Genomic DNA, 72,089 nt, shown 5'->3' with positions numbered 1-72,089 from the left:
TGGTAATCTGAGGCCGATTCTGGGCGATGTGGGTGACCATATCCGCAGGAGTAGTATTTGACGACACGGTCATGTTCATCAAAGCTTGCAACAAAGCTTGACGATGCTCGAAAGAGCTCAAGATAAGTTGCCAGATAGATACGTCGGCCTTAGTCTTTTGGAGTTGCTTGATGAGGGAAGCCTCGGAGGTCGACCCTTCACCAAGAACTTCGACCACTGCCGGCTCCTTTTGAGGTGCCTTACTCGGGGTATCCTTAGCTTTCTCCACACGATATGGACGTCCGGATCTAGTCAAATGGTTTGACTCTAGGGCGTCTTGCCTCACCTTTAAGATTTCTTCTTGGGTATGAGGAATTGTCGCACCTTTGACAAGGTAAACATCATCCTCGTCATCGGCCAAAACGCCATTGATTTCATTGCCGCTTCGGAGTATGTAAGGAGTACAATCGACAACAAAATCCCCGAATGTAATCTCGTTTCTCGAGCTTGGTAGGAATTTGGAGCAATCCACGAATATTCTTCCGACGAAAACCCCTTTCAGACGACATGGGCGAATCAAGTGAGAGTAATCGACACTATCTTCGGTAGAGACAAAGTTAGTGTGGTCGCCAAACGGATTGGTGACGTTGTTGGGCTTTATGGCCGGGATTGGGAGCGTTCCGTTCTCAATCATATCTTGAATTTCGTGCTTTAGTCTAAAGCACCGTTCAGTATCGTGTCCCTTCCCTTGATGAAAGGCACAGTAGGCATTCGGTTTAAACCATTTGCCTTGTTGATCAGCAGGAGGGTCCGGCGTTGGACCAATGGGCTTCAACTTTCCTTGGGCCATGAGCCTTTGGAGAGCATAGGCGTAAGTGCACCCGATATCAGTGAATACCCTCGGAGCTTGGCGCGGAGGCCTTTTTGACTGTCCATCTAAGAGATTGACAGTTTCAACAAAGTGGGCCGCTGCGGGCGCTTTTGCTTTAGATGACGAAGCCCCTTGGTATCCCTTTGGCTTTCGGCAAAGCAATTCGGACATCGTCCTCTACCTTTATCCCGATCCTTATCAATTCTTTGAAAGAACCGAAGTTTTGGTATTTCAGAGCATTACGGTAAACAGGTCGTAGATTCTTTACGAACTTATCCACCATTTCAACTTCATCAGGCTTCTTAGCTAGCTTCACGCTTTCAGCGCGCCATCTTGCGAGGAATTCAGTAAATCCCTCTTTCTCTTTCTGTGTCATAACCTCCAAAGTTCTTATGTTGGTTTGAATCTCAACATTGTCAAGATAGTGCTTGCTGTAACTCCACCGTAATATCTTCGAAAGTGGGGAAGTTCTTGAGGTCAAGATTGTAGAACCAAGCCTTTGGGTGTTCACCCAGAGATTGGGCGAAGATTTCAGAGAGCATATCAGCAGGTACTCCCTTTAGTGCTAAGTACCCTTTATAGGCCTTAACATGGTGGACTGGATCTTCAGTGCCCTTGAACTTGGGGATGTCAGTGAGTACCATGTTCGTGGGCAGCTTGTCCTGAACTGGGGCATAGGTCCTAGCATTCTCATAGTGGATGTTCTTCCCCTGGGAGAGCTTCAAACGGTCTTCGATGAACTTGAACCGTTTCTCCAGATCAGTCAGTGGTGGAGGGGGTGGAGGGGAATCTTCAACCAACTTAGACTCGATCACATCCATTCGGGTCATCATGAGGTTCACAGCCTCCGTGAGCTTGTTGATAGCATCTTCCATTGCTTGACGTCGGGTTTTGGGCGGCCTTTCTACAAGAAAACCCCGTACTGAGTCAATATTTAAAGTAAGAGCCCCTGCACACTTAAGGACTCGACCCCCAACTTGACTCAAACAAAGACCCGACTTGAGATTGGTTAACCAAAGGTTCGACTCACGGTTTGATTTAGACATCAGTTCATTTAAGACTCGACAAAACGACATGACTCAAACTGTCATAACTCGGATCTAAACTGGACTTGGTGTGACTAAACCCGTGATTGGGCTAACATAGCCCAGGGGTTCGAGTGAAACGTCCATAAGGCCTAGCTTGGACGTTTTTGTGGACTATTCTAGACCAAAAGGTCGACCAACATGACTCAAAGCCCAAGAGGTGAGTTTGGGTGACCCAACAAGGTCGTGTTCTAGACCCTTACAATGAAACATACCCGGCCTAACACGGCCATGACCCGGACACGACTTGACGCATTTCATGCTTGGTTGAGGTTCGAGAAACATTTTGGATTGATTTTGAAAAACGAAGGATTGATTTGAAAATGAGATTTGAAATGGGCAGCATGCCGGCTATAAAAGCTCAATTTTGGGCCGAAATTCTAGTCCTATTTGGGCAGCATTCCGCGTTTTGAAAATCATGCTAGGTTTGAAAGTAAGTTGTTCAAAAGTTCGGTTTTGAAAAGGACTTGGAATTTTCGAAAAAAAAGACTCGGGAAAACATATTGCACATTGTCATTCTCATGCTATAAGGATGTATGCTCTTAGACATCTCTAAGTCTCGGCAAGTCTTCTACAAGAAGGTCTATGCCCTCCATCCTTTTGCGGTCTTATAAAGCGAGGTGTCTTAAGGTAAAGTACCTAGAAGATCGTCCCCATTCCCAAGAACCACGCGAGGCGAAGTGGAAGCGAGCAATGTGCAGCTTCCTGGCATAGTGGGACGTCGCCCCCCACGCATCACGAAGAAACGCTGGGACGGCCCGGGCAAGTCCTTAAGGGTTTATGCATGAATCGTAGCACTATGAGTAATGTTTTACTTTCCAACACTTTCTTTTCAAGTTTCACCTCGGAGGAAAAGACCCTAGAAACACAGTGTAACTAGTCCTCTCTTCCTGTGGAGTCGCCAAATCGTGGACAAGGCCCTCGGGAAGCGCGTCCGAGGGATCCACACCGACATAATCGACTCGAGGTTCTTTCGAATCGAATTAAGACAAATTAGAGTCGCCACCAAGTTTTTTGGGAACTTGGAACCGTTCAAGTCAACTTTACACCTTTCATCGAAAAGCATAAAGCCAATCGACTACGAGTGATTAAAGATAAAGACTTGTACCCTATATCACTCGAATTGAATGACTCTCGTAATCCAATGGTATTTAGACGGATCCACAAACCATAGATCTTGAGTAAGGGGTGAGGGTACGCGTTGGGAAGCCCATAAGGACACCCAACCCCGCCCGTCAATAACGGCCTCTACTAAGTCAAGTGTCGGATTTCAAACAAGGTCATAGCTACTGCGATGTATGTAATGCAAACGTTGTTTTAAACCCTATCATGTGAAGTTTCTATGTCGATTTAGATGCAACTAAACTAACTTTGTCAAAGTTGTAATTTAGCATGCGGGTTGATTGATCTAAACAACATACAAATAAAACAAACAAGGCTTAAGGGGGAATGGGGAGCCGTTGGGATCTACCTATTACAAACCAGGCATTTCATGCCGACACAACGATAAATAAATTACAACTCGATCTAATTACAATGGCTACATACAACTCGACACACGACACGAACACACGGCCGATTGGCCTTGAAAACCGTGCACATGGGGGAGGTGACTCACGGCCTACATGACACACGGCCGTGGGTCCCTCCTCGTGTTGCGTGCTCTCACTTAATCCCATCGAATTAGACATTGGGCTACGCACCAAAGCATGCATTAGCATAAACCGGGCCATGTTGCTTTAGACAACACGCGGTTTACTACGCCTCTACAAGCATTGGGAACAACCGTCTAACCAAACAAGACTAAAGTTTTTAGAAATCGTTTGACTCGATAAAAGAAAGCAAACTTGAAAGATTACAACTCGATAAACAAGACCGTAAATTACAAGCTATAAACGACAAAGAACAAAAGATAAACAAAGAAAGGGAGACGGAAAAGGAAGGCCAAAACACACGGCCAAAGCACACGGCCAAGACACGGCCCAACCAAAGCCAACCTAGTTCCTAAGTTAGATTTATTGATTAGATCGAATGATTGCGAAAAGGAGTCGAAAACAAGTTCGAAAACGAATTAAAAATGATGTTGATTGATTGTCGCGCAAGGGTGCATTCTACACGGCCTAAAGGGTCTATTTAGGTCAAATTCGCTAATTAATTTAACTCATCGAGTGTCAATAAGAAGGTGCTAATCACGCACTCTTATACTAGCGAGAAATTAGGTGAAAGAGATAGATGCATTCAATTATTTACAGAAATCGTTAGTTGATTTTATAACTTACGTCGAAGCCACCTAAAGTGTCTAAATAGATTATTAAATTGATTTAAAGTCATCTAATTACGTCATAGGTTAACAATCAGAAGTTAAACTAACATGCAACGGGTCCTACGGTCCATCGATTTGGCCGAAACAGTAAGAGGGTCGAAAACGAAGATCGAAGTTAAATAACTTGTTTTATTTATGCCCTACCTTGAACACGAGGATATGTAAATGAGACGGGGGTGTACGACCGACAGAAGGAGCGGTTTCTTTTCCCATCTCAAGTCAACGCGGGTGTTCATGGTGGTACTTTAACTCATACTCGGACTAACTAGTTTCGTAGTTAATTTAAAACAAACGATAATTAAAACGAAAAACAAACAAAAAAAGACAATAAAAAAAGGCATAAAAAAACGAAATAAAAAGAGAGAAGAGAAGGGGATTTGATGCACCCTCAACCTACATGTATCGTTGACACCGTCTTGGGTCGTAATCGATGGTAGATTTTATCTCGAGAGGCCGTCGTCGACGAAGTAACAAAGCAACACGCGTTTTGGAAAGTTTCTGGACAGCAGTTTTAAAACAGTGATATCTCCCTCGTTTCACGACGAAAATTCGATCCGAAAGATGTTTTGGAAACTAGAAAGAGAGGAGAACAAGGATCTTAAAGCAACCCCTGCTCGATTTGGGTTATTGGGCACGAAAAACGAGCACAAACAGAACTGGACAGACAAGAGTAAACCGCGAAAACAGAGTGTTATTTCACTCTGTTTTTCGAGGGATCTCGTGTGCTCTCAAGGTCAATTCGGCTCGTAAATCTTTGTCTAATGTGTAGATGGATGTTATGTGGTTAATTAGGAACAAGAAACTCGAATTTTTATGGTGATTTGATGGAGGAACGAAAGGGTTTTCGAAGGAGACACACAAACAGTTTCAGTTTGTGTGTCGGTTTTGTTTAGGGTTTTTGGAGGATGTTTAGGGTTTGTTTCTGAGGTTTAAAGCTTCTATGTGATGGTTGGATGTATGGAGAACTTAGAGGAATGATTGTATGGTGAAGGGGTCGTATTTATAAGGGTTTAAAATAGGTTAAAAGGGAGGAGAGGCAAATCGGGCTAGCTGGGAATAGCTGCTGTCCAGCAGCTTTGGGAGGGGTTTCTAGGGTTCGTTTTGGGGGATTTCTTGGTGATTAAGGTAAGGTAATATGGGTAGGATATTAGGGTATGGGTTAGGGTTAATGGGTACGGGTCTTGGTAGTGTTCGAAGCGGGTTTGGGCTCGGGAATTGGCTCGCAAAACAGGGGACTGTTTGCGGTTTGGGTGCGGGCTGCTTGGGGTTGGTTTTGAACGAGAATTTGGGCCATGGTATGGGGGTTCGAACATGGGTTGATGGGTATTGGTATAGGTGGGTTAATGTACTCGAGATTCGTGCCAATTCGCAAAAGAAACGGGCTCAAAAATCGAGCTCAAATCGAGCCCAAAACACACGGTTAAAAAACGAGTTCTTCGCTTTTAAAAAACGATTTTTCAAATCAATTAATAAATTGAAATAAATGACTTTTCAAATCAAATATATTCATAAAATGATTTTTCAAATCAAATATTTATTTTATTTTCAATAAAATAAACTTGGGAAAATAAATTCAAAATAAAATAAATTAAATTGAAATCACTTTAAAAAAAGCTTTAATTTAAATATCATTTAAATTAATAAAATGAACTCACTAAAAAACATTAATTTAAATATCATTTAAATTAATAAAATACTTCATCGACGACGCCCATTCTACCTCGTAAAACGAGCTCCAAATAATGACAATGACAACTAGAGAATACATGTGTCCTATCATCATCGGGTGTTTGTCGGGTTCTCTATAAATTCCAATATCGACGGATACGGGTATCTACAATTAGAATTCTTAAATTGGTTTGCTGCTAAATCCCTTAAACCCAACTTTTCTCTTCATGTTGACTCAGATGAGGGGGTGGGTGAGACCTTAGAAACCAATCTAGGAAATGCTGACGGAGACATAGAGGAGATTATTAGCGTGGTTGACAATCCTTTTTATGAGGATAGTTTAGAACCCCTTTATGATTCTTGCACTGATAGTGAGGTCGATTTGGAGGATCTCTTTGAGAACCTCCAACTTGATGAGTCTAGCGATAAGGAGAGTGAGGAGCAAAATTTTGACAGTCTTGAGGTTAATTGGGATGTGTATGACGATATTATAGATGAACCTATTATAGAGGACCCGATTGACCCATTTGACTTTACCGCCCATTGCATTTGGGATGATTATCCACCTTCTCCTTTAAATGACCAGACTTCTCCACCTCACAGTTCATACCCGTCTGAGCATCTTAATTCCACTCGCGTTATTTTTGAGTCAATTGCTCCTGAGCTCTCTAATTTTCCACCTGCGGATAATTTGTGTTTTTATATTCCGCCCTTAGCTGGAGGGCAGAATTATTTTGTGGATGATTTTAGGAGCTGCCATAGGAAATTTGTTAGGCTTAAATGTTTTTACATTTTGATTTCCTATGTTATTTCTATCTTATGGTGCTACTTAAAGTTTTGTGTAGCACATGCGCAGATGTATGATAGGTTACTGAGAGCCTTGAGTTGTTTTGATTGGGCTCCATTAGAGTAAGCTGCTGAAGAAAAAGAGGTCGAGCGGGACCGGTCTGAAACCAGCGCTAGACGGGAGGCAACCCGGATGTGATTTGTTTAGTTTTGCGAATAAAATTCGTAGTTGTTTAAAAAAAAAAAAAACTCTTAGTGTGTGCTTAGTTTAATTTCCGTCTTTAGACTGTTACAATTGGATTTAGCGCAATTTTGGGCGCGTTTTTATGTGCATTTACAGGTTATTAGACCAAGTTAACTCAATTCATTGAGTTAATTCGAAGAAAGAAGTTGTTTTGTCAGGTAGGTCAGTCGATCGACTGACGTAGCTGGTCGATCGACTGCCCTCAGCAGTACAGTACCTTCTGATCATCGTGAACTGGTCAATCGACCAGGACCATCGGTCGATCGACCACTGTAGCTGTTGTACTTCTTTCTTCAATTTAATTCTTTGCACGTAATTTACCGCTTCATTTTTGTTTTCTCGGATAATGCGCGGTATTTTCTGTCTTTTCAGGTACTTTATGGTAGCAATGCTGGCTACTTAAACCTCCTAGCTCATGCTGGTTTGGGGAGGTTTCCTTTTGTTGCGCTTAAAGTCTTGTGAGTTTCCGAGTTTAATTTCATGTCTTATTTAGTTATAATAACGCAAACTCCCGTTTCCCTTTTATTTCACTATATGATTTTGCACAATGGGGACATTGTGTGATTTGATTTGGGGAAGGGTTTTGCATTGCATTCACATGTTTTATTGCATTTCTGTTTCACGTTTATAGCATTTCAGTTTGCATTGTTTATTTCATTTCCTATATATATACAAAAAATTCAAAAAATTCAAAAAATTTAAAAATTCAAAAATTCAAAAAATGCACGTTTATTTTAGCATATAGGTCGAGTCGGAACGGTAGTATTTCAATGATGACATTGCATTTCAGCCGTTTATGCCTAAGCCTTTCTAATTGACATGTTATTAGTAGAATCATAAATGCATAATCTACGAGTTTTCGTTAAATTTCTTGCTGAACTTTAAACATGACTTGGATTTATGGCAAACTACATCATTTTCTGAGATTTAGAGCCTATAACTGGTGACATTCATGACCGGTTTATTTAGGAATGTGAGTAGTTACTCCTTATGAGGCATGTTACATAAATTTGCATAAATATGAACTTAATCTGCTTAATACCTGTATGCATTCGGTTTGTGGTTTGTTGACACATGTGGAAGAGGTTCCCCTTTATTCATTTTACCCATAAGCCCCACAAAAGCCAAATTTGCCTTTTTTGTCCCATAAGCTACATTCCATATTTGGCTTACCCTTGCTGAGCTAGTATTGCGGGAATATTTTATTGCATTTTGGTTTTTATGTCTCGTGTTGCGAATATGTTGGTAAAAAGTTGAAGGGAAAGAAAAGAAAAAAACAGAAAAAAGAAGAAAAAAAAAACAGAATACGAAAAAAGAAGAATTCGGTCTATCGACTGAACCAAGTGCTCGATCGACTGAGTACTGCAGCAGAAAAAAAAAATTCGAAAAAAAATCACATGCTACAACTGTTATGAGTTGGTGATTTTGTACTCCCATGTATTATTTCTAATTGTTGGGGAGTTTACTTATTATTGGAGGTTGTGAGATTTGTGCTTACCATTAGCACCGGTTTTATCAATTGTTCTTGAGTAAGAAGTAGGATGTTGTTATAATTTGGTGTTTAGTAAGTTACTAGCTTGGCTTATAACTCCTCTATTCCAAATTTATCTTAGCCCTTCTTACCCATTGCCTCACATATCCAAATTGTGCCTCGGCATGTGTCATGGTCGTTTGTTTGGTTGGAATGCATATGTACGGTTGTAGAGATCATTTTCATATTAGATTGCAGGCATGTTCTTATAGGTTGTAGTTAGGTGAGAGTCATTACAATATTACTTCTTTCTATCTTTTATATATACTCACCCGTGTTCATAGAGTGATACGAGAGACCCGTGAGAGTCCATAATGATAAGTTGATCGGTCCGTTTCGTGTTCACAATTAAATAGATGTGGTCGTTGGGTCACATCCGAATTAAAACACAATTTATAGCTTCACAAACAACTCTAAAATTAGTAAAGAGGCAAGTAAAGGTCGGATCCCAAGGAACGGGAATTGAGATGAGATTTCTATTGAAACTAGCGGTGTCTTAGGGGTGTCACAATTTGGGTTGATGTAGAAGGTCACTAAACTAAATAGCAATGAAAATAAACAAGCAAGATGAATTGAAAGGGTTGTAAACAATTGATAAAAAGCACTAGGGTGTCATGGGGTCGTAGGGGATTCATGGGAATTGATCATACAAACATGTTCTCAAATTATAAGCAAGCAATTATTGTTGTGATGGATTGAGTTGGGTTATATCTTACAATCCTAGGAAAGTTTGGGTCCCGGAGCCGAATCGATTAGATTGTACAACACCTACAAGTCGACTTAGTCTTCCCTACTCAACAAAATGCATGGTCTAATGAGACTCGAGTTGGTTTATGTCTTACAAGTCTCATTGAAAAGATAGGAGATGGTGGTAAATGCAAGGATTCATAGGCTTAGCATTTCATCAAACATAACATGTGCATGAGTTGAGATCATAACAAGCAAGCAAATAAACCGTGAACGCATATTAATTTAAGCATGAATCATTCCCCATGTTGGTTTCCCCTAATCACCCATTAACCCTAGCTAAGAGACTACTCACTCATTATCATGTTGATCATGCTAGCAAGGTTGTCAATCATACCAACAAAAGGAAACATGATGAATAAATGAAAGTAATTAACAATAATTAAAGAGGGGTTAAGAGAATTATACCTACTAATGATTCCAATAATAAAGCAAAGATAAAAGAAGTACTTGATGCTTGATTGAGAGGTTGTCAATCTCCCAATAATAACCCAAATAATCTTCAATTACCCAAAATAAAGGATGAACAAAAGAGATATTAAGGAAATAAAACTTGTATTAGAACTTGATTAATTGTTGATAAGAAGAACATGCTCTTCTAATTAGACTAATGGGGTATTTATAGTGGAAATTAGGGGGATGCATTAGGGTTAAATAAGGGCTAAACTAGTAATTACACTTTTTAGATTGAGCAGAGAGGAGCCGGTATTTTTCGAAGGAAGGGCTTCTTTCTTTGTAGCTTGGAGAAGACGAAATTGCGCTGTACAGGAATCCGTGCGTTTTGGAGTTGGGACGGGCGGATTCAGGCGGTGGAACACGGGCGTCTTCAGGTGAATCGGGGCGGATTCTGGTGGCTGCAAACCCGAGCGTCTTAGGGAGAAAACGCACGGATTGTGCTTGAGGAGGACGGACGGATTGCGGGGAAACCGCACGGATTGTTCCTCAGCAACATTTCTTCTTTTCTTCCCTTTTCTTCATAAATTCCTTGGGGATTTCCTCGGGGACTCAAGGATCCTTTCTCAACATTGCTCATCTACTATAATATGTACAAAGGCCTTCTAATTTTGTCTCTCCTTGATGATTGGTCATTGAATTCGATCAATTTAGTCCCGTTTTGCCATGAAAATGCAAGATTTGCACTCCTTTCCTACCAAGGGATCAAAATCTCAAAGAATATGCAAAACAAAGAACTAAAGACAATAAATGACCCAAATATGCACTAAAAAGCATGGGAACAAGGCTAATTTGGGGGCTAAATATGCGCTAATTATGGTCACATCATAAGTCTATATAGTTGACGGTTCAGCAGTTTTTAACGACTTCATAACTCGTTTGCATGATTCATATTGCTAATTGATTGTTAGTTGTTGCATTAAACTGGTTTAAGCTTTATGGTTGCATTTCGCTCTGAGATTGAAATCGTTCCCCTAGGTTTTAGGATCGAGTCTAGTTCTTTCTTGGGGACAAGCAAGGGTTTGGTTTGGGGAAGTTTGATGCGTGTCATTTATATGATGTTTTACACCCTATTTTACACGCATTTCAGAGCTCAATTATGTAGTTTATGCTACTATTCTCCCTATTTTCATCTACTTTTGTGTTTTTGTGTAATATTGCAGAAATGTGAAGAATCCAGCGGAAAATGAGCCGAATCCGTTCCCGAGTGTTTAGCATAGGATTTGACATGAGGTATTGACTAGAGGAATGAGCTTGGTGCGCGTTTCAAGGCCTAAAGATAACAAAAGCATGGGTGCGTACGAGTTTAACAAGCAAAGAAGCACTTCACGATATTGCAGCCTGCTTCAGATGGCAATATCTAGAGTTCTAGAACTGATAATCGAGTAATTCCAATTGGAGGTGAAAGCTTATCCTCTTAGCTTTCCGACGCCGCATAGAACTCCTGATTTGACCAAGTAACGAAGAATTGGCAGCTGTTTTAAGATCATTGCGCGCTGCAGAATTCGTCAGACTGCATTACTGTACAGCACCTGAAGTCGATCGACTGGTCCCAGTAGTCGATCCACCACACCGCGACTGCACAAGTCTCTGACGGAAAATTTAAAATAAGAAACCCGAGAAGCCCATTGTATTTAGGTTTAGGAAAACTTGTTAGGTGAGATTTCTATTTAAGTAAGACTTTGGCATTCAGTTTAGGGGATCAGATAGACCTGAATATCCCGAGAGGGAATTCAGAATTCAATTTTCGATTAGTTTTAGTTCTCAATAAATCTTTCCTTGCATTCGGTTCTGTTGTTGCTACTGTTTTCGGTATTTCTCTTCTTAATTTCAGTTTGTTTATTGCTTTATTTTTCTTCGTAGTTAGAATTGCTAGTTTAGAATCCCAAGCCTTATTCGTTTTATGCAATTTGTTTTTTAATTAGTTAGATTTTGTCTTCTTTAATTGCTATCGTTAAATTCGTTATTGTTATTAGTTTAGATATGAGTAGCTAATTACCATGTGCTAAGATGTGAGGGGATCTGCAGTGTAGACGACATAGACTAGGTATACCTGCCGCGGGTCTTGGTCGATTGACTGATGTCAATAGTAGACCGACTGAGCCCGTGGTTGATCGACTGGACTATCTGGTCGATCGACTGCTTTGCGTAAGAATCAGATTCGTTTCAATTGATTTAACTGCAATATTTAATGAACGACCGAGAGGATATTTGTTAAATGCTTAGGAATTGACCGACCCAATAAGATCGAGAGATAGGGAAGGGCAATAGACTAATAATTGAGACGACTAAATTATACTAAGATCGAAAGATAGGTAAAATTTAGGCATTAGGAATCACTTTTCAGGGCGAAAGCTAGTATTAGTGAGACCTAGGGACCAGTAGCATAGGCTGAAAGGCGCTACTTGTTAAGTTGGACCGAGAGGACTTCTTATTTGCCCATCTTACATGATTTTATCAGACTTACTTAGGATTACCGCCGTCCTAGCTGCAGTGAACCGATCGTCTTAGTTTCCTTTTTATTATTATCTACACCTTTTTATTGCTTTAGCTATAGTTTATTTGCATTTAGATATAGTCCAATTCAAACCCCCCTTCCTTTATAGACTGAATTGAAACAGATAAATCTCATTATGCCTCCCTGCGGATCGACCCTGCTTACCGCTAACTTCTGTTAGTAGTAATTAGGTTTATAAATTTAATTTTGATACTAAACGACGGTATCAGTGATCGTGCATATCCGACCTGGACGGCCCTAAGAGGAAGGGCACTTCCGTCCATTTACCCCCCTTTCGTTACTACTTCCGGCTGATGAGCAACACCATCTTTGGCCGCAAAGAGTCAAATAACATAAATACAATTGAAATGTCTATTTTGGCAGGTTACCTAAACATCGAGAGTCGGGTAGCCCGCATTTATAACATTGCTTATTTGACTGCCTCTCACTTCAACACTATAAGTGACGGCACCTCTCTAACCACTATAGTCTGTGGTGGGCTAGTGACTCGTATAGCCCACCGTCTTGTTCAAGTCTTTCTTCGAGAGGAGGCTCCTCTCGACCCTCTTGCACGCTTCATGGACCTTGACTACGTCAAGTCCGTGAAATGGGTCGATACTCGGGGTCGGTGGAAGATCGATTCTTTCATTTCCGTCCCCATTCCTATCCTTGCCCTCCCTCCTATTTTACCCTTTACTACTGTTGAGGGGGAGACTCGACCGCCCATGCCTAGCTATAGGCTCCCTATTAGGGCAGGCTCCTCTCATGCTTCCACCTCGAGAGGAGCTCGTACCTCTTCTTCACGGGTTCCTTCTTCCTCCACTCCTACTCCTGGGCAGGGTTTCCCGGCTACTTTTCGACCTCCTGCACCTATTGTTATCACTGCGGTCATGGACCAAAGGGCGGTTTCACGTGTGTTGGGTGATTTATGCAGGAGCTTTGATCATCATAGGATGGACATGGCTCTTGTCATGTACCCGGTTTATGAGGAGTTTGCTCGGACAGGGATGCTCCCAAGGGGTCCCTGGACCCACCCATCCTTCTTTGTTCCCACGGAGGGCGGATATCCTCCGCCTGCTACGACGTCTACTCCCACTACTGCTGCTGCTGCTGAGAAGGAGGAGGAGGACGACTCAGGGTCAGATGAGGCGAGCGGTTCCGAGTATGAGCCAGAGGAGGATCAGTAGCAGCTGTCTGCCTCCCCTTTTTGATGGCTGGTTTAGGGAGGCCGTATTTAGTGAGTTTCCATTTCTTTTTCATTAGTTTCCATTTCTTCTGTAGATGTTTATATCCCTCCCTGTTTTTGGATGCTGCTGTTTAGTTGATGAGCGCAATGAGGGCATTGCGCGTTTTGGTTTGGGGAGGGTATATGCATATGCTTGTTACATTTGCATTGTTTTACTCGCATTTTTAGGTCATGTTTATTGCATATCCGCATGCATTTGCAATTCAATCTCTAAAAAAAAAGAAAAAAGAAAAATACAAAATATCACGTTTACTTTTTCATATAGGTCGAGTCGGAATGGATGGATTTCAATGATAAAACTGCTTTACGTATTGTCTCATTGCCCTTCCTTGCACTTTTAATGTCGTTGAGTATGTCACTTGCATAGTCTACGAGTTTTTGTGGGAATTTTACTAAACGAATAGACTTGACTCAATATTGGCAAACTACTTAAAATTTCTAAGGTTAGAGCTTATTTAAACTGTTGTCAATTATGATCGGTTTCATGTAGGAATGAGAGTAGTTACTCCTCGTAAGACATGTCACATAAATTTGCATAAACATGAATTTTATCTGCTTAATACCTGTATGCATTCGGTTTTGCGGTTTGCTGACACATGTGGAAGAGGTTCCCTTTATTTTATTTTGCCCATAAGCCCCACAAAAGCCAAATTTGCCTTTTTTGTCCCATAAACTACATTTCAAATTTAGCCACCCTAGCCGAGCTAGTAAAGGTAGTTATTCGGGAATATTATTTTGCGATTTGGTTTTTATTGTCTCGTGTGAGAAATGCATCAGTTTTGGGTGATATGTTGGGAAATTAAGGGAAACTTTGAATTGAAGCAGAGGAGGTTCAGGTAAAAAGGGGTGGTCGATCGATTGCATCACATGGTCGATCAACTGCCAGATCAGGTTTTGGAAAAAAGAGGCAGATAAAGAAAAAAAAAAGAGAGAAAAGAAAAAATCACATGATTAGAATAATTTTTGGATGGTGATTTTTATTCCCATGTTGCTATTTATATTATTTGGGGAATTATTATTATTTTGGGAGATTGTGAGATTTGTGCTTTTAGTAGCACCGTTTTGATTTTCTCTCGAGTACGAAGTTGGGAAATATTCATAAATTTGGTGATTAGAAGTTGCTTGCTCGGCTTTATCTCCTCTTATCCAAATTTATTTAGCCCCTTCTTACCCGTAGCCTCACAATCCCAAATCGCCTCGGCATGTGTCATGGTCATTAAATGGTTGGAATGCATATGTACGGTTGTAGAGATTTTATTCATGTTAGACTGCAGGCATGTTTTTATGGGTCGTAGCTAGGTGAGAGACTTATTTCGATCATTCTTCTATCTTGCACTATTAAATTCGCATCCTATTCTTAAATTTGAGTGAATGTGCGACCCGTGAGAGTCCGATATATACGAGTCTTGCAAGGTCGAAAGTTTGTTAAATTCTTGAACATGTTCAACTCGTTTGCGCTTGACAAAATGCTTGGGTGTTATTTGTTGCACTAAATTGGTTGGGCATGATAATACGTCCTTGTTTTGAGAAAGAAATCCATTCCAATAGGTGTTTAGATTGAGTCTTAGTGCTTGCTTGAGGACAAGCAAGGTTTGGTTTGGGGAGATTTGATACGTGCATACTCTATACACTTTATTAGCGATTTTTGCATATATTTCTATGCGTAATTTTTAGCTTTAAGTAATTATTTCTCCCGAAACGGTTTACTTTGGATTTCCTATGTCATTATTGTAGGAATGATCGGAAGTAAGCTAAATCAAGCTTTTATCTGTTCCCGGGGGCATTTTATGGAAACTATGAAGTTAGAAGCTCGGAATTCGATCGTCTCGGAATGCGTGCATGAAGTTGGAGGGCTGTTTGTTAGAGCAGAGAGAGGCTGCTACAGCGCAAATGGTCTATAGACTAGTGACTCCAGTCTATCGACCCAGGAGTTTAGCAAAGGAAGTAGTGTTGCCAGCACTGTACTGGGAGGTCGATCGGCCGTGTCACCTGGTCGATCGACTAGATTTCGAAGCTGCGGTTTCTTTTATACGATTGTCTTTTGTGAAAGACCACTTGTAATTTATCTTATGGGAAGAACTATTATTAGTAGGACGTAACAAACAACTGAGGGGTGTTTTTTATTATTCACCAACTGAAGTTTTAGACCTAGTTTTGGAAAAACGCGAAATAGAGGCTACGGATTACGATCAATTGTTTGTTCATCGAATTCTTTAGTAAGCTTTAATTCAATTTCAATTTTCTATTATTCTTGTTTATTTATTTCTAGTTTCTTCCAATTTATATTTAAGCAATTCAATTTTAATCCCTTAGTTTTTAATTCTAATTCAATCATGTCAATTTTATTCCGTATCTTTAATTTTGTAATTGTCATATCCTTAATCATGCATAGCTAAATTCCTATGCTAGGAATTAGGGAATCCATGGCGTCATGAGTTGATATTATTAAGTTTAGGTTGAATCCGTACCGTCCTTATTTACTTTTGTGAGATTTTACCCCTTTGCTAGATTGAGAGATTAGTAGAGTTAGATTTCTTACAAGTAGTTGGAAAGACTAGTGGAGCGAAAGCAATCTAGTTTCATTCTAGGGTGAAACAAGACCGAGAGGCTTAATTCGAATAGAGACTTAGAGGACCTATTTGACATCCTGAGACGGTATTGGGCAGACCATGACTTTACTTGACTGACCCTTAAGCCATGGTGAACCGAAGTTCCTAGCTGCTTTTTAATATCTTTTTTTTAAACTTCATTTAAATTTCAGTAATTAGTTTAGAATTAACCAACCAAAACCACCCCCAATAATCGTTACTTCAATAGATTAAAAATAGCAAATAGAATTGATCTTGTCTCTCTGTGGTTTGACCCTTACTATCACTAGCTATAGTTTTAGTTTGGTTTATAAAAATAATTTTGATACAAAATGACAGTATCAACACCCTAGGCGGGTCGACCGGTACGACGAAAGTCTCGGTGAAGAACTGACGAGCCAAACGCTCGCCCAGGTACCAAACCGGCGCAATCGCCGTCTCCAGGTACAAACGCAGGGAGCTGCGAAGCCGCAAATGCTCCCTGATGACAGCTGGTACACCCGTGTAGTGCTCCCAAGGCTGCCCAACAAACTACATTCAAGACAAAACTACTCAGCCGACTGGGGGCTTCATAAGCTACCTAGTCATCCTATCTCTATCTATTTCTATAAAGAAGAGGGAGTAGAGAACAAGAACTTACGTCAGCAATCCGAAGCTTGTTCACGCGACGCTTGCAGTCCTCGTAAGTCGACTTCTTCCGAGACACCGTCCAACCCCTCATAGCAGGGTAGGTTTAGGGGACACCGCCTGTAGTCCCTGGACGCAGAGGGGTGAAGTAAGCATACAACCAAGCATGTAATCAAACACAGCAAACACAAATCAGCCAATTTCTTAAAAATTGCCAAAATCAAAATCAAAATCAAAGTACAAAAAAAAACTACAAAATGCTCGTACCTCAAAGATGAGGCCGAGACCAACCAAAGCAGGGGCACTACCGTCCCTCACTAACTCCGGACGCACCGCCGCGTGCAAGTACCGGGTGAAACTCGCCAGAGCCGCCGTAACCCAGTCAAACTGACCCAAAGTGTCAAGGTCAGTGAGGAGAGGAAGCACTTTGGTCGACAAGCGCTCACCCTTGTCACCAAAGTACGTGGCACCCAAGAAGTACCATTACCACAACCGCGCCTCCTGCGCGTTAGCCTCAGCCTCTGCCTCCGGACCCTCCAACGGCGCCGGAGTAACACCTGTCACCCTCCCACTGAAGTGGTCCTTCATGTATGATGCGATCCCGCTAAGTGTTCACAAATTAAGATGTGATCGTTGGGTCACGGTCGAATCAAAACACAATTTATAGCTTCACAAACAACTCTACAATTAGTAAAGAGGTAAGTAAAGGTCGGATCCCAAGGGACGGGTATTGAAATGAGATTTCTATTGCAACTAGTGGTGTCTAAGGGGTGTCACAAATTGGGTTGATGTAGAAGGTCACTAAACTAAAATAACAATGAAAATAAACAAGCAAGATGAATTAAAAGGGTGTTAACAATTGATTAAAGGCACTAGGGTGTCATGGGATCATAGGGGAATCATGGGATATGATCATACAAACATGTTCTCAAATTATAAGCAAGCAATTATTGTTGTGATGGATTGAGTTGGGTTATATCTTACAATCCTAGGAAAGTTTGGGTCCCGGAGCCGAATCGATTAGATTGTACAACACCTACAAGTCGAGTTAATCTTCCCTACTCAACAACATGTATGGTCTAATGAGACTCGAGTTGGGTTATGTCTTACAAGTGCCATTGAAAGGATAGGAGATGATAGTAAATGCAAGGATTCATAGGCTTAGCATTTCATCAAATATAACATGTGCATGAGTTGAGATCAAAACAAGCAAGCAAATAAAACATGAAAGCATATTAATTTAAGCATGAATCATTCCCCATGTTGGTTTCCCCTAATCACCCATTAACCCTAGCTAAGAGACTACTCACTCATTATCATGTTGATCATGCTAGCAAGGTTGTCAATCATACCAAGAATATGAAACATGATGAATAAATGAAAGTAATTAACAATAATTAAAAATTGATTAAGAGATTATACCTACTAATGATTCCAATAATAAAGCAAAGATAAAAGAAGTACTTGAATGCTTGATTGAAAGGTTGTCAATCTCCCAACAATAACCCAAATAATCTTCATGATCCGGACGATGTCGTCACTCATCCAATCAAACACATTTATAATACTCAACATACAACTAGTTAGCGGTAAGTCGAGGTCGATCCATGGGACGGTGTGCTTTGGGTTCTAAGTCTATCTATCTCAATTTATGCTAGTGTCACAATTGATGGGGTTTGTAGTTGTGTCTAGACTAATGCAAACAATAAGGTAAAACAAGCAATAAAAGGAAGGATGTAAATAATTGATAAAAAGTTCTAGGATATCATGCGGGCATAGGGGATTCATGGTGTTGATCATACAAACATGTTCACAATGTTGCAAGCAATTAATGTTGTGGGGGAACCGAGTTGGTTTATGTCTTACGGTTCATAGGAAGAGTTGGGTCCCGGAGCCGAATCGATTAGATTGTACAACACCTACAAGTCAACTTACTTTCCTCCTATTCAACTTCTATGCATGGTCTAACAAGACTCGAGTTGGTTTATATCTTACAAGTCAAGTTGAGTAGATAAGAGATGGTAAAAATGCAAGGATTCATAGGCTTAGCATTTCATCAAACATAACATGTGCATAAAGTTGACATCACAACAAGCAAGTAATTTAATCATGTGAACATATTAGATTAAGCATGAATCAATCCCCATGTTTGTTTCCCTTAATTACCCACTAATCCTAGCTAAGAGACTACTCACTCATTATCAAGTTTAACATGCTAACAAGGTTGTCAATCATATTAACAAGGTAAAACATGATGAACAAGTAAGAAAGATTAACAATAATTAAAACAAGGATTAAGAGAGTTATACCTATGGAGATTCCAAAATAATAATGCAAAGAATAATAGAAGAAATTGATGATTGATGGAAGGTTGTCAATCTCCCAATAATAACCCAATAATCTTCAATTACCCAATAATAAACTTGAATAATAAACTTGAACAATAATTAAGGAGAGATTAATGTGTAATTTGTGTGGAAAGATTGAGATTAATCTATTCTAATCTACTCCTAATCTAATCTAAGAAAGCTTGATTTAATCTAATAAAACTTGGTTCTAATCTAATAAAACTTGATGGTTTGATTATTACAAATGGGGTATTTATAGTGGAAATTAGGTGGATGCATTAGGGTTAACTAAGGGCTAAACTAGTAATTACACTTTTGAGATTTGAGCAGGGAGAAGCCGGTATTTTTCGAAGGAATGGCGTCTTTCACGGAGCTTGAACAACACGAAAATTGTTGTAAAGGAATCCGAGCGGATTAGAGTCGGGACGGGCGGATTGTAGCAAGGGAATCCGAGAGGATTTGGAGCAAGACGCTCGGGCAAAAAGAGAGGGAATCCGAGCGGATTTGGAGCAATCCGAGCGGATTTGGGAGGACGAGCGTCTTCAGCGCGGGACGCGCGGATTCCTGTACAGCTTCTTTGTTTGAGCTCGGATTGTAAAACGGACGTCATTTTCTCATCCGGACTCCTATTGGAGTTATTCAAAAGCCTAGATCGCTTGTTTTTTCGACGCCGTTCCATCTAGCATATTTTCAGAGCCAAAGGAGCAACCCTTGGTTTGCGTTCCGAGCCGTTTTCTTCATGAATGGCTTCCTTGCTTTTCCTCCTTGCTTTAAACCTTATGACCCTTCTATATACTCTTTATTCCTACATCTTTGGTCATCATTCTTGCCTCTTCTTCATACTAGTCCATCTAATATCATCAATAAGCTTCCAAATATGCACGAAAGACGGGAATTTCCGCCTTATTATCTCCTTTTCTACAAAACATATGAAATGCGATAGAAAAGCAAATAGGAAGGTTTTGACGGATAAAATGGCCAAAGAATGTTATAATAGTATGCAAAATAGGCTCAATTAGGGGACTAAATATGCGCAAATAATGTTCACATCAAATATCCCCAAACCGAACCTTTACTCGTCCCGAGTAAAGAGGTGACTAAAACTAGACCTTTATTTAAACTAACCTAATAACATAACCGATATGAGACAATTAGCGGGTCTCACTCCGCCCCTTCAACTCACAACAAGACAACCATGAAGTAGGATGCCTTCTTGCAAGGCAAGGTGGGTCTTGCCAAAATGGCGACACATCCAATCATTAAGCACACAAAATCAAGTAATGGATGCATCTACAAAAGAATAGCCACTTTCCTCATCTAAGTGGCGGAAATTATCTACAAGGGAAGCAATTCAAGGGTACACACTCCTTCATAGATACAATTTCTTCAAACTACTAAGCCTAGAAGGATACCAATAAATCACCTCCAAAATGTGTCAAGCTAGGGTACCTTTGTCCTCAATCGTTAAATGCGTTTGTCAAGAGTAGACTCCCTATGGTGTTAGAAACACTGGAGGATCGCGGAATTCCCCCTCTTGCCTAGACAAGAAGAAGGGTCGTCCCCTCTCTACCATACACAAAAATGGATACGATGGATAAAGGGATCAATAAAATTTGAGTTTCATTTGGGAGTTTGCTTTTGTTTTTGTTTTCCCCCCAATTTCTTGTGGCATATAATATTTGAGAACACTTTCTTTTTGCCATTTCTTTTTGATTTTTGGCATTTCAACACTTGACAACTTTCAACTTTTCTTTGCATTTCTTTTTGAACATTTTCAAAGTCACCCCATATGTAGTGAGGGTGGCTTATATTTGAAGCATAGGAGTTCTATTTTTGCTCCTCTTTTTATTTGATGCAATTTGCAAACTTTCTTTCACTTTTCATTTCATTGAACTCAAATTGATTTCTTTTTGTGCCCATTCCCTTTGATGACAAAAATGTGGTAGAACATGGATGATGGTTGTATGCATGGTTTCAAGGGTCACCTTGGAATAAACGGTAGCCAAGGAGTTATCACACCACAAGGTACTCTTGACTAGGCCTTAATCCATGGGTCAAAGGATACTAGCATGACACATCCTAGGGTGTTTTACAAGTATTCTAACAACCAAAGTCTTTAGAATAAAAAGCATCTACTAGGGCCTATATACACTAGTCAAGCTTCCCAAGTAGACGGTTTCGCAAAATTTTTTCTAACATGCAAACTACATGCCATGATGCAACTAACATATATACATCCTAATGCAAATGATTCTACCAACTAATATGCCATATAAACTAAATGCAAATCCTAAGTTCACATTGTTTTTACCGCATCAATCAAAATAAAGCCACATAGTCATTAACATAAAGAGGAAAAAGGAGATTGGAAAGATCATACCATGCGGTCTTCAATATCCTCATGTCTCGGATGTGGCGTAGTCGATCAATGTGAAAAAGGATGGACAAACACAATATATACAAAACAATATTTACAAGACTACACTAAAAAGGAAATGAACTTGTTTTTGGATTTTTCAATTTTTCAAATTTTTATGGTTTTTGTTTTTATGAAATTAAAAGACATATTTTTATGCATTTTTGGGATATAAATTCCCATCCCCCACTTTATTTTGGACATTGTCCTCAATGTACATGTAGGAGTAGGAATGAAAAAGAAATAAATGTTTTTGGATTTTTGATTTTTTTGAAATAAAGTACAAATGCAATGATATGGTATGAATGAATGCATGCTCTAACTAAATGCAATTCTATATGACATATATAACAAATGAATGCAATCTAAACTATACTATATGATGCATGATTTCTAGTAAACTATGGTCACTTATGATCAAACCTCCCCAAACCGATTTAAACACTATTTCTAGTGTAGAAAAGAAATAGGTTTGGTCATTAGTAACTATGCATGAATTCTAATCTATATGCAACTATTTACATGAATCATGTGAGATATATTACAATGCAAACTATACTATTTGAACTCACTAATGTAAATGCAATATGAAATATAATACAAATGCAAGCTAAATGTATATGTATATAACTAAATGCAAGTGGAAAAGTAATGCAAAGTGAAAGGAAAGGATATCTTACAAATGGTGGTTTGAGGGAGGACTCCACCAAACTCATTCCTTGTTGCCATGATTATTGATGTTGTCCATGTTGCTTAATGCTCTCAACAACCGGTCAAAGGCTTTTGAATGGGCTTCATGTAAGCATAAATAGGAGATTGGTGATGTCAAAACGTAGTTTACCCATCTTGGCTTGGAATAGAACTTGCCAAATACTCTCCCATTTGTTATGCCCTTGGCACTTGGCTGCTTACAATGCTTCAAACCAACAAGCCCATAATTTTTGTCAATACAAGGTATGAGGTATTGCCCATATTCATCCGGAGGCTTCCACTCTTTACCATCTCTTTCAAATTCTATGATGATAGAGCATTGATTCATCAATCCTTCAATAGTAGAAGGAAATTTCTCATTTCTTTGATGAGGGGATAGTTGAAGGATAAGATGTGGAGGAGTCAACTTCTCATCATTGAGGTCATTCATGCATTCATTATCTTCACTTTCTTCTTGACCCTCCTTAGAACTTGAACCATTTCCAAAGAAAAGAGCTTCAATTTCTTCCAAACTATGATCAAAGATGCCAACATCATAATTTTCCTCTTGACCTCTCAATTCCCCAAAGATTGCAAGTTCAAATTCATCAACCTCTTCTTTCAAAGTTTTACCTTCACTCCCATAAGTGTCAAGGGAACACACTTCCTCTACATGGGTCAAAGAGGGAAATTGTGGTGGGAGGTCTTCCTCATCATCATCATAGGTATCCCAAATTGGAGAAGCAAGGCTAGTGTGTGAGCTAGATTCATTAGAAAATTTAGACAAAGTGCTTGTCTCATAATTGGCCTTCAACTCACATTCATCATTGCTCTCCACCCCAACATTATGCTTCAATTCATCATCCATTCTTGGTCCATAATCAATCAAGCACTCCCCTTCCTCAAAAGTTACATCTTCATATTCACATCCATCATGAATGTTTGTACAGTTGGGTACAAGTTGGAATATGGGATGTTCAATACTTATGAATTTAGGAGGTGGTGGGGGATTCACAAGAGTAGCTTCATAATGCCATCCAAATTCTTCTTCACCCTCATTATTTTCCCTTTCTTCTTCATTTAGCATTTGGGTGGCTTTCATTTGGGCAATTTGATTTGCCAACTTCTCGCCATTAGTAACAATGTTTTTGAGAACATTGTCCCTAGCTTGGCTCTCTTCTAGCATTTTCATGAAGAGATTTTGTTGGCACCTTAACATTTGGAGAATCACACTTTGCATGTCAAGATTATGCTCATTCTCTTGTTGTGGGCACATGGGAATTTGGTGGTATGGGTGTTCATTGTAGGATGACATTTGGCATTGATTGTAAAGTGGGTTTTGGGAGGGTGGTTGTTGTGGATGTAGGATGTGGGGGCTTTGGTAAGAAAAGTTGGGGTAGTGGTTAGGACTTTCATTGTATGAGTTGTAAGGTAGGTTTGTTTCAACTTGCTCCAAAAAGTCCCCATACCCATGATAGTCATACTCAAAAGATTCACCACATACTCCACGTGCCAAGCCTTCGGTCATCATCATAACTAGGACAAAGATATAACTACAAACAAGGAAACTACAAGAAAACGGTAAAAACAATCCTTGAGGAACAAGTTCCTCAAGGTTAAAGCAAAATCAAAATAGACAAACAAGTAAGAACTTAATCACATAGCACCATCCCCGGCAACGGCGCCATTTTGATCCGGACGATGTCGTCACTCATCCAATCAAACACATTTATAATACTCAACATACAACTAGTTAGCGGTAAGTCGAGGTCGATCCATGGGACGGTGTGCTTTGAGTTCTAAGTCTATCTATCTCAATTTATGCTAGTGTCACAATTGATGGGGTTTGTAGTTGTGTCTAGACTAATGCAAACAATAAGGTAAAACAAGCAATAAAAGGAAGGATGTAAATAATTGATAAAAAGTTCTAGGATATCATGCGGGCATAGGGGATTCATGGTGTTGATCATACAAACATGTTCACAATGTTGCAAGCAATTAATGTTGTGGGGGAACCGAGTTGGTTTATGTCTTACGGTTCATAGGAAGAGTTGGGTCCCGGAGCCGAATCGATTAGATTGTACAACACCTACAAGTCGACTTACTTTCCTCCTATTCAACTTCTATGCATGGTCTAACAAGACTCGAGTTGGTTTATATCTTACAAGTCAAGTTGAGTAGATAAGAGATGGTAAAAATGCAAGGATTCATAGGCTTAGCATTTCATCAAACATAACATGTGCATAAAGTTGACATCACAACAAGCAAGTAATTTAATCATGTGAACATATTAGATTAAGCATGAATCAATCCCCATGTTTGTTTCCCTTAATTACCCACTAATCCTAGCTAAGAGACTACTCACTCATTATCAAGTTTAACATGCTAACAAGGTTGTCAATCATATTAACAAGGTAAAACATGATGAACAAGTAAGAAAGATTAACAATAATTAAAACAAGGATTAAGAGAGTTATACCTATGGAGATTCCAAAATAATAATGCAAAGAATAATAGAAGAAATTGATGATTGATGGAAGGTTGTCAATCTCCCAATAATAACCCAATAATCTTCAATTACCCAATAATAAACTTGAATAATAAACTTGAACAATAATTAAGGAGAGATTAATGTGTAATTTGTGTGGAAAGATTGAGATTAATCTATTCTAATCTACTCCTAATCTAATCTAAGAAAGCTTGATTTAATCTAATAAAACTTGGTTCTAATCTAATAAAACTTGATGGTTTGATTATTACAAATGGGGTATTTATAGTGGAAATTAGGTGGATGCATTAGGGTTAACTAAGGGTTAAACTAGTAATTACACTTTTGAGATTTGAGCAGGGAGAAGCCGGTATTTTTCGAAGGAATGGCGTCTTTCACGGAGCTTGAACAACACGAAAATTGTTGTAAAGGAATCCGAGCGGATTAGAGTCGGGACGGGCGGATTGTAGCAAGGGAATCCGAGAGGATTTGGAGCAAGACGCTCGGGCAAAAAGAGAGGGAATCCGAGCGGATTTGGAGCAATCCGAGCGGATTTGGGAGGACGAGCGTCTTCAGCGCGGGACGCGCGGATTCCTGTACAGCTTCTTTGTTTGAGCTCGGATTGTAAAACGGACGTCATTTTCTCATCCGGACTCCTATTGGAGTGATTCAAAAGCCTAGATCGCTTGTTTTTTCGACGCCGTTCCATCTAGCATATTTTCAGAGCCAAAGGAGCAACCCTTGGTTTGCGTTCCGAGCCGTTTTCTTCATGAATGGCTTCCTTGCTTTTCCTCCTTGCTTTAAACCTTATGACCCTTCTATATACTCTTTATTCCTACATCTTTGGTCATCATTCTTGCCTCTTCTTCATACTAGTCCATCTAATATCATCAATAAGCTTCCAAATATGCATGAAAGACGGGAATTTCCGCCTTATTATCTCCTTTTCTACAAAACATATGAAATGCGATAGAAAAACAAATAGGAAGGTTTTGACGGATAAAATGGCCAAAGAATGTTATAATAGTATGCAAAATAGGCTCAATTAGGGGACTAAATGTGCGCAAATAATGTTCACATCACTTCAATTACCCAAAATAAAGGATGAACAAAAGAGAGATTAAAGAACTAAAACTTGGATTAAAACTTGATTAATACTTGATTACAATATTAAAGAGAGATTTGATTGATATTAACTATACTAATTATTGATAAGAAGAAGATGCTCCTCTAATTAGACTAATGGGGTATTTATAGTGGAAATTAGGGAGGATGCATTAGGGTTAACTAAGGGCTAAACTAGTAATTACACTTTTTAAGTTGAGCAAGGAGGACCCGGTATTTTTCGAGAGAAGGGCTTCTTTCTTCGTAGCTTGGAGAAGACAATCCGTCTTTGTCTTTGGAATCCGGGCGGAATAAGGTCGGGACGGGCGGATTCTGGCGTTGGAATCCGAGCGGATTTAGGGGAATCCGGACGGATTGTGGAGGGGGAATCCGAGCGGATTTAGGCAAAGCCGCTCGGATTGTGATGCTGCGGGACGGACGGATTGGTGACAATCCGCTCGGATTGTTAGTCAGCAACAAATCTTCTTCTTTTCTTCCCTTTTCTTCATAAATTCCTTGGGGATTTCATTGGGGACTCCAGGATCCTTTCTCAACTTTGCTCTTCTACTATAATATGTACAAAGGCCTTCTAATCTTGTCTCTCCTTGATGCTTGGTCATTGAATTCGATCAATTTAGTCTCGTTTTGCCATGAAAATGCAAGATTCTTACTCCTTTCCTACCAAGGGATCAAAATCTCAAAGAATATGCAAAACAAAGAACTAAAGATAAGAAATGACCCAAATAGGCACTAAAAAGCATGGGAACAAGGCTAATTCGGGGGCTAAATATGCGCCAATTATGGTCACATCAAATATCCCCAAACCGAACCTTTGCTCGTCCCGAGTAAAGAGGTGACAAAGACTAGGACCAATACTAACCTATCCTAATAATATAGCCGATATGAGACAATTAGCGGGTCTCACTCCGCCCCTTCAACTCACAACAAGACAACCATGAGGTAGGATGCCTTCTTGCAAGGCAAGGTGGGTCTTGCCAAAATGGCGACACATCCAAACATTAAGCACATAAAATCACATAAAGGATGCATCTACAAAAAGAATAGCCACTTCCTCATCAAGTGGCGGAGGCACTAAAGAGGAACAAATTTAAGAGCATGTAATCCTTCACAAATACTAGTTCAACAAATTACTAAGTCTAAGAGGATGGCACTAAATCACCTCCAAATGGTGTTAAACTAGACTACTTTCGTCCTCAATTTCCAAATGCTTTCGTCAAGAGCGATCGGATGGTGGTGGAATGATGATCCCTATGATGCTAGTAGCATATGACATGACAAGTCTCGAATTCTCTACAAAAGTAAAGGTCATGGATCGTCCCAAACTCGACCAAGTGGCTTGACAAAAGGCTTTTTGGGAATGAAATGCTCAAATCTTTATTCACAACGGGTGGATATGACTAGTATTCAAAATTGTCCTTATTTCACTTTCACATTTCAAAAATTTAAGATGGGGTTTATCCCTTCTGGGCTAGTGTCCTTTGCTTTCGCCAATCGCTTATTAGGCAACCGGTTAACCTCTAGACAATAGCTTTTCGGGGTGATAGTCACTCTGTCTCTGGGCGGCCGAATTCACAACCGTATGGGGGCCCAATTCAATGGATCCCACACCAAAGCACATCGAAGTGGTACGCCTCCATCAAAACAACTTAACTTTCTCAACTTTCAACAATTCATAACATTTGAGGTTTCCTTGGCATTACATTACTTCCACATGACAAAATTTCTTTGAAATGAGCACTTCAAGCTTATTGATAGAAAATATTTTTGGGTTGCCTTACCACAAGGTCACCTAGACAAGTTAACGAAGTCTACATCGCATCACGGGGTTGGATAGGTGACTCACATGCAAACCCTTGACTAGGCCTTGGGTCATGGGTCAAAAGACACTAGTATGACACTATCTAGGGTGTTTTACAACCATTCTAGTAGGCAAAGTCTTTAGTTGAACAAGTATTTATAATGGCTTAGTTGCTCTTGTCAAAGTTCCTAAATAGGCATTTTTCAAAACATTTCTAACATGCAACTACATGCCATGATGCAACTAATATAAACATCCTAATGCAAGTGATTCTATCAACTAATATGACATATAAACTAAATGCAAGTCCTAAATTTACATTGTTATACCGCATCAATCAAAATAAAGCCACATAGTCATTAACATAAAGAGGAAAAAGGAGATTGGAAAGATCATACCATGCGGTCTTCAATATCCTCATGTCTCGGATGTGGCGTAGTCAATCAATGTGAACAAGGATAGAACAAACACAATATATACAAGACAATATATACAAGACTTCAAAAGGAAATAAACATGTTTTTGGGTTTTCAATTTTCAAATTTTTATGATTTTTGAGATTTTTCAATTTTTTGGATTTTTGAATAAGAGTTAAATGTTAGAATTCCCATCCCCACACTAATATGGACATTGTCCTCAATGGCCAAAATGATGGAAATTATGCAAAGATGATGCATGATTTCTATACTAAATGCAATCTACACTAAGTTATACTACATGATGCATGGTTTTTGTTATGACGGAGAGGATAATTTAGATTACCTCCCGTTGTGTATGCATTAACTTCCCCAAACCGAGTGAGACACTATTGCTAATGTCCAAGGATGGGTGTAGTTCATGCACACACTATGCTATGCATGAAACTAATTTGTCAATTTGGATTTTGAAAATGGGAACAATAGAATGAGAAAACCTCAATGGTACCGAGGTGTGAGTCCTCTAATGGGGCTAGGACTACTCCAACAAAGATCAAAATTATATAAAATACAAAGAGAGAAATAGACAAACCATGAGAGGGTAGGAGTCTCCAAGGCTTGCTAATCTTCCATCATGCTATCACCATCACTTCCCTCATGAGAAGTGGTCACATTGCCACTTTCCTTGTCATTTGCTTCCTCACTTTCTTCCTCATCTTCCTCATCATCATCTTCACCATCCTTTTCTTCTTCACTTGCTTCTTCCTCAATATTATCATCAACTTCTTCATCATTTCCAACAACCTCATTGTCACCGAAAACGACCTTAGATGCACCCGGAAATAGGACTTCTCTATCCGCTCAACTAGGCAAAGGACAAGATGGATCAAGTAGTCCTTGCCTAGCTAAATGTAGGAGGGGTGGATATTGAGCCAAGTAGGCATTTTTCCGATCTTCATAGGCTTGCTTGTGCATTGCTTGCATGAGAAGAGTCACATAGTCTTTCCCAACTTCAACTCCTTCCGGCTTGAACTCTTCATACTTAAAGGGGTAAGGTGGTATGACAATGGAAGAGGAGGGCATTTCAAGATCACCCTTTTGTTGTTGAATGATATACTCGGCCTCTTTGGAAAGGGGAAGTAGATAATTGGTCCGGTGGACACTTAGACGGCAAATCTTCGAAGGCAAGGTGAACGATCTAGCTTCATTAGTGAGCCATCCATACTTAGTGTCAAGGGGGTTATGGGCAACCCACTTGAACTTGTGAATCATAGTATGCATATCAACAAGATGGCCACCCTCCTTTGCTTTGTACTTGTTATCCTTATTGAAGTTAGGATCAAAGTTCTTAGCTAGGAGTGTGACTAGGCCGCCATTGACAATAACGGTCGTGCCCTTCTTCCCACAATCAATGTTGAGCCATCTATCTACCAAGAGCCTCAAAGAATTGTAAGGCTTGGTGTGTACTCTTCCGATATTCAAAGCCGATTCAAGGAGAATAAAATTAAGTCTTGTGAAATGGTTGGTATCTTTCCTAGCAATTATGGTGTTACCCACGACCTTGTGCCATACTCTTATGCCCGGATGGTGGACCAAAAGAGCACGACTCGCATGAAAATCCTCAAATTTCTTCCCGGAGATTGCCTCCCAAAGAGGTTCGGGGTCATACTTTCCATAACTCTTAAAATAACTCGGTTCATCACTAAGACCCAAAATTTCACCCAATTCCCTAAAGGTAATGCGTCTACTAACATTAGCTAGACGAAACTCAATATTCTCCCTATTCTCAACTTTGGTGACTTTCAAGGAACTTAAAAATTCCAAGGTAAGGGAGGGGTATGTCAATTCCCTTGTTTCAAACAATTTCTTCAACCCCATGGCATTGAAAAAGGCTTTTATTTGCTCAAGAACACCCAATTTTTCTAAGGTATCTTCACATATGAATTTGGTGGATTGTAATGACTTCATAGCAAACTTGACAAAGGTATTTCTATGGGTATCGGAAATAAAAGTTACCTCCGGATAATGCAAAAGTTGATCAATTACCGGAGTAGAAGGTGTTGTTGCTCCCATAGAAGGTTGTTGTTGTTGTTGCACTTCCAAGTTTGGTGTTGCTACCACCATAGCCAATGCTTTCTTTGTTTGAAGAGCCTTTTGCCTTTGTGAGAGTGCCTTAGCCTTTGGTGCCTTTGTTGCCTTTGTTGCTCCCTTAGTCCTTGCCATTGATGAACTAACCAAGAAAAGAATGAAAAATCTTCAATTTGTAGTATGCCCAAATCGATTTGAAGGTGAAAGGCTTTGCCTTTATGAAATCAAAAATCGACTCAAAGGTTGAAGATTTTGTGCTTGGTTTTGATTTTTGTTGAAGAAGGAGTGATTGATTTGTTGTTGGAAGGATGGTTTGATTTGTATTTGGTGAATGTTGTTGAGGGTTTTTGTTTTTGTGATGGAGAGGATGAGGGTTTTGATGTTGTGGGTAGTGTTTATGAATGAATGAATGAATGAATGAATGAAGGTGGGAGGGGTTTTAAAGAGACCGAAATTTTCGAATCTGCAGGGGCAATCCGTGCGGATTCCGCCCAATCCGTGCGGATTCTGCTCTTTCTGGACTTTGCAAAACTCGCCTAAAGACGGGCGGATTGGTGACAATCCGCTCGGATTTGCTGAACACGGGACGGGCGGATTTTCTTAAAGACGGACGGATTTCAGTCCAGAAAATTTTGCTTGTTTTCCTCAGCTGCAAAGACGGGCGTCTTTCTTACAAGACGGGCGGATTCTTCAAGACGGGCGGATTCTTCACAGGACGCCCGGATTCAGTCACAGTCAAGAAATTTTCAAAATTCAGCTCAGTTCAGGACGGGCGTCTTTTCTGCAATACGCTCGGATTACTGAAGACGGGCGGATTCTTAGGAATTCGCTCGGATTCTTCCCCTGTGTACACAGATTCAGTTTCATCCGTGCACAATGCTTTTCCCATACCATTCTTCCATTCTTTCTTCAAGTCTTGTGTTCGTCATTGTGGGGGCACTACTAAGGCATGGATAGCCTAGGCAATTGCCATCCCCACACTAAGCTAAAAGCACTACACATCAATTGAAATCGTTAGTCCCTACCTCACTTCTCTCAAACATGACAATTATTTTGATCAAAGTAAATAAAAATCCAAAGATGACAAAAAAAGTGCAATACAAGAATTGAAATGTGAGTTAGGGAGTTAGAAATATTTACAAGTGGTGGTTTAGGGAGGACTCCACCAAACTCTCATTCTTGATGAGATGTCAAGGGGGCATGTCCAAGGTGTTGTTGATGTTGCTCAACACCTTGAAGAAGTAATCAAAAGCTTGTTCATTATCATGGTAGAGGTCCTCAATAGACCGTGGTCCTTGTTGTTGGTCTTGATCGATGGCATTACCAATGTAGGGATTAAAAATCCTTTCAAATTCGTCGTCCCAAAGACCACAAACTTCATTGAGTTGATCATTGAAAATCTCTTGCTTAGATGGAGACAACTCTCCTAATTTCTTCTCTTGGCCAATGAGGCCATCCTCTTCTTCCTTGGTTGATTTTGATGAGCTTTGCAAGCTCTCCTTGTCACAATTCACTTGCTCTTTGAATGGAGCATCTTCAATTTTCTTCTTCCATTGGAGTTCCGATTTCTTCCTTTCATCCTTTCGGCTATAATGATCAATTATGAAACATGGTTCATGCAAATGAGGAGCTCTCATAGTCTTGTCAAGATTAAAAGTTATGCTTTCATCTCCCACTTCTAGAGTGAGCTCACCATGTTTCACATCAATCACCGCACCCGCGGTGTGTAGGAAAGGTCTTCCTAGGATGATTGGAATATTGGAATCTTCCTCCATATCAACAATGACAAAGTCCACCGGGATGAAAAACTTCCCAATTGGCACGGGGACATCTTCCCATATCCCTAACGGTGTCTTCGTCGATCTATCGGCCATTTGGAGTGTGATATTGGTGCATTTAAGCTCTCCCATCCCCAACCTTTTACTTACCGAGTACGGCATGACACTCACACTAGCCCCTAGATCACATAAGGCTTTGTCGATCGTTGTGTCGCCAATGGTACACGGTATTGAGAAGCTTCCCGGATCCTTTAACTTTGGAGGTGAACTCCCTTGAAGTATTGCACTACTCACCTTAGTGAAGGCGATAGTCTCAAGCTTCCGGATCGACTTCTTCTTTGTGAGGATATCTTTCATGTATTTCGCATAGGCCGGCACGTGATTGATTAATTCCGTGAAAGGAATTGAGACTTCCAAATTCTTCACAATTTCCATGAATTTTCCAAGTTGATCATCAAATTTGGGCTTGGCTTGACGACTTGGAAAAGGGAGTCTAATCACAATGGGCTCCTTCTCCTTGGCCTTGTCTTCATTTTTCTTTGAACTTTCTTCTTTTGATGATTCTCCATCTTTGGAGTTTTGCACAATTTCTTCCTTTTCACTAGCTTCCACAACTTCATCCTCAACTTGCTTCTTCGGTGCTTCATACCTTGTACCACTTCTCAAGTGAATGGCACTAACCGTTTCATGTCTAGGGGGATTACTTTGAGGTGGTAATTGCCCCTTTTGTCTTTGTGAGCTTGAAGATGCTAGTTGAGTCAATTGTGTTTCCAACATCTTGGTGTGAGCTAGAATGTTGTTGATGGTGGTTTCCTTTGCTTGGCTATCTTTTTGCATTTGAGTGAAAAATTCTTGTTGATTCTTTTGCATTTGGAGGACCGCTTTTTGGACATCAAAACCTTGGTCATTTTGGTGATTGTATGGATTTTGATTTTGGTAACCTTGGTTTTGATTGTAAAAGGGTCTTTGATTTTGGTTTCTCATGGGTGGTAGAGTGTATGTTGTTTGAGGGTTTTGAACATTTTGGCTTTTGTATGAGAGATTTGGATGGAATTTGGTGTTTTCATTGTAAAAGTTGGAATAAGGGGTACCACTCTTGTATGCTTGGAAAGCATTCACTTGTTCATTTGTTCCCCTACATTCACCTTGGTCATGTCCCAAAGTTCCACAATTCTCACATATCCCACTTGGGATTGATGAGGATGCCGTCATGGCATTAACATGATGCTTTGATGATTTTGAGTTTTCCTCAAGTCTAGCCATAGCTTGTTCAAACTTCAAGTTGATTGTGTCAATGTGAGCACTAAGTTGAGCACCCAATTGAGTAACGTAGTCCACTTCATGCTTTCCTCCTCTAGTAGCCTTGCGAGGTCTACTATATTGTGAGTTATGGACCGCCATTTCCTCAATCTTGTTCCATGTTTGATTGTCATCAACTTCGGTGACCATTCCATTTGATCCCATATTGAGAATGTTCCTAGAATCTTCATATAAACCATTCCAAAATTGTTGTACCAAAAACCATTCGCTAAGTCCATGGTGAGGACATGAGCGACAAATTCCCTTGAACCGCTCCCAAGCTTCATACAAAGACTCTTCATCCCTTTGCTTAAAACCCGTAATTTGAGCTCTTAGCATGTTAGTCTTTTCCGGTGGGTAGAATTTTTTGTAGAAAGCTAGAGCCAACTTCTTCCAAGAATCTATTCCAAGGGTGGCCTTATCAAGGCCCTTCAACCATTGCTTCGCGGTGCCGATTAAGGAAAAAGGAAATAAGACCCATCTAATTTGGTCTTGAGTCACGCCCGTTTGAGAGATAGCATCACAATAGTCGCAAAAGGTTTCCATATGAGAATGAGGGTCCTCACTAGGCATCCCCCCAAATTGGCTCCTCTCAACTAATTGGATGAAGGAGGACTTGGCAATAAAATTTCCGGTTAGATGTTGCGGTGTAGGAGTACCATTTGGTAGATTCTCCTCGGTGGGTACGGAGTGTGACGAGAATTTTGGCATTGTAGGTGGATTTTGTGGGGTATTGTGTAATGGGTTCTCTTCTCCTTCTATTGCGAAAGGATTGACAAACTCACTAGTGGGTTGGACAACTTCACTAATACCTCTTAAATTCCTCCTAACAAGTCTCCTATTGTTCGTCAAGGTTCTTTCGATTTCACGATCAAAAGGTAACAAATCACCTTGTAACCTTCTAGACATGCAAAATATCAAACAACTCGAAAACAATTAGAACAAACCTTGAGGAGTTTTACTTCCTCAAGGCGAAGAAAGACACAACTAATAACAATAAAAAGAAATCTAAATCAAACAAACACCGTCCCCGGCAACGACGACATTTTTGATGCGATCCCGCTAAGTGTTCACAAATTAAGATGTGGTCGTTGGGTCACGGTCGAATCAAAACACAATTTATAGCTTCACAAACAACTCTACAATTAGTAAAGAGGCAAGTAAAGGTCGGATCCCAAGGGACGGGTATTGAAATGAGATTTCTATTGCAACTAGTGGTGTCTAAGGGGTGTCATAAATTGGGTTGATGTAGAAGGTCACTAAACTAAAATAACAATGAAAATAAACAAGCAAGATGAATTAAAGGGGTGTTAACAATTGATTAAAGGCACTAGGGTGTCATGGGATCATAGGGGAATCATGGGATATGATCATACAAACATGTTCTCAAATTAAAAGCAAGCAATTATTGTTGTGATGGATTGAGTTGGGTTATATCTTACAATCCTAGGAAAGTTTGGGTCCCGGAGCCGAATCCATTAGATTGTACAACACCTACAAGTCGACTTAATCTTCCCTACTCAACAACATGCATGGTCTAATGAGACTCGAGTTGGGTTATGTCTTACAAGTCCCATTGAAAGGATAGGAGATGATAGTAAATGCAAGGATTCATAGGCTTAGCATTTCATCAAATATAACATGTGCATGAGTTGAGATCAAAACAAGCAAGCAAATAAAACATGAAAGCATATTAATTTAAGCATGAATCATTCCCCATGTTGGTTTTCCCTAATCACCCATTAACCCTAGCTAAGAGACTACTCACTCATTATCATGTTGATCATGCTAGCAAGGTTGTCAATCATACCAACAATATGAAACATGATGAATAAATGAAAGTAATTAACAATAATTAAAAAGGGATTAAGAGATTATACCTACTAATGATTCCAATAATAAAGCAAAGATAAAAGAAGTACTTGAATGCTTGATTGAAAGGTTGTCAATCTCCCAACAATAACCCAAATAATCTTCAATTACCCAAAATAAAGGATGAACAAAAGAGAGATTAAAGAACTAAAACTTGGATTAAAACTTGATTAATACTTGATTACAATATTAAAGAGAGATTTGATTGATATTAACTATACTAATTATTGATAAGAAGAACATGCTCCTCAAATTAGACTAATGGGGTATTTATAGTGGAAATTAGGGAGGATGCATTAGGGTTAACTAAGGGCTAAACTAGTAATTACACTTTTTAAGTTGAGCAAGGAGGACCCGGTATTTTTCGAGAGAAGGGCTTCTTTCTTCGTAGCTTGGAGAAGACAATCCGTCTTTGTCTTTGGAATCCGGGCGGAATAAGGTCGGGACGGGCGGATTCTGGCGTTGGAATCCGAGCGGATTCAGGGGAATCCGGACGGATTGTGGAGGGGGAATCCGAGCGGATTAAGGCAAAGCCGCTCGGATTGTGCTGCTGCGGGACGGACGGATTGGTGACAATCCGCTCGGATTGTCAGTCAGCAACAAATCTTCTTCTTTTCCTCCCTTTTCTTCATAAATTCCTTGGGGATTTCCTTGGGGACTCAAGGATCCTTTCTCAACTTTGCTCTTCTACTATAATATGTACAAAGGCCTTCTAATCTTGTCTCTCCTTGATGCTTGGTCATTGAATTCGATTAATTTAGTCTCGTTTTGCCATGAAAATGCAAGATTCTTACTCCTTTCCTACCAAGGGATCAAAATCTCAAAGAATATGCAAAACAAAGAACTAAAGATAAGAAATGACCCAAATAGGCACTAAAAATCATGGGAACAAGGCTAATTCGGGGGCTAAATATGCGCCAATTATGGTCACATCAATGTACGAACTCGCGATCAGGTACGGAGTGATGTCGGAAGGCTCCCGTAAAGCGGTACCGATCAGATCATTAACCGCGGGAAAAGACACTCTCTCCGGCGTCTCGGTAAACTCAACAGGTGTCTCGCCACAAGGAAGGCCGGATATCACGGCGAAATCCTCTAAGGTCACACCGACCTCCCCGAACTCCATGTGGAACGACGACGTCGTATCCCAGTACCGATCCAACATAGCACGGATCAGACATAGGTTCGACCTAATCGAAGACCTGTGAATATCCCGCCAAGCGGCCACCAACGGCCCAAAAGCCGACCTCTCTATCAACGCCCTCGTCCCGGCTCGGAGAACGTCGTAAAAGCCCAGGGAGGTAATAAAGCCCGAGAAAGTCCCCATGGTGCCGATCTCCTGAAATCAAAAACAAACAACGTCATAACACCTATCCAGGTATGACATTTCAAAAGTGACGAAAATTCGATCGGGAACACGACTCACCAAGCCCTCGTGAGCACAGTAAGAGATATGCCTGTCCAGTCAAAGCAACAACTGGCTACCGTCAAAACCCTCGGCCCAAGCAGGCGCCGCTGGCAGGTTCAGGCCCCGCGGGGCTGTAGCTCGTCTAGCTCTCCAACTCGCGACGTCGGCATCGTCCTCAACTATCTCCGCCCTCCGTCTCTTCTGGCCACGGGACTCAACGTGGTGGATAGGACCCATCTCAACGACCCTGGTGACGTTCTATAACGTCCGTTTGGTCGCCCGGGGACGACGCTGCCACATAGAAACCCTCCTTCCAGAGGTACCAGCCTCAGACCCAGTCTTAGCTCTCCCAGTGCCAGTAGCCCCAACAACGGGCTCTTCACGCTCCTCAACGGCCCCTTCGGCCCCAACAGTCTGCTCAGGAGGTCCCTCCTCCTCGGAAACATCCTCCACTACCGCAGCAGGTGCACTAGCCGGAGTAATAACCGGCCCCGTCCCGAAAAGCTCCTCATTAGTCGCGGCAAGGGACCCAGCCTGTCCCGAACACTCTCCTGCAAACAAAGAACGTCAGCCGAAATTTCGGCATTTTGACGGCATAAAATGGACAAATCCAAAAAAAAAAGGACAACAACCTGCAAAGCAAAACAAGGGCAATCTCGCCCAAACCCAGCAAAACAAAACACTTCACAAAAAAATACAGCAACAAAACAATTAACAAAAAACGCACAAAAAAATGACTCGCCCTTCTTTTCAAGCAAAAGACGAGTCAAAACAACCACAACAAAAAAACGGCACCCCAAGACCTATCCAAGGTCCGCCAACAAACCAAAATACATTCCCGATGCAATGGGTATTTTTCTGCGGCTCAAAAAGGCAATTTCTACGCCAATTTGAGCACAAACCGGTCAAAAATTCAAAAACGACCGCAGAAAGGCAAAATTAATTTTATCACGCCTCAAAGCGACCTAAATTACCAATAAGGTCCATTTCAAGGCAAACTGACTCAATTCAAGCCCAAACAGGCGCTTATTTTGTCAGACATAAGACCGTTACAAAAGGCAAAAATTCCAATTTTGTCCATAATACCCAACAAAGGTCCATGATGGCAAATACGGTTTTTCCCGACTATAATGCAAACTAGTGGGACCCACTACTCAAGCAAATAAACTTGGCATTGCAAGATGAGACGGTTTCTCCAACTCACTCACGTTTTTCGAGCATAGGGAGCGGGAACGGGGACCAAAATGCAAACTAAAAGCACCCCTATACTCCTAAACAGGTTTCTAACCTAATGCAATCATCAATTTCACTCGAAATGAGCTCAATCAAAAACGCCCAAATCGATTTTCTAGGGTAAAATTTTGCCCTAATTCAATTAAGCTAAAGACCAACAAATTCAAGTGGATTCAAGAGGAAATACATACCTTGAGATGACATTATTGTTGATAGCGCAAATGAAAGCAAGCTAAAGGACCAACAATGGCGTTTTTTGGTTTGGTTTGTGTCGAAAGTAGAAGACAAGTAAAGGATGATATGCGAACAAAACTCGCGTCTTTTACAGAAAAATAGGGAAGCCCCTTTGGTTCACAAGGTGGCTCGCGCCTCAATCAGACCTCCCCTTGCTTTTTCACCAAAATTTGGGCTTTGGCCCAATTTCCCATATTAAACTTCGAGTTTTCTTTGACGACATTAAGGACCGTCATTTTTCAAATACAAAAACAAATAGTGAAAATTCAAAATTCACTATTTCTTCAAGTTTCAAAAATAATAGTGAAAACTCAAATTCGCTATTTCTTCAAATTTCAAACGACGGTAATTAAAACCGTCAATTTCAAAATAATAGTGAAAACTTAAATTCGCTATTTCTTCAAATTTCAAACGATGGCAATTAAAATCGTCATTTTCAAAATAACAGTTGGAAATTAAATTCCACTCTTTTCACCACACATGTCAACGGCGGCACATAAACCGTCACTTCAATTAATAGTGAAGATTCCAAATTTACTATTTCCACCAAATGTCAACGGCGGCACATAAACCGTCACTTCTAATTAATAGTGAAGATTCCAAATTTACTATTTCCACCAAATGTCAACGGCAGCACATAAACCGTCATTTCAAATTAATAGTGAAAATTCCAAATTCACTATTTCCATCAACTGTCAACGGCGACCATAACCGCCGCTTCAAAAAACGAGTAGCGAAAATTCCAAAATTCGCTATTCCTTCAAAATACCAACAGGGGGCTTCCTCGCGGAACCCGCTCATTTCAAGAACAGTGATAGTGAAAATTCGAATTCGCTATTTCCAAGGCGGTATCAGGAGTTTGCTACTTTCAAAACAAGCCCATTTGACGCGGCTATTCTCACGGTCCATTAACCGACCGCATCATGGCTGGTGAGCCTTACTACGCACCATGGCTGGTGAGCCTTACTACGCATCATGGGTGGCGGGCCTTGCTACGCCTCATGGCTGACGATCCTTACTACGCACCATGTATGGCAGGCGAACCTTACTACGCACCGCGGCTGGCGAGTCCTCCTCAGATACGCCCCATGGCTGGCGAGCCTTACTACGCATCGCGGTTGGCGAGCCCTTCCAGGTACGCACCATGGCTGGCGAGCCTTACTACGCATCGCGGCTGGCGAGCCCTCCTCATGTATGCACCATGGATGGCGAGCCTTTATCCGCAAATGTGCAAGGGCGTCTCCGAAGATGCCTCAGTTATGACTCCTTCTTATGGCTGGCGAGCCTTTGTACGTAGTCTAACGGACTTTAAACGCCCCGCACGGATAGTCGACATACTCTAAACTGTTCCCGACGACAGGTCCTTGACTCGTACCCTCGAGTCACCTTGACGTCGCACTTCGATTGACTTGGCGGCTCTACTTTGACTTTCGCCCTGTCAAAGCCTCATTCAAAGCGGGGGCTCTGTAGATACCCAGTATTTGTTGAGACTCCAATAAACACCCGATGATTATCGGACTATAACATGCTTTGGAATCGCGGCGTTTGATCGACAGTTTATGTACAACTTTACGTCGGAAAACTTAAAACGATTTCGAAAATAAAACATCTCAAAACATTTCAAAAATACCTGGAGTGTTTAATGCATGACGACGGGGTCGCAATGACAATAACTAGAGTCAAAACCGACACCGGACCAAAAACCGACTCAAAAATTCAAATCCCGACTCCAACAACGAGTCAAACCGAGTCAACCACCAAAAACAAAATATTCAAAGCCTTCTATACTAATATTTCCCGGATTCATGAATGGTCAAGTACCAAACATGTGACTACAAATCTTAGGATAGAACGAATCATGATTGCTCTTGTGTGAAAGTGACAGGACAACTCGAAGAACCGCGACGTGGCTCGCGCCTCTTTGAGCAGCCCAAGTGGCCACGTCGTTCAAAACTCATACAACCACTCATTTTCCTATGAATACCTCTCAAATGCCCCCATTTGAGAACTTACGCGAGTGTCCGCCCCCTCTTTTCTCCATTAAAATTCTCAACTCGACTTCTTAAGTCACAATCCGACGCGTATTTACGACCTACCGATCGTAAATACGAGCCTTACACATTGTTTGGTACCGTCATCATGCATTAAATCACTTGACTGACCACTTCGACCACTACACCGCCACTAATCTTAAAACACTCTTTTTACTTACCAAAACGGTTTTAAACCGAGTTTTTTCCGACCCAACGAGTTATTACACTTACGTCGGTCACTCGCCATAACCAAACATGTAAGTATGAGGGTGTAAAAATCCTCCTTTTATCATGTTTTTATTTGTTTCATGACTATAACATGCTAAAACATGCATAATACGATCCAAAACATGGGATAAACGAGCCAAAACTGATTTTTGGCCTGAGACAGAAGCCCCTTAGTTCGCCGGCTTGCCCGCGCCTACATGGGGTGTCCAGGTCAGAACTCAACCGTGTTTGCTCTCGTCTTTCCCCTTTAATCCATTTTCATATTTTTAATCGGTTTTTACCATTTCAAATATTTTCAAACCCTTTTGTTTTATTTTATTTGTTTTAACCATTAAAGATTTTTCACCCTTGGTTCCTCATACCATGACGGCTAAATCCGTGTTTCTGTGATAATATTTGGTTAGTGACATTTAAAAGGTATTTTAAAGGCTTTTAATTCATTTCTTTACATTTTGAAAGGTATTTTAAAGCCTTTCATCATTTCTTTACATTTTCAAAATAAACATATTAGTCACCAACACAAAGTCATCCTTGGTTCTACATACCATGCCGGATTTTAACCCGGGTACGATGATGAGTATCGACTAATTACATTCAAATGAACTTAAAACAATTAGTTCATAATTATTTTCAAAACTATTCATGTCAAGCTTGTCAAGTCAAACCCGACACCGAATATCGTCAAAATAATGATGATTATTCAAGTCGCGTTCTTCAAATCAACAAATGCGGTCTAAACGGCCCTTTCAAACCAAATCGGGTCCAAATACCCATTTTTCAACATGTTTTACAACGTTTTCTAAATGATCATAATACGGCATATAACCGTAGGTTGACCCGCGCCTGAAACAAGCCTTTTAGTTCTCATTTTCAAAACCAGGGAGGGTCCCCATGTACCACCGGCTAGCTCGCGCCTCATGCAGCCGCCTGGTACAGGGCCTGTTCCCTTTTCCAGCATTAATCTAGGATGACCCCGACTCCGATTAGCCCGGATATAGGACGGATCAGATGACTATTTGCTTATTCAAAATCATATTTGCAAAATGCCTTACTAAGACAAATGGATCATGTTATGCACCATAAACCTAATTTGGTAAATGGATGTTTAATTTCCGTCTTGCATGCAAATCAATCATTAATCCAACTCGACATCTCATACTTGATACTTGGATTTAATCAACCGACTTAGAAAGCTCTTACATGTTAGGTTTAAATTATTGGATTCGCATTCATGCATTTAAACCGTTTTATCAACTTTTGCATTCAACCAACCAAGATCGATCAGTAGAGGCCGCTACCGCGGGCGGGATTGGGTATCTGATTAAAGGGCTTCCCAACACGTACCTTCACCTCTTACTCAGAAACTTTAGATAGTGGACGACCTTATCCAGGGCATACGAGAGTCATTCTAGAGATAGGATGCTAAAGAGGGACGATTCCTTATCTTTAGTACCTATGTCAAACCTTGCTTTGTGCTTCGTTTGACCGAGGTATAAAGTGGATTCGAACGGGTTCCAAGCATCCCACAAATGCTTGGTGACGACTCCGAACATCTCTAATCGTTTCGAGACCCTTACCTAGACGAAACCGACAGATCTAAAGTGATCCGGTCGAAAGCATTTTTACGCCGCCGAGCATGGCTTTCAAAAGACCGATGCATGTCCACAGATCGAAGTGGGCTCGCAGGTGGGCCGACGTCCACAGGTGACAAACTGTTTTGGTAATTTTCTACCGAATTAGGTTAAGTAAGGTCAATGCGGTCTTATTCGTTGTATGATAACTGAGTGAATTATGTTAGTGCTAAATAAAGAAATTGTAGACGTAATAAAGGTTAATGCAAGAGATTTAGTGACGCGAAAAACCCAATGTGGGAAACGACCGCGGGAAGGGACGGTACCCTTCCAATGAGTGCACTAGCTTTGAATATGAGAATGGGTACAAAGGAGACGGCATGATAGTCTAGCTAGTACAAGGCGTTATGTTTGTTTGGCAGTTCTTGAATGAATTCTCTTCCTTGCCTTCTTGGCTATTTATCGGGTAGGAACCCTAGATGTGTCCTACTCCTTGTACGGCAAGTAATATAAGTCTTATCGGGCTTCTTTCCATAAACACGACCTTGTATTCTATTCTCCCTAAACTCCCTAAAATCTCCATGAATTCTCCCTGATGATCTTTAACACGCGAGCTCCTCCCAATTTCTAGCTTCCTCTGCCCAATTCGCTCTATGAGAAATGATGGGCTTGTTCCCTATTAGGCCAATATGTGGAATTTGGCCCAAACATAGCAGCCTTGGACGCAACAGTCTTTCTTCTTCCTCCAGTCATTTTTTTATTAGAGTTTAAGATTGATTTTTTTTTCAGAAAGGATTGTTTCACAAAAGGAATTATAGAAGAGAAGGCAGTTTTCTTTTTAGAGATTGGGAATATGGAAGCAAACAAATGGTGCAAAGATATTTATAGCCGCAAAAACACAACGGGTAACACAAGTTGACAAACCTAATCATGACTCTCCTAGGGTTTGATGAACCTACCTCATTAATGAAGACTAGTCGTTATAGAAGTCAAAAGGAACTCAAACTCTTTTCGGGTAAAACACTCCTATACATTTTGTGCCTGGCCAGAGTTTTTATCTCCTTATCTCTGGCCAAATCCATTGGTACATGATTTCCGCATTCGCCACTGTGGAAGGCATGCAATATAGTCTGTGTTTCTTGTCTATCCAGGCGCAATAAGTAGGGTCCTGCCAGTGACTTTTTAAGAAGCACATTGTCACTCAGCGTGAATATGAAGGCTTTCATTTTCAAACCCCTTACAACCTTTTTGTCATCTGGCAGCTTGCCGTGCTATAGCCAATTTAGGTAAGGCATACGCCAATCCGGGTTATCTGGCTGGTCGTCCGTGCTTGACTGAACTGTTTCTCCATCTTACTGGTCTTCTAATTCTCTTTTGTCTGCTTCCTCTTCCTTTTGGATCGATGGTTCCAATACATGCGTGATAGAGATGTTAGCCAGCTCTGTTGGCCTGAAGGTTGTCCCCAGAGTTGCTATGGCGTCAGCTTCCACATTATGGTCTCTGGGGATCTGTTTGAGCTTACAATATCTGAATTTTAGTTTAAGCTCCTTCGTCACTTTCAGGTAGGCTATCATCTTCGAGTCCCTGGCTACATATTCATCATTCACATGGTTGACTATGAGCTAGGAATCATTGTATACTTGTAGGTTTCTGACTCCCAACTCCAGGGCTAGCTGCATCCCTAGTATCAAGGCTTCGTATTCTATTTCATTGTTAGTTGCCATAAATTTACAACGAACCCCTTGTGCTATCAGATCCCCATGTGGAGATCGCAAGATCAGGCCTACCCCTGCTCCTCTTTGATTGGAGATGTCGTCAATATGGATCTGCCATACTTCTGCTTCCTTATCTCCTTTGAAGGTTAGGATTTCATTGTCTGCCAAGTTTTGGATAGCCGGTTGAAATCGGATACGAAATCTGCTAGTGCATGTGACTTTATTGCTGTTCTTGGGTCATACCTAATGTTATACCCACTGAGGTGTACGGACCATTTCAATATTCTGCCTGACAACTCAGGTTTTCTCATTATATATTTTAGCGGGTAGTTAGTCACAACATGTAAGGCGTGAGACTCAAAGTAAGGGCGCAGTTTGTAAGATGCAGTCACAAGTGCAAGTACCAATTTTTCAAGGGATGTGTACCTGGTGTCTTCTGGCAGCAGAGACTTACTTACGTAGTAGACTGGCTGTTGCTCTTTATCCTATTCCCTAACTAGGGCCGCGCTTACTGCCACCTCTGTGACGGCTAAGTAGAGGAACAACGGTTCTCCCTGCTCTGGTTTTGATTGTAATGGCATGGTGATGAGGTAGTGCTTTACCTTCCTAAATGCTTTCTCATGCTCTATAGTCCATTCGAACCTCTAACTCTTCCTTAATATGTCGTAGAACAGCCTGCATTTGTCTGAAGATCTCGAGATGAATCTGCTCACGGCTGCTACCATGCCTGCTAGCCGTTGCACAATGGGTTATATATGTCTGTATGTCGGTTCTTGAATAATCTTCTTCTCCCTTTCTCCTTCACTATTTATACGACCAAAACCCTAATAAGATTTAGTTTACTTACGCAGTAAGGAATCCTGTATTCGGGTCTCATTGAACTTCTTTCAATAATTTGCTACCGGGAATCCTATTCTCCCCGATCTCCCTTAAATCTCCCTAAGATCTCCCTGGCCCTTTTAGCTTGCGAACCCCTTATAAACATTGGCTTCCTTGGCCTAATTTATTATACAAGTCTTGATGGACCTATTTCTTCATTGGCCCAATGTGCAGAATTTGGCCTAAAGAAAAACTTTCACTAATCTTGCTCCATATATAGGCTTCATAACATAATTGATATCGATGGTCATAAGAGCGTTAGCAAGTATAATATGCGAAGTTGAAAAAAAATGATTAATTACTTTTTATTAATTAAGCATTTCTCTAATTTTAATTCTTCCTTGACATTTTTCTACTTTTAATTATTGGAACAACTACTGTCCTTCTTTGTCATTGACCTTTACAGTCAGTTCTTAACTTAAAGGAAATAAGTTGGCACCTCTCAATAAAGTTGTTATAAAATTAAACTCATTTCGGGAAAAATAAGGTTGATTTATACTCCAATTCTCTACAAACACATCCATTAAAAACATCTTTGTTACTATACAACTCATTTATGCTAGAGGATAGTAAGTTGTTTCTCGTCCAATTTCTAAACAAATATTCATCAAATTGGGATTAATACACTCGACAACACATTTTAAATCCTTACTTGCAAGCTTTACATATTTATCTCAAGTTGATTTCTAATTTTAAATTTACTTTCTATCATCCTCAAAAACACTCATGTTATTCTTTTTTAAATGCTGAAGTGCTACCAATCTTTGTAAGTGGGTTCATCCCTGGGTAGAATTGAAATTGACACAGACACGAAACGGTCACACATGGTACAACATTCCATGAAATTTAGAACACGGGATACGTTATTTTAATATAATAAAATATTATTTTATAATTACAAAACGTATGAATTTATTTATGTAAAAGTATTTCTACTAACTAAATTTATATAAGTGAAGGTGAAATTTAACACTAACTACAACACAATTTATCAAAGTTGGCTGGTGTGAGTGGTAAGGGCTCCCATCTCTTAAACAAGTGGTCGTAGGTTCGATTCCTAGCTCTTGTAATACCACAGGTTTTTGACCATGGATAACTCGGTCGAGTAGGGTTTACTCGGCCGAGTTCGCACTACGCCAAATAAGACATTCAATAACGGTCAAATAATGCAAATTACCGTTTTTAAATAGAAATACGGGCCGTTATTGCAACGACAGTTGTTAAATATACCACGGTTGTACAAATAACACGCGACAGTTATATAACATCAAGAACCGTTATAAAATCTTTTAAGAAACCGTTGTTAAATCTTAAGAACGGTTTCAAATTCGTTGTCGTAGTTTACTATTGACAACGTCTTATCATTCTAAAAACGTTGTTTAATATTATATATGATAACGGTTCATTTCGTTATCTTATTTAATTGAATGTGAAAAATTAACAACGGCTTTATTGCGTGCAAACCGTTGTTATATTCATCTGTTGACAACGATATGAAACTGTTATCTATTTATATTGATGAAATTTTGTCAACGGTTCTGCTTAAATAGACCGTTGTAAAAGTTTTGAACTCAACAACGGTTATCGTTCGTTATCTTATATTTTTGGCGGTTTGAATGGGAGGGAAAATATGTCAACGGTTATTTATCTAAATAAAACCGTTGTCAAATAATTGTTTGCAACGGGTTATTTTTAACCGTTATCGTTTTTATTTTATTCTTTTTTAAAAATGATTTTAGCCTATTCTAGCAAATTTCTTTGAAATGCTATTTTTCAAAGAAAGCGTTTGTAGTATTTCTTTGAAATGCTATTTTTCAAATTTATTCTTTGAAAAATAGCATTCAAATTGTGCAAAGTGCAAAAATTCAATCCTATATCAAAATATTACACACCGCAATCAATTAAACCCAGTTTAAAAACAGTACAAACAGGATCTATATATACACACTCGTACATAAAGCATGAGAAAACTATTGAGACCTCGCTAATGAAACAACATAACTGGCCCACATATTTCTCATATGGTTGATGTCCTTTGGCGAATATTCCGGGACTTTGTTGACTATTTGTGGAAACTACAATTCAACATATACATAATCAAAATAGATATAATACATGGAAGTATACAGAATTGAACTCAATTCATGTCTGAAATAGTTTTTAAATCCCACTAACCCGTATCGGAATGGTAGATAGTTTTCTGTTGATAACCTCCCACATGGACTGGCAAACGTAAAAGGCCCATTGTTTGTCGTCTGGTGCTTTAGGAGACTATTATATAAATCACACACAAATCAGCTGAATTAGACAATCAACCTCTCGCATAAACATTAATTAAATGACACGAGTAATTATTAAGAATACACTTACTAATGGCGTGATAAAATTAGGAACAACGTCGCTTTTATATTTCCCAAGTGGACATAATCTTTTTTTTTTTTTTTTGCTTCAAAAACACTAAATCATAAATATACACACATGCCATTATTATTTGTATATATATGTCTCAAGTCATACAATAACAAATGACATTATTGAAGGTTGCAAACTTACTCAGTTATCATCCTTACACAACTGCCAGAGGGTTTGCCTTCGCGAGAGTCAATCCACTACACTGTTTTTGTTTCCACTTGGATTTCCAATAGCACCCAATGCTTCCTATTCAATTTGGGACATTAAACTGTTAGTTCATTTACACGCATTTAAGCATGTTAATAATAAATTTATAAACCCGTGATTCATTATAATAATCACGTACTATACATACATATTCTCATTGTAGGGGGTAAGCCATAGTTTTGTGGACGACATCAACCGACGAGCGATACTATTGATTTGTTCTTCGTATGAAATTCTGTGCACAGAGAACGCCTTAGGACCCAAGAATCTGTAGGCATGAAACAGGAACTTCCACTCAGCGATCTGATTATTCAGGTACCTATTACGGCACATGGAATAAAAAATGTTACTGTAATTGATAATTTTAACAAACATCATTATTCGTTAATGGAAATGACTAAATAGTTTTATTAATAAAACTTACTTCATCCAATTCAAAATGTGAACAGCATCTAAATTGTCAAGGTCGACAAATTAGATATAATGTTATTTTACGGCTACAGCATCCAAATCAAAATTCCATCAGTTGCTTCGGGTCCAGTACGGCTATATCAGCTGCGCCCATAATTTCCTCTTCAATGTTAATCATGACTACATCCCCTCTAGATGCCCTCTTTATAGCCAGGTTGTGCAAAGCCATCAGCGAAGCAATTTTCATTTTTTTCTTATATTCACATGATTCATAATAAGAATCATAAGCAGGCTTGACTGCAACAACTTTCGTTGACGTAGTAGTAATTGCTTTAGCTACTATCATGGCTTTGCTTAACTTCTGCAAATGTACTTACGATGTGTTAATATTGGTACCATAATACATTTAAAGAACAAGTAATAATTAACGTCTGCGTATAGGTACCTCGGGGATGACAACATTGATGAGGTTGTTAGGCCATTGCACATAAGAGCTCAGGGCTTCTTTCAAATAAGTGATCTCCTCATTAGGAAATGGTACTTTTACTTCCCCATACTCGTCTTTATATAATTGGGACACTTCCACTTTACTGCAATTATGACGAAGGGGTATACCACGAACCTTAACTTGTTGAAGACGGTCGTAAGCGAACACGTATCCCCTGGCAATAGCAACTTTCTATTTCCCTTGTAAATAGAACAGACGACAAGCCACCTTGCAATCGCCCTTCACGACAGCTTTAATCAGTTACTATACATACTTCACTACCTTTAATAAATTTCATAAGTAAAAAATGTGTACTGAGATGAATAATTATAAACTAGCAACTATTACCTTTTTCGGTGTAGAGAAGAACGTCTGATCATAAACTACCTCAATTTCTTCCTCTGTCACGACTTTCTTCCTCTTCCTCTTCCTCTTCAACTGCCCGATATCGATCCTTGAATCCCACCTGAGTCTCCTTTGCCATTTCCTTCTCCCTTGCCACGTCCTCCTCGGCTTCCTTCTCTACATTAACACTTGTCTATATAACACGTATTGATTTTCCAAATCATATAACACATTATATATATATGTGTGTGTGTGTGTGTGTGTGTGTGTGTGTGTGTGTTTATGTGTGTGTGTGTGTGTGTGTGTGTGTGTGTGTGTGTGTGTGTGTGTGTGTGTGTGTGTGTGTGTGTGTGTGTGTGTGTGTGTGTGTATATATATATATATATCTGTGTATATATATATATGTAGGGTTAGGATCCAGTAGGAACCTCCAATATAATGAGAACCGTGAGAACCACTGACAGCCCTTACATCTTAAACAAATGAATGCCTGAGATCATATCCTTCCAATGTCATTTAACCAAATTTCGTCAGACCCTCTATCATTTAACCAAATTACTTTTTCTCTCCAATTACTCTCTCTATCCCCATCATCAAACTGCTTCCTAAAATTGAAGAACAAACTTCAAAAATCTGCAGCTTCCTTCTTCAATTGAGGCGCAAATCGAACTATACTTCACTGTACATCAAAATTTAATGAGTTTTGTTTAATTTCTCTAATAATTTCCCTTAATTTCGATTTTATGTGTTTCGAATTTGTTAATTTGTCAACAAATTAGGGTTGACGAATTGTTGATTCGAGTTTGTACACATATAATTGGGGGTTTGAATTGAAATTAGGGTTGGGGAAATTCATAAATTACATCAATTGTTTCGAATTTGTTAATTCGTCAACTTTTCACATATACAAAGTTCGCTTCTTTAAATTCCATATCCAACTTGTTGGAACACTCACAAGACGTTTACATGTTTCATCATCTACAAAAACCTGTTGCCAAAAATCTCTTACATCAGACGAAAACGAATTACGCATTACATATTACAGTTTGCTCTCTTTCAAACCCCTGCAAAAGCTTTAACATACAACACTAGCTCAAATATTTTTATAAGTACGAATCTCCTAAAATCCGTTACCTCATTCATTTGAAAATATGTCCCATTGAGCGGAAATGATCTCCTCAGTGCTGTTTGAACTGGTATCTGTTCATACATTTGGAAAATTTGGTCAATAAATTTGTACAAAGAGATTTTTGTTCAAAAATAGTTTAGGCTCTGAACTCTAACCAATAATGTTCCCGGAATAGTCGAATCATCATCGCGAGATGTACACTCCCCCTCACTCGAACAAGGGCCACCTTCTGGATTATATTTGATGACTTGGTTGTGACATATGGGTGTGGTTATTGGTGACGGTCATTGAGTAGGTTGGTTGACTAGGCCCCCTGATCGAAGGAGTAATGCTGAATGGTTGACAATTGCTAGGTATGATAATGGTGTGAGCTGTGCTAACTTATTTGGACTGTGGAGGTGTCAATGTTATGTTTATGTACTAAGGGTATAATGGCATTATGAGTGATTGATCATAAATGACTGTTGTCGTCAATGGTGAATGGTTGTCCGCCACTGAGCATGGTATTGGTGTGACCTCTGGTAACTTGGTTACAGGTCATGTTCAACAGTTCAAGTAAGCTCCGGGACCTCTCTTTAGTTTCTGTGTGGCTTAATCTCATTTTAATAGTAATTCATTTCATTTTCTAATTGCTGCTGTCATACTCATACACATCACAAAATTTGCTAATTGTTGATATGTTGAGTTCAAAGAATTGAGCAAATGATTAAAATAAAACAGATCATGTTAACCACGACATTCCGATTTTTTTCTATTTTTTTCGGTCAGAGTTGAATAAACATTGCATATTTTGTTCTTCTGAATTGCGAGATCTTTGTCAGAGGCGTGGCGAGCCAATTGATGGCAATGTCGATTTATAAAACTCAGATTATGTTTCTTCTCTGCCTGTCTATTGTTTGCATCAAACTCGCTGTTTCGGAAGATCAAGTTACTTACTTTAGCGAGTATTGTTCTGAGAGAGTATGTCATGATTAGGAAAATACTTATCAAACCAACCTTAATGATCTACTGTCAAATCTGACAGCGGAAGCAAAAACGAAAAAATTCTATAACTCTTCTATTGGTAGCGGAAAGAATAAAATTGAAGGTATTTTCCTCTGTAACGGGGGTTACACGACACAAGTCTGCAGTAAATGTATAACAGTTGCAACAGGCCAAATCCAGCAGAAATGTCCGAACAATGTGGAAGCGATAATCTGGCCAATTAGCTCAAATGGGAGAGCATTGTGCAATGCACAAGATGTGGGTTCGACTCCCATACTGGCCATGAAATACCAAATCTTTCTTTTACTCTTAAGAATGAAAAATAGTATAACTGGTAATCCCATTTAATTCAAGTATGCCATGTATGGTAATAGTTTTGGTATATATGCTAGTCTTTGAAATGCTTGTATTGAACTCCTGATAATAGAAAAGCTATTTCACGAGCTCGATCATTGCCATTGTTGCTGCTCGATTGAGTCCAATCAAGGTCTGCGCGCCATTCTCCGAATATGATTATATCCTCCTAAATAATTGTACTGTATTGCTTGCATCATGACACATTCCTCTAATTAGATTTGCAATTTAATAGGCTATATGGGACTCGAACCCATACCTTTGTGCAAAATTTGCACATTGCTCTACCATTGAGCTAATAGCCTTTAAAATACGCTAAACAAAAACGAATACGAAATAACTGACATAAGTACCCGAAATGTTTCTCACATATTAGTAAGATATGTAATAGATACACTAAAATCCCTTGTAATTACAAAAAAAGGCCGGTAAACACATTAAATCTCCTCCACGGTCATTTCCCTTATTTCATGTACATAGAACCTTATTTCATGCACATAGAACCTTATTTCATGCCATAGAAAATTAACGTTCTTAACCAACAGTAATTAGTATCATATTATAACCAACTGATGCAGCTGAAGAACTTTTTAATGCACATAGAACCTTTTTTCATGCACATATAATCTTATTTCATGCCCATATAAAATATTGTCTTTAACCAACACTAATGAGTATCATAATATAACCAACTAATGCAACTGAAGAACTTCGTAATGCATATAGAACCTTATTTCATGCACATAGAACCTTATTTTATGCACATATAAATTAATGTCCTTAACCAACAGTAATTAGTATCACAATATAAACAACTGACGCTATAAAGAAGAACTTTTTAATGCACATAGAACCTTATTTCATGCACATAGTACCTTATTTCATGCACATATAACTTTATTTCATGCCCATTTAACACTTATTTCATACACATAGAACCTTATTTCATGCACATAGAACCATATTTCATGCGCATATAATCTTATTTCATGAAAATAAAATGTCTTAAAAAACTACTCTATAAAACCGCACATCCAAAAATCCATGGAAGAAACTCAAATCACAATTGATGCTGGAAGTTTACTTTGGCTTTTACAGCAACATGGCCAGAGAGCCAACAAGCTCAAGCTAAGCTCATAAAACAAAACTAAAATTCATTTTTTGATAGTTGATAGCCAACAAATCATAGATAGTACACATGACTTTGTTATAGCAAAAGCTGATTCTAAAAAGTAGCAATATGTTTACATCAAAACTTGGATAAAAGAATATCGAAGCGAGGGAAGAGCACACATAGGCACCTTATAAAGATAAGTATGACTAAAATGTGGATAAAATTGCACAATGGAACTCTGCAAATAGTATTATTATAACTGACCTACCCATGTTTGTTTAGTTCAAGAATTGCAGTCGTCATCAGAAATGTCAACAATCCCTTGAACTTGGATGGTTTCTGGATTATTATCTCATTGTTAGAGAAAAAATCTAGAAGAGAAGTCTTCAATTAAGGTAATAAGTTTGTTTTATGATGTATTTACTAATGGCAATTTTTTCATCCTAACTAAAATCCCTACTCCCACTTCAATGAGACACGCATTTATAAGAAGTAGGGAGGCTGGTACACCCATGTGGGAAGCAATATACAATTTTGGTTGCACTTCCAACAACATTGTAGAAATAATACAACCAAAGCACCGATAAACCAGTCACTTGTATAAACCTCAAACCCACAATGAATTAGCTTAAATTAGGGAAAGAACAATGAATTAGCTTAAATTAAGGAAATTACTGAAAATTAGAGTATATAGAAAGAATGCATAAGAGAAGAGAGTGACTAATTCGGAATTTTTCGAAAAAGCTCAGGAAGTTCATTAAAACAGCATGGCTATACAAAGATTACTGAAAGAATTCAGCATTCGAATTGGTGATGTGCATTTTGACAGCATGACTATACAAGACTAACTTAGTACTCTTCGTCCTCCAGAGTAGATTTAGTGATGGGCATTGACCATCTTCCTAAATGAGCAGTATAAATTTATGCATCTAATGATACCTTTTCCAGTCGGTCCATCAGGGAAATCGATGACGCTTATACTACCTTCATCCAGATGGAAAGATCCCAACCAATCTTCGCTCAAATTCAGGCAATGTGTCATTAAAGCAATGTGCAGAATTGGATGTCCTACTGCAACTACCACTTGCTTTTGTTCGGATGAATTAGATAGCTCCGTAATTAAACTTTCCCACGCGTTTTGATACGTGCATATTCTATACACTTTATTTGTAGTTTTGGCACGTATTTTCATGCATATTTGTTAGCTTTAAGCTATTATTTCTCCCGAAATGGTTTGCTTTGCGATTTCTATGATTTTTTGTAGAAATGAGTGGAAGTGAGCTGAATCAAGCCTAAATCGTCCTCCGGAGGCAACTTCAGGGAAGCTTGGAAGAAGAGAGTTCGTACTCACTCACTTTGGGATGCGTGCATTGGAGTGAAGTGGCAGATTTGAAGAGGAAAGGAGGTTACTGCACAGCTCCGTTGGTCGATCGACCAAGCTCTTCAGTCGATCGACCGTGGGATTTCAGCAGAGGCTAATGCATTGCACTGGCTGGTCGATCGACCATGCTACTCAGTCGATCGACCAGGTTTCGCAGCTGTTATTGATGTTTCGTGTTAGACTTTTAAAAAGCCCAATTGTAATTAACTTTTTGGCATCGTTTATCAGTGGAACGCAGAAATAATTTAGGTCATGTTTTTCATTATCAAAGAACGATAGTTTTAGATCTAGTTTGGAGGGACGACGGATCCGATTTTCAACTACTTTGCTCATCAATTAATTAGTAAGCTTTAATGCAATTTTCTTCTTCTTTTATTTCTTGTCAATTCAATTCTTGTTGTTACTAGTTTTTATTCAAGAAATCCAGTTTTAATCTTTTGTCTTAATTTCAATTTTAATTATGTCAATCTCATTCTTTGTCTTCAATTTTGCAATTGTTATAGTTATAATCATGCATAGCTAATTTTATTGATTAGGAACGAGGTGAGCCTTGGCATAAATTAGGGTTGTTTGTTAGTATGAATTCTTCTGTATCGATCTTATTACCCTTGATAAACCCAACTTGCTAGATTGAAAGATTAGTAAGGTTATTGAGCATTGATCGAAAGACTTGCTCATGTTCCTCAAGACCATATTACAAGACCTCTGCTATCTTCTTAACCTAACCTTAGCCATGGTGAACCGAAGTTCCTGATCTTTCTTTTATCTTTTGCGAATCTTCTTATTTCGTCGATTAGTTTTTAGAATCAAACAATTTCAAAACCCCACTTAATTGTTACTTTTATAGACTGAAAATAACAAACAAAATTGATCTTGTCTCTCTGTGGTTCGACCCTTACTATCACTAGCTATAGTCTTAGTTTGGATTTATAAATTTAATTTTGATACAATACGACGGTATCAAATTTTGCGCCGATTTAGGGAGACGGTGTAATTTCGCTTGCTTTATTTTTAGTTTATTTTTCTTGTCTCAAGGAACTTTGGTTCCTTGAGGCCGTTTCTTACTCTTGCTTCTAGTTTTGCTTTTGCACAGTTAGAAGACAGGTTTTTGAGAGGAAGACTTGAGTACTCTCAGTTTTGCGAATATGACTACGATATATGACAATCTTCAGCCAAAAGTGCAGCACATTCCAAAGGGACACGTGTTACCTACCCCTACTACTGGTCACTTCGAATTTCGTTCCTCTTACATTGATTTAGTGGAGCGAAATCAGTTTGCTGGTCTACCGGACGAGGATCCTTTGAAGCATATGGAAATTTTCACGGACTCTCATTGTTCCATACTGTCACCGGTGGGGTGACCCAGGATGAAGTAAAGGGGATAATGTTCTTATACTCCTTGAAGGATTCGGCGCGAGATTGGTACCGCTACCTTGTTAGGGTAGCAGCTGGAGTCACAGATTGGACATCTCTAGCGTTAGCCTTCTACAAGAAATCCTTCCCACTTGCAAAGACAGATGCCTTGAGAAGTAAAATTACAAATTTCCTGCAAGGACCTGATGAGGAATTTTGTGAAGCATGGGGACGTTTCAAGAGTTTGGTTAGGGCTGTCCCTCACCATAGTTTCCAGCAGTGGTACCTTTACAACTTATTCTATAATGCTCTATATGATGATTACAAGGTCATCCTGGATGCAGTTGCGAATGGTAGGTTCCAAAATAATACCGGTCAGAATAAAGGTTGGAACACTATTGAGGAGATGGCAGTCCATAGAGCCGAGTTTGGAAGTTCGCGTGGAAAGTCGCGAAAGCAAAGTGATGAAATGAGTGCCGTTGTGACACTCATAACTTCTATCACTGCCCGTCTCGAGAACCTCGAGACCTCTGAAGCTTCCAAGGAAAGAGTTGAAATTCCCGTCCATAATTCAGATGAGACCGCGGAATTGAGAGAAATGGTCCGAGCTCTTTGGGTTCAAGTCGCGAAATTAGAAGCAGCTGGAATTGAATCTACAAAGAATTTTGTGAAGCAGTTGGAGAATATAGAGGCTAAGCAAGTCACCAATTTTTCAAGCAAATGTGAGGGGCCAATTGAAATGATTAATGCCATTAATCTCAGAAGTGGCCTCTCTTATGAAGGTCCCGATAAGCCAAGAGGAGACTCGGGAAATGATGAAGAGGATAGTTTAAATTCTGGTGTGAAAACGAACTTTATTGCCAGTACCGGCGGTCGATCGACCAACAACAGCAGTCGATCGACCGGAATTCCAGAGGAAAAAGTCTCTGACCAGAAACTACTCATGCCCAGCACAAGTAGTCGATCGACCACCAACAGCAGTCGATCGACTGAGGTTCCTGAGGAAACAGTTTCTGACCAGAAACTGTTCACGCCTAGCATGATTAGTCGATCGACCGAGCTCAATAGTCGATCGACCGGGCCTCCAGTGCAAAACGCAAATCCGTCAACTAGTCTGCATGATTCTACACTTATTGATGATTTGACGGAGGTTTTAAACTTACGGAAGCCGAAGCTTACTGATCCTACAGCCAGTGTTGCAGTCCCATATCCGGAGCGTTTAAAGAATACTGAGCTGGAGCGCAAGTTTGGTAAGTTTTCGGAAATGGTCAAGAATCTCGAGGTAACAATTCCTTTCACCGACCTAATTACCCAGGTACCCTCTTACGCTAAATTTATGAAAGACATTTTGAAACGTAAGAGAAATTTTCATGATGATGGTAATGTTGGTTTTGTGGAAGAATGCAATGCTCTTTCGCAAATTTATATACCACCTAAATTAAAGGACCCGGGTAGTTTTTCAATTCCCTGCACTATAGGTAACCAAGAAATTGGAAACGCCCTTTGCGATTTAGGGGCCAGTGTCAGTGTCATACCATATTTTGTTTGCGAAAGGCTAAATATTGGTAGACTTAAGGTGACCGATATTACCCTTCAGATGGCAAATAGATCGACTCAGAGACCTCTAGGAGTCTTAGAGGATGTACCCGTTTGAGTGGGTAAGTTCTTTATTCCTGTCGATTTTGTTGTTTTGGACATTGCAGAGGACAGTCAGATACCTATTATTTTAGGCAGACCATTTTTACATACATCTGGAGCTGTAATAGATGTCAAACGCGGAATCATAACCTTAGAGGTAGGGGATGACACCATTGAGTTCAGTCTTGCTCGTAAGACGACTGAATCTGCTGATGATGACACGTGTTATTCCATTTATATTATTGTCAGGGATGTTAATTGTAATTGGAGGGAATCCTTAGCCAAGGATCCCTTAGCTGATCTGACCCGTTTAGATGAGTGTGCAGGTAGTACAGCGGAGAATGCTGAGGAGCCAGATGCTTTGGTAGCCTCAATGGAAAGCTACGAGCTCACAGAGGAAGAAGATGAGATGCTCTTAAGCCTGGCCAACGAAAATTTTGTGAACACTTGCTATACCATTGAAGCTGATTCTGCCTATACTGTAGAGGTAAAGGTGACAGAGCGTAAGCCACTTCCTCCTAATCTTAAGTATGTTTTTCTAGATGATACGGAGCAGTACCCAGCTATTGTTAGTGCTAAGCTTAATGATGACCAGCTGTCTGCTTTGATGTGTGTGCTTAAGAAAAACAGGGAAGCTCTAAGTTACTCTTTGGATGATATTAAGGGCATCAGCCCTGATATTTGTATGCACACGATAGAGCTGGAGGAAGGCCACAAGCCTTACAGACAGGGTCAACGCAAGTTGAACCCGAAGATGCAGGAAGTTGTTATGGCCGAGGTGATGAAACTACTCGATGCAGGTATTATTTATACAGTTGGTAACTCCAAGTGGGTTAGCCCAGTTCAGGTAGTTCCGAAGAAAGGAGGGACTACCGTGGTTAAGAATGAGAAAAATGAATTAATACCAACACGAGTTGTGACAGGGTGGCGGATGTGCATTGATTATAGACAGTTGAATGCCGCCACCAAGAAAGACCACTTCCCCCTCCGTTTTGTTGACCAAATGACTGAAAGACTTGCTTCTAACAAATTTTTCTGTTTTCTAGACCGATATTCGGGGTTCTTTCAGATCCCCATTCATCCGGATGATCAGAGTAAGACCACTTTTACCTGCCCACAGGGTGTTTTCGCATACCGCAAAATGCCTTTCGGATTGTGTAATGCCCCAGCTACCTTTCAGAGGTGCATGATGGGGATTTTTTCTGATTATATAGAGAACATTATGGAGGTATTTATGGATGATTTCTCAGTTTATGGTAATGACTTTGATCGTTGTTTAGCTAACCTTGATAAAGTCATGCAGCGTTGTATAGATGTTAATCTTGTCTTAAACTGGGAAAAATGTCAGTTCATGGTCAATGAGGGAGTTGTGTTAGGGCATCTGATTTCTGACAAGTGTATAGATGTTGATAAAGCAAAAGTGCAGGTGATTGAGCAATTGCCTCCTCCCGTGAATGTTAAAGGAGTGAGGAGTTTCCTTGGTCACGCTGGTTTTTATCGGCGTTTCATTAAGGATTTTTCAAAAATTGCTAAACCACTTACACAATTGCTCCTTAAGGATGATGTCTTTGAGTTTACTGATGAGTGCCTTTTAGCTTTTAACAGGTTGAAGGAGGCTCTAGTTTCTGCACCAATCATTCAGCCGCCTGATTGGGACCTCCCATTTGAGATTATGTGTGATGCCAGTGATTATGCAATTGGTGCAGTTTTGGGACTGCGGAAGAATAAAGCTTTGAATGCCATATACTATGCGAGCCGAACTCTGGATGAGGCTCAAGTCAATTATTAAACCACTGAGAAAGAGTTTCTACCTTTATTTTTTGCCTTAGACAAATTTCGGTCTTATTTGTTAGGTTCTAAGGTTGTTGTTTATACTGTCCATGCAGCGCTGAAGACTCTCTTTCTTAAGAAGGATGCGAAGCCAAGGCTTTTGAGGTGGATACGTTTTTTTGCAGGAGTTTGATTTGGAGATTAAAGATAAGATAGGGAGGATTCGTTACCCATTAATGATTCTTTTCCTCGTGAGAGTCTGTTAGCTATTACTACTTCAGGGTCTTATCCACCTCCGTGGTTTGCTGATTTTGCTTACTTTGTTGTGACAGGTAAGATACCACCCGATCTTTCAAGGCAGCAGAAGAAGCGGTTCGCTTATGATGCTAGACAATACTTTTGGGATGATCCTTATGTTTTCAAGGAATGCGCAGACGGTCTTATCCGGAGATGTGTACCTCAATGGGAGGTGAAGGATATCCTAGAAGCTTGCCACTCTTCTGCCTATGGTGGTCACCATGGTCCGTCCCGGACTATGGCTAAGGTAATCCAATATGGTTTCTATTGGCCAACTTTGCATGCAGATAGTCGCAATTTTGTTGCTGAGTGCGATGCTTGTCAAAGATCGGGGAATATTTCCAAGAGACATGAGATGCCACAGGTAGGCATTCTAGAGGTTGAGATTTTTGATGCCTGGGGCATTGATTATCAAGGACTTTTTCCGAGCAGTCAAGGTAATAAATATATCCTCGTAGCTGTAGATTATGTGTCCAAATGAGTAGAAGCTATCGCTACTCCCCATTGCGATGCAAAAGCCGTGATTAAACTGTTTAAAAAGATTATTTTCCCTCGTTTTGGTGTCCCTAGGATTGTCATTAGCGATGGTGGAATGCATTTTATAGAGAAACAACTTAATGCTTTATTGACTAAATTCGGTGTTCAACATCGTAGAGGTTTGGGGTATCACCCCCAAACTAGTGGCCAGGTTGAGATTTCTAACAGAGAATTGAAAGAAGTCTTAGCTAAAGTTGTTTCTAAATCACGCAAAGATTGGAGTCTTAAGTTAGATGATGTCTTATGGGCTTATAGGACCGCGTTTAAGACGCCAATTGGGATGTCACCATTCCGATTGATTTATGGTAAGACATGTCATTTACCTGTCGAGTTGGAGCGTAAGTCTCGGTGGGCTATTTGTGATTTGAATTTGGATCCTAACCTCTCTCGTGAGAAACGCATGACACAGCTGAATGAGCTGGAGGAATTTAGGCTGCTGACCTATGATAATGCTAGGATCTACAAAGAGAAAACGAAGTGCTGGCACGACAAGAGAATCATCAAGCGCGAGTTCCACATTGGCGATAAGGTACTCCTTTTTAATGCTCCACTACTACAAATCCAGGCAACTACAACGCCCCTTTAACAACGATTATTCACGAAAATCACAATAGACGTTGTAGAATGTATGACGCGAATTTTACTAAAATTAATTACAACGGGTATGGTTATAAAAACCGTTGTTATTAGTTTTAACAACGGGTAACACATGCGGAACCGTTGTTAATAATTTGGCGCAAAATTGGCGCAAAGTTAGTGAAAAGTAATCACAACGGTTACTTTTGTAACCCGTTGTTAAAACATATTTGACAACGGTTGTTGATTTACAACCGTTGTTAAAACATATTTGACAACGGTTGTTATTTAATAACCGTTGTCAATACCTTCCATACTATAAACCACACAAACACAAGTCTGCTGCAGCCACAAAACACAAACCTTAATACACAAACACAAACACATCAGACAAACACAAACACAAAACACACACTTTCTCATCGTCTCTTTCTCTCTTTCTCATCGTCGCTTTATCTTCTCGTCATCACTGTTGATTTCATCGTCTCTTACGTTATGTAATTATCAGGTAAATCTCGCCAAATCCTTTATTAGTTTCATCGTCATTATTTTCTTTTTCTAATTATTTCTTTTGCATGTATATGTTTTTATCGACCATTATGTTATTTGTTTAAGTATTGTTCGCATAATTAGTTAGTAAAACAAAGAAGAAGCAAGATGAAGAAGCAAGATAAACATAATTAATATATATATATATATATATATATATATATATATATATATATATATATATTTATAAATACATAAATTAAAAAAAATTACTTTAAAAAAAATACAATTCTTATATTTTCATAGAGGATCTTATTCTCCTCTATCATATCCGTCCTCTCCTCCGTGGCTATTTGGAGGTTCCGTTCAACAGTTGCTATATCGTCATATAGCCGCAATCGCTTTGCTCCGTAAGCCATCTTCTTTGGCGTCCTTGAGACGGATCGAGCATCCGCAAGGTAGCTCTCAAACGTTCCTCAATATGGAGCAACCGGCGGATGAAAGCGTTGTTGTTCTCGATCATAGTAAGAGTCTTAAGGATGATATCATTCATTTTGTTGGAGTTTGGAGTTTGTTTTGAAAGATTAAGTAGGGTTAATTTATTTGGAGTTTGTTTTAACAGTTAGGGTTTGGAGATGTATATATTGAGATAATGGAAATGTTAGTTGAGATAATGCAATGTATTTATACTAAGCAATGTGTGGGTTGAGTTGTTTTTTAATTAATATATATGTTAGGAAGTTGTGCCATAATCATCATCATTTCTCTCAATGCTGCTTCAAATCTTATTACTAACCCTTCTCTTTCCATATTGTCCGTTCATATGCACAGTGATGGCAGTAATAATGCATGCATCGGAATTATAACGGGCCGTAATTATGCATGCATCTAGTAATATTTAATTTAATTTTTTTTATTTTTTAAGAACAAACAACAACGGTTATTTACAAACAACCCGTTGTCTTTAGTTATAACAACGGTTTTGTATATTACAACCGTTGTTATAACTTTCCACCCAAAATTGAGTCACACTTTCCACAACGGGTTTTTATACTTAAAACCGTTAATATTTTTAACAACGGTTTCCTTAAGAAAACCAACCGTTGTTAAAACCTTTTACAACGGACGCTTTAACAACGTCCGCTTTTTTATATAACAACGGTTTTTGACCGTTGTTATAGCCTGTATTTGTAGTAGTGCTCGTATCCGTCTATTTCCTGGTAAGCTGAAATCCAGGTGGACTGGCCCTTATACGGTCACAGCAGTTACAAAGTTTGGATCAGTTGAACTGGAGACCTCTGCTGGAGAAAGGTTCAAAGTTAATGGCCAATATGTGAAGCATTATCACAGTGTATACGATTTCGTTGGGCAGGTCGAAGTACTATACTTTGACCCAATTTTAGAAGCTGCAAACTGAGGTAAAAAGGTCGTGCGGGACCTCTTAAACCAGCGCTAACCGGGAGGCAACCCGGCTTGTAAATTTTTGTAATTAGGAGCTTAATAGTTTTATTTCATTTAATTTGCATTAGGAACTTTAGTTTTTTCTTTTTAATTAGCAAATTCTTGGTTTGAAAAATGTGCGCCTTTGAGAATTTTTGCAGGAATTTATTTTATGCAAAGTGCGTAAAGTGGTTTACTGAATATCCATGAGAGAAGAACGGGAAATTGAAGTGGCAAAATGAATTCTTGACAATTTTGAGTTTAATTGCTAGCGTTTGCAGTCGATCGACTAAGTTACTCAGTCGATCGACTGAGGAGAAAAAGGCAGAGGCTGCTGTATAAGGGAGATTGGTCGATCGACTGGGTAGTATAGTCGATCGACCGCCACGCGACAACCAGAGAGCTGCATAAGGGGATCCTGGTCGATCGACTGGGCCTGATAGTCGATCGGCCACCGCGCGAATCAGGATGCAAATAAATAGGGAAGTTTTATTTCATTCTTCATTCATTCTATCACTTTCATAAAATCAAAATCAGAAGAAAACCTTAGCTTCTTCCTCTTTTTCGCGATTTTCTTGCCAATCTTCCCCTTTACTTCGATTTTTCTTGCTCAAATCTTCAAGTTCTCGTCAAAGGAAGCAACAATGACGAAAGGAAAGCAGCAAATGTTCGAAGGTCAGTCCAGTCAGGGAGCTGCCAAACAGCCGCGGGGTCCGCCATTGATGATCGAGGATACTACGGATAGTCTACCTGACTATCCGCAGGTTACTTTTTCCACCTCTACTCAGCGAGCTAAATTCGCTCTCTTTGTCGCAAAAATGAAAGTTCAGGCCACTCGTTTTCTTCATCGGCCTACTTTAGAGAAATTAGGATGTTTTGAGTGTTGTGTCTCGCTAAATGGGGACGGGGAATGTCGGGTCTTGTGGACATGGCTGAGTTCACTTACTACACTTTGACCCTCAAGTTTTTCTCGTCTTATGCGTTTGACCAGGCTTCTTTTGAAGCCAACAGGAGTAGCCCTTGCATTTCTTTTCGTCTATTCAATGTCACCTACTCCCTGACATTAGCCGATTTTGCTGGATTTTTGGGTCTTTATTTCGAGGGTAACACCTCGGAAACTTCTGATGTTTATCGGGTCATGTGGTCGTGTATCTCTGACTCGAACGGCTCTAAGAGGATGGGCACTTCCGTCCACTTGCCCCTTTTTCGTTAATTTCTACGGCTAATGGGTAATACCATTTTCGGCCGTAAGGAGTCAAATAATGTGAATACCATTGAATTGTTTATCTTAGCGGGCTATCTGAACATTAAAAGTCGGGTAGCCCGTTGAAGGAAATGTAGATTCATATACATACTAACATACTCATATATGTCTTAATTAATTTGTCATAAAATTAAAACGGATTTTATGCATGCAAACAATAATATAAATAGAGGAGAAATCATGTCCTTACATAGTGGATTTCGGCTATTAGGGCACAAGAGAGATCACCTTTCTCTCTTGTTCTTGAGCTTTTCCTTTATGGATGAACAAGATCTAAGTACAAGATCTCTCCCCAAGCTTTATACCCAAGGCTTCTCTTAATTTAATTAATATTACAAATACTAGTATAATATTAATTAAGGTAGAAAATTGAACCAAAAATATTGTTAACACTTTGAATATTTTCGGTCTAAAAGAGGGAGGAGAAGAGAGCTTTTTATCTCACTAAAATCTCTATTTTGGATGATCAAGTGAATGAATGAAGATACAAAACATTTTGTATATTATTAGGTAAAAATATGAGAAAACCATCATAGGTTTTGTCTTCCCAAAACCGTGTAAGAGGAGGCTTTTTAGAGAGCCAATGCATGGAAAAATTGTTCTTCACAATGAACAATAGGCTTGCATGGCTAGTGGCTAGTGTAATCATCATGCCTTCCACTAATTACAATCAACATATAATTAGCTCATAAACCCTCTAATTTTTTCGCCCACTTGGTAATATGGATTCCATATTATTTTTGTCAATTGTCAATATGTCACATGTCATATGTGACATAAATTTTGTTATGTATTTTTAACATATTAAAAATCAACGTATTAATAAAAATACGTCACATACAAAAATCGACTTAGTAATTTCATAATTACTTGTGCCAAAATATTTTACCATTTATAAATCACAACAGATTGTATTTATAATAATTCATTCAATTTTGATTGTTTCTTTAAACAATAATTTCACCCGAGTAATGAAACAATTCGATTACTCGGATCGTATCTCATTTGATCGCATTTCAATATGATACGTAAATTTTACTTCCAAAATCGTCCGTCAATTTTCAAGTAATTTAATTAACTCGTAACGTTATACGATTAATCAAATAATCAATTAAGAGTATTGCCCTTTAGGTATGACCTAGGGGTCAATCGATCACCACCGTCACACGACAAAGTAATGTCAAACTCTAGTCGACCAATCATTACCGATATATGTTGACCGGTTGTGATAACAATATTACTTCCCAATTGTATTCTTTAAAATGAGATTTAATAATGATATTTTTAAATCATGTAATCGCACTATTGTTGAGGACACATTTCCCAACAATCTCCCACTTGTCCTCGACAAGTGTGCGTTACCAATTCTCTTGTCCTATTACTATCTCCCACTCAATGCAAGGTGTCTTTCGAATGTCGTATTTGCAAGTGATCATATCGAGAGTGGTTTCCTCGATCTGGAGAATAACTGATTGACCGGATTTATCCACTCTGGATACCTTCCGAGCGTGGCCACGCATTTCCAGTTCATTACTCCTCGAGTGGCCCTGAGATATTGTTTTAACCCTGACAAGGGGATGGACAATTCCTATCGCACTCATTCCTTCGACTAGCCACAACCATCATAACCCAAAATATGCCCATTTGACCCCATTTACGAAGGTCGTAGTAACACAAATCAAAGTTAATCTGAAACTGTGCCATCTTAGGCGAATAGTCTTTAGTCAAAAGAATCGACTCATTTGAATACTATAGCAGCTCTCGCCACGACCAGGCTATATAAATTGCCAGAACTCTATAAGCGGTCATAAGGCCCGACAAAATGTTCCTAACAGTCTGCCTATGTGATCGACTAGTCATCTCACATGACTCTATGGCACTTGAACTTGCCATCAATCGCATCACACTCTAGTTACTTCGAGACGTCACCTCATACAAGTAACTATGGGCAAATACAATGTTAATCCGTGTTCACTTTAACGGGGTTCAATTGTCTCCACAACCCGTTTGGATGTAACAAAGTATAATAAAAGAGTTTTAAAAATAAAACTCGAACGACAAATGCGATTATCACACATGAATAGTCAATGCCTGATTACTATTTCATGTTCTATAATCTGATTTGATCTTGTACGTAGTTGTTCATTTCAATTCAATTGAAATGACATGACTCATCATGTTTAGCCTTTGAGAAGGCTTTGGTTAGTAGGTTTTATCAACTTCTTGTACCTTACTCAACCTTACTACATACTCGTTTTCCTTTGTAATGTATACATTTGCATTACAAAACTTTCTGAGTACGTGTCGAGATCCAATCAAGACATAGGCCCTCTAGCCTAAGAATAGCTCCCACTGTCTTCACAGTGTGCGGGACTCATCCCTCTTGCACATCTCATGATCGCAAGTGTACTCAATTTCCGTTATAAATATCTCTCATTGTTCTTTATTGCCTAGAACGATTCTAGAAAATCTATTTCTTAATTATCATAGCCACAATGGTATCTTAACCATCCTAATGTGTTTTGATTATGGTTTTGTCGGAAACCATGCGCAACCTCAATTGTCAATTGTCACTTGTGTAACACCCTTACACAAAATTGCATCATAAACACTTTGCTTTACTTTCTTAATGCTTCTGCAAGCACTTAAGGGTAATCTTTATATACTAGGTAAAGATTACTTAAATTCGATTTTGAAAACAGTTCATCATACTCAAAGCATATGAAGTGTTATACATCATTTCTTTTTAATTGATTAATGAAGCAAATGAAATCAATCAAATATGTTCAATTTAATTGAACTAGTCATGAATCTTATCAACATAAGACTTCTTATTGACGCTAATATCACGTGGATTTATCTTCATAAATCTGGATATTAAAGATGTATTGTAATACTCCAAAAGTCTTAAATCATTCCTAATGATCAATATGTCATCCACATATCGGACTAATTAAAATTTCCGTAACTCCCACTAAACTCCATGTATAAACACAACTTCTCGACTTATCGAGAAATGTTTTATCACATGATCAAAATGTTGATTCTAACTCATTGATGTCCTACTTAAGACCCTCTCTTAAGTTTCACATTATCTTAGGATTGCAAGAATCTACTAAACTCAAGACATGTATTGAATACATTCCTTCTATTGAAGAAGTGGGTTTTAGATTCACTTGCTATGTATTTCATAACCTCATAATGAAACACAATCCCTAAGAAGATCCAAATAGACTTAAGCATTTCAATTAGTGCAAAACCCTTTGCAACCAATCTTGCTTTGAAATATCTCTTTATTAGTGCAAAACTCTTTGTCACTAATCAAGCCTCTTTGTTTCGGATTTTCATGGCTCTAAGCCTTGTATTGAGTTGTGACTTTAAACACTCTTATGTAAGTCATGTGTTCATTACTTTCTAGAAGTAATCAACTTGAATCAAACAATTTCTTTTGTAAGTTATAAGCTCTTTACTTTCTTAAAAGTAGCATGAATTCATCATTTTTAACAAGTGACGAATTTAACCTCCTAGGTTTTAAAGAAACAATGTCTTACACAAAACGTCTCATGTAGCCAAGAAAGACCAGTTTCTTGCGACATAACATTCTCTGTGGCATTCTTTGTGGCTCTTGAATAATTTCTCCCACTCTGTCTTCTAAAAATAAACTTGTATTTTAGAAAGATGACTTCACGAGCCGCAAAACCCGTCGTACTCGTGATAATTTAAGAGGGGAAAATGAGCATTTGTTTCTTGTGAAAACTTACAAACATGGTACCCTTACCATTTCATATCACATATGATTCGATTTAGTGGAAAAATAATCTAGACAAAATGATAAAATCCCCAAAAGGATCAAGTAACTCAAAGTAACTTGATCGAAGTTCAAACCTTATCAAATAGCGTTTGAATTCTTATCCAATCATACATTATCCCATAATGCGTGTTAAGATAGATTAATTTGTGATACTATATCACAATTCATTTGGCTTATATCAAAGTCTTCACTTTGATAATCCCATCACGACTAAATCGTGATTACTTGAACTCTTTGAAATTCTTCAAAGATTTCTCTATTTACCTTATTAAGTGAACATATTAGTGTCAACTTAAATCGTTGGTAAAAGATAATGATCAACCTATTTTGGATCGTTGATTTACAACCTCGATCTCCTTTTCAACCAAAAGGCACGAGACATCTTGCTTTGAATACAAGATACGCATAAACCATTAACAATCTAATGGCTTCAAGAGTACTCGATAACTCTTTGCGTTCATCATTCCAGAATTTAAGGTTTAATCTTGGGTTACCAATTTGAGTCTTACATCATCTACATGATATATCATTCTAGTTTGGTTTAGAATATATTCACCTTGATAATGGGCCAGCCATACATCAAATCGTGGTGTATAGGGTCACAAAAGTGAAACCTCTTTTGTATCTTAACAAGTTTATATTCTTATTTAGAGTTAATGCACTTAATAGTCATAATTAAGTACAACTTTAAATCTAAAAACTAGATTGAGTACACAATTTCTCTATCTCTCGACTTCATTGTTGCTAGTCGTCATATTCTAATCATCCTATGTATCAAACATAATGATGAAAACCACCACCGGTTTCTAATATTGACGAAGTAATACTAGCAAAACTTATGTTTAACCAAATAAACACTTAACGAAGAAGGTCCCATTAGATGTCACACAACTAACTTGTTGATTCTTCAATAATTTGGGGTAGTTTCCTTTCTCGTGTCTAACATTTAAGACAATGGAAACTTTATCGGTCGGGATTGATAGGTTTAGTATCGTCATTCTCAACAACTTTACCTTTAACATTACCTAGTATCAATTCCATTATAATCTTTACTTCTTGAACCTCGTCCTTATCTTAACGGTTTAAGAGAATGCTCCCACTTAATTCAATGAGTCTTTGCTTTGAGAAGCAAAGTTGAATTCATGAAGATCACTCTTCATTTGTTCGTTTTAGTCTTAAAACTTTCATTGAAGTGGTTGCGTTATTTTGGTCAATTACGAATTCTGACAAAACTAATTACCAAAACAATTTATCGCTTTAATGTACTTAATTCATTTAAGTACATGAAACATAGTCCATTGTAAGTAGAAGTGTTAGTCAAGAATCAAAAACCTGTTTGATAATGAATAACTTTAATCTATACTCTTTACAAGAGATCCTTAGCAATGGTTAATACGAGGTCTTTAGAAGAAAATTCAAATTTTGTCTTTAATTACGATGTTTTAATGGAGTTTTGAATCAAAAACGAAATGATATCGTATATGAATAGTGGTAAAGAAATAGAACAATATAAAAACGGAATAGTGGAAAACTTAACATTTATCGTTTTATTAATACTTGAAAAACAAGTATAGCATTTACATAGTGACCTCTACCCAACTATGATAAATGATTCCAAGACCCAAATTCATATCGACTTAGGCACGGTATGGCCGATAAAACCCTTATCAATATAACTCGGTGGATTAACGCTTTAATCGATTCTACTTTTAGAACTCTTGGTCGATAAAATTACTCTAATATTTATCTATAGCCCGGAACACATGCAACTACGGTCGCGAATACTTCCGTTGAGCTCAATCCAAATTTCGAATAAATGTGTCCATGATCCAAATCCACATCAACTTGGGCACGGTATGGCCGATGAAACCCTCATCAACATGAATTCGGTGGATTGACATTTATCACCCACTTCCCCTACGTAACAAGGTTTGTACCCCGGTAAGGCCGAGTGCACTCCCTCACGAAATAGGTTTTCATGGTTTCTACTATTTGGTAAGGCTATGTCTCAATTAATTGTTTTAGCGAGAGGTCATGTCAATTTATTATCTATCACGTTTTAAGTGAACTAAAGCGGTGAACTCGATAATTCTAATTGACACGGTCGATAAACTCGATGAAATGACAATGCATGTTTAGTTATGGCGATTTAGCGATGCATGTGACATAAAATAAAATGCAAGCATAAAATAAATAAATCCTAGTATGGCCTTTCCTAAAATAGAAAAACTCTTTAACTATTATAAATTCGGAAACCAACTCCATTGGTCCCTTGAACTTCGTTGTGGCACGCATCTCGAGGTAACACCGTCTTTATGTATCGCCATCTTGAAGAAATCCGTCTTTGGGAACTCCTAAATGAATAAAATTACATAATAAATTACATAATTTCCTATTATACATTTGTAACTAAATAAAATAAATCTATTAAATTACAAAACGGTGATACGAGATCACAATAAAAATTACAACCGAATCGATATTCCCATATATTTAGGGGAAATACCAATTAAAATCTAAGGCCATACTAAGTAAAATTACATAATTCAAAATTACATAAATTAAAATTATGACAATCATAAAGAAAATGCAGCATTATAATATGTATGAACATGCTCAATTTTATGCTAAATCGCCTTTAAATAGCCAATATCGTATATTACTCGGTTTTTACGGATTTGCGTGATTTCAACATTTTATAATCACAAAAATACATAAACTCATATTTATGCATAAGTTAATTACCCTAACCTCTTAGGACTCAAAATATAGTCTTCACTAATAATTTGACCATAATTAACTTTTATATTCAAAATTGTTCATAAATGGACCAAAATTACAAAAATAAGCTATTAAACTTCAAATAAATCACAAAATTTCAAATAAATTCAAAATTTGAAATTTAAATTCATGAACATTCTGGAAAAATTCCATGACACTCATAATGTTCAAAATCTTAGGTTAAAAATTTCGAAAATTTACCGGAAAAACAATGTTGCGGTTTATCGATTTTTAATAAAATAATCATAAAAACATGGAAAAATTATTTTCACTAACTTTTCAATTTTAGATCTGAAAAAGATAATAAAATGCAACATTAGACGTTTTTCCTAAGTCATAGATTATGTTTTATTAATTTTCACTAATAATGTCACTATTTATGCTATTTTTCTTCAAAAATTCATAAATCATGCTAAAAGACTTCTTTATAGCCAATTATTTTACACACATCTTGTAAAATTGCATGTGACAACATATTAATTTTCTATGACCAGATTCGAAATTTAACTCATATTAACCTATTTTTCTCTTAAATCCGTATTTAATAATGAAAAATTCATTTTTCGAGCATAACAAGTCCAAAAATTATGACAATTTACAGGTTATCTCAAAATAATATATGTAACAACATATCCAAAAACCAACTTAAAATTCGAAGTATAGCTAATTTTCGACCAAAAATGACATTTTTACTCATAAAATCATATTTAAATGCCATTATTGTAAAATATGAACAATAAAAATCCGTAAAATTAACCAAAATATCCTAAAACATTTTAGGACCAGAAATATTAACATGCATGGATTAATTTCGTGATATATCATAATAACACAAAATTTACAAGTTTTATATGTTACTCTTTATAACTCGGAAAAACTTTTAACCGATTTGCATGCAAACAACCGTGGCTCTTGATACCGATTGAAGGAAATGTAGATTCATATACATACTAACATACTCATATATGTCTTAATTAATTTGTCATAAAATTAAAACGGATTTTATGCATGCAAACAATAATATAAATAGAGGAGAAATCATGTCCTTACATAGTGGATTTCGGCTATTAGGGCACAAGAGAGATCACCTTTCTCTCTTGTTCTTGAGCTTTTCCTTTATGGATGAACAAGATCTAAGTACAAGATCTCTCCCCAAGCTTTATACCCAAGGCTTCTCTTAATTTAATTAATATTACAAATACTAGTATAATATTAATTAAGGTAGAAAATTGAACCAAAAATATTGTTAACACTTTGAATATTTTCGGTCTAAAAGAGGGAGGAGAAGAGAGCTTTTTATCTCACTAAAATCTCTATTTTGGATGATCAAGTGAATGAATGAAGATACAAAACATTTTGTATATTATTAGGTAAAAATATGAGAAAACCATCATAGGTTTTGTCTTCCCAAAACCGTGTAAGAGGAGGCTTTTAGAGAGCCAATGCATGGAAAAATTGTTCTTCACAATGAACAATAGGCTTGCATGGCTAGTGGCTAGTGTAATCATCATGCCTTCCACTAATTACAATCAACATATAATTAGCTCATAAACCCTCTAATTTTCGGCCCACTTGGTAATATGGATTCCATATTATTTTTGTCAATTGTCAATATGTCACATGTCATATGTGACATAAATTTTGTTATGTATTTTTAACATATTAAAAATCAACGTATTAATAAAAATACGTCACATACAAAAATCGACTTAGTAATTTCATAATTACTTGTGCCAAAATATTTTACCATTTATAAATCACAACAGATTGTATTTATAATAATTCATTCAATTTTGATTGTTTCTTTAAACAATAATTTCATCCGAGTAATGAAACAATTCGATTACTCAGACCGTATCTCATTTGATCGCATTTCAATATGATACGTAAATTTTACTTCCAAAATCGTCCGTCAATTTTCAAGTAATTTAATTAACTCGTAACGTTATACGATTAATCAAATAATCAATTAAGAGTATTGCCCTTTAGGTATGACCTAGGGGGTCAACTGATCACCACCGTCACACGACAGTAATGTCAAACTCTAGTCAGCCAATCATTACCGATATATGTTGACCAGTTGACAGTAACAATATTACTTCCCAATTGTATTCTTTAAAATGAGATTTAATAATGATATTTTTAAATCATGTAATCGCACTATTGTTGAGGACACATTTCCCAACACCCGTATCTATAACATAACTTATTTGACTGCCGCTCACTTTCAGACTATAAGTGAGGGCACTTTGGCCACTATTGCTTGTGGTGGGTTGGTGACGTGTATCGCCAACCGTCTAGTTCTTCTTTTCCCTCGAGAGGAGGCCCCTATTGACCCTGACCTACGGTTCATGGATCTTGCCTACGCGCGATCTGTGAAGTGGGTCGATAGTCGGAGTCGGTGGAAGATTGATTCTTTCATCTGCGACCCCATCCCTGTCCTTGGCCTCCCTCCTATCCTGCCCCTTACCACTGTTTCGGGGGCAGCTCGCCCGCCCTTGCGTAGCTACAGGCTTCCTATTGGGGCGGGCACCGCTACTGCTAGCACTTCGAGGCGAGCTCGTGCCTCTTTTTCACAGGCCTCCTCCTCTACTCCTGCCCCCACGGGCTTCCCGGCCACTTTTCGCCCCCCTCCTCCTATGGTTATCCCTGCGGTCATGGACCAAAGGGCGATGTCACGTGTGTTGGGTGATCTGTGCAGGACTTTTGATCAGCACAGATTAGACACGGCTCTGGCCCTGTACCCAGTCTACGAGGAGTACGCTCGGACGGAGTTGCTCCCACAGGGTGCCTGGACGCACCCGTCTTTCTTTGTTCCCCCGGTGGGCGGTTACCCTCAGCCTGCCAAGAGACCTCCTCCCACGACTACTACTGCCGCTGCTGCTGAGGCGGAAGAGGAGGATGACTCAGGGTCAGATGAGGATAGTGGTTCCGAGTATGACGGTGGAGATTAGATGCTTGTGACCTCCCCTGTTTTGGCTGGTTTGGGGAGGTCGTCTTTTGTGAGTTCCGATCCCTTTTGCTAGTTTCCTTTTATTATTTTGT

At 39.0% G+C, this 72,089-nt stretch overlaps 1 long non-coding RNA gene and 2 other non-coding genes across 3 annotated transcripts; 1 reads left to right on the top strand and 2 right to left on the bottom strand.

The window, feature by feature from the left end:
- The first annotated feature begins 33,323 nt into the window (after window positions 1–33,323).
- On the top strand, window positions 33,324–33,430 carry LOC141597605 (small nucleolar RNA R71). Its single transcript, XR_012522832.1, has one exon. It is a non-coding gene; the product is annotated as a small nucleolar RNA R71 (small nucleolar RNA).
- Window positions 33,431–49,062: 15,632 nt separating this feature from the next.
- LOC141594349 (uncharacterized) lies at window positions 49,063–49,431 on the bottom strand. The gene is made up of 3 exons (XR_012522142.1): window positions 49,411–49,431; window positions 49,261–49,326; window positions 49,063–49,114 (listed from the first exon to the last, which is right to left on the bottom strand). It is a non-coding gene; the product is annotated as an uncharacterized LOC141594349 (long non-coding RNA).
- Window positions 49,432–54,607: 5,176 nt separating this feature from the next.
- On the bottom strand, window positions 54,608–54,713 carry LOC141597836 (small nucleolar RNA R71). Its single transcript, XR_012523050.1, has one exon. It is a non-coding gene; the product is annotated as a small nucleolar RNA R71 (small nucleolar RNA).
- Between the last annotated feature and the right edge of the window lie 17,376 nt (window positions 54,714–72,089).

The sequence above is a fragment of the Silene latifolia genome, chromosome 8 (assembly GCF_048544455.1).
Source record: "Silene latifolia isolate original U9 population chromosome 8, ASM4854445v1, whole genome shotgun sequence".
Classification (NCBI taxonomy): Eukaryota; Viridiplantae; Streptophyta; class Magnoliopsida; order Caryophyllales; family Caryophyllaceae; genus Silene; species Silene latifolia.
Note: the sequence above shows the minus strand (reverse complement) of the source record. Positions and strands in the feature narration are given on the sequence as shown.